Here is a 65,923-nt window from a genome sequence, read left to right as displayed (position 1 = left end):
TATTAATATTTCTTCTGATAAAGTGTCATTTAAGAAATGTGCATTTAATTAACATTCTTCCTTCACAGTTAAATTATCTTACTATTACAATGCTTAGTTTTGAGAAAATGCAGGTGACTACAAAAGGTGGTTGTATTTTGATAGAAAAGTATACTGTTTCTATTATCAAATTCTGGTATCATTTAATTATTTGAAGTTTGCAGGAGACTTGTTCAGATCTCTACAATGAACCCATTAAGTCTATTAATAACTTCCCACTCTCACAGGGACAGCTGCTTCTGCATGGAGTCATTTTAGGCATCAGTGATGATGTAGTGGAAAATGAGCTAAGCCTGGGAATGTCTGGGGTCTCCTACTGTCTATCTTTAGGAACACCATAACTGTCCAGCGTTCCAGTGCCCTTATTTACTAAATGAGGTTAACATGATCCACATTACACATTTGTTGAGTTTTAACTTAACAGTGTGAAAGTGTATTGGAAAATTCCAATAATGGCATATGACAAGTGTCACTTATGAGTGAAGATGTGAAAACTACAATTAGGAATAAACTTACCATTTTTCTTTATAGCCCCAAGAGCATATGAATACATTTCAGATGAGGGACAATGCTATATAGTTAATTGAGTTTTATCACCTTGGTTAATTAGCTTAAGGTTCTTGAAAATAATTTTCTACTATAAAAATAAAAGAGATCTAAGTCTGACTGAGCAGGTAAAAACTGGCTGCTTTTCCAGAGGACCTGTGTTCAATTCTGAGCACTCACATGGGAGTTCACAACCATCTATTGCAGGAGATATGATAATCTTCTTTGGGCCTTCACAGGTATTGCATGTGTACAGTACACAGATGTACATGAAGGCAAAAACACTCATACACACAAGCTAAGATGGAAAAAGAAAGTGAGATAATATTTGAATGATGACTTTATGGTAAAATTTGAGTCATAATGTGTAGCATGCCTAGCATACAGATCCAATACAACTGATGGTGCTAGCTGTAATCCTGCAGATTAATAGCTAAGACTTATCTACTGGACAGTGGTAGCACACTCCTTTAATCTCAGGATGTGGAGGAAGAGGCAGGTGGATCTTTGTGTTCGAGGACAGCTTGCCTACAGAATGAGTTCCAGGACAGTCAGGCCTAGACAGTGAAACCCTGTCTCAAACAAACAAACAAAGACTTCTCATCTGGCGGCTTTCACTCTCATAACCAGTCTGATTCTTACAACTTCAGTGACAGAGGTTTAACACTGTATGAAGATACTCTGGGGAGAATTAAGTTGTATTACTACATCAACCGTTACTTTTAAAACTTCAACAATTAGTTTTTGTTGTGGTTATTTTAAAAGAATGTTCTATCAATGTTTATTATTAGCCTTATAATTATTATGGTGGTATTGTCTAATCTGTTATCACAATCAATTAAGACACAGACACCTGATATATTTTAGAATGTCCTTATTTCCGTTGAGGCATGGCAGATCTTCATAAGCTATCATTACCTCCCAAGCCCGCATAGCATGGCATCTGTTCTAATAATTTCTGTCTGGGCTACCGCCTATTCATAATTCTGAAATACTTGCTAATGTTCTTCATCTGGGTCGCTTTCTTCCATCCACGCTGATCTGGCCGCATTCTTCTCTTTATGCTAACCCATAGTGGCTTTTTTTGCTTCCTTCTTCCTCCAATACCTGTCTGCTTCTCTCCTGTGATCCCACTGTTCCCAAATCCAATGAACCTTCGTCATGCCTACCTTTTTCTGGCCCTGCCCAGGTATTGGCTTTTTATTGGTCAAACAGGGATAATTTTTCAGGCAAGGTTTATACAATACAGACAGATGTATCTGAGACTGTGCTCCTCTGGGCAGCAACTAGATCTTGGGAGCCAGTAATTAGCATCTGAATACATATCAGCAGACAATCCCCAATAAGTTTTGTTTTCCCTGGAAACTAAGTTGAATTATAATTATTTATCCAAGGTCTGTTTATTGCATTAGGCTGGTGTCATTGAGTAGCTTTACAGTGTAAATAAAATAAGTTTATTTCAAAATGAGAAAGAATTTGTTGTAATTTGCCTTCAAATTGTAAATGCCCTATATAAAATGGCTATCTTTATTTCTTAAGTACATCCAATGACAAATAGATAAATACATTATGGGTTATTTATTTTAATTTCATTGTATAATAAATAATTCCCTTTTATTTTGAAAACAAATCTATCACATGGCTCAATATGGAAGTCCTCATGGAAATAATTCACACCATGTCTGCAAACATTTGAAGATATTAGGCATTTATCTTTTTATTTTTTTCAAGACAAGGTTTCTCTATGTTATCTTGGTGGTTCTGGTCTCACTTTGTAGACTAGGATGACCTCGAACTCACAGCGATCTGTCTTTTTGGTTTTTTGAGACAGGGTCTGTCTGTGTTAGCCTTGGCCTCAAAGTCACAGTGATCCAGCTGCCTCTGCCTCCCCAGTGCTGGGACTAAATGCATGTGCTACCACACCCTGCCTAGGCAATTGTCTTTTACTTCTTTTACTGGAAAATCCAAATCTCCAGTTCAGCTTAGTACATTGCAAACTTCATTGTCTTTGAAAGTCTGAGTAGTGGTACTTTGTAAGAGTGGAACGTGTTAACTTTAAATCACAACACATAGTTACCAGTTATGCTTCTTCTTTGTGCTTTTTTTCCCCAGAAAGGATCTCATTACATAGCCTTTAGCTGGCCTAGAACATTAGCCTCAAGCTCACAGAAATCTTCCTGCCCCTGTCTCCTGAGTGCTGGGATTATGCTTATTTTTGAATAAGATTACTTGTTAAAGATAAACATTTTAGTTATATACATATGTATGTAGTTTTTTTAAATGATGCAGTAATTGATGCCACAGCAAAGTTTAAAGGTATAAAAGGCAACAAAATATTGATATACCAGTGCAGATGACTTTATCTTAGAACTGGAGCCTATTCAACTAGGCACAAACATGTTTCCTACTTCAGAGCAGCTCTTTGCAATGATATGATCACTGTTATTTCATGATCACATAATGAATGTAATTGGCAAACTAATTGTTTCTGCAGAGCTATCCCTAGGTACCAAAGAGGACCTAAGATGCTCTGTCAGGCACATCCCAGAAAGCAATCTGGAGAATTTTCCGATGCTGGTTATACAGCCCATGGGACTTTCTTCTTCATAAACAGGGCTAGGAAAACTCCTTTGTCTACAGTGCACTTGGCTCTGACAAAAATATAAATGCCAGGCCCTATTATTTCAGTGTGTAAAACATGAGCCACGCTCCCAGGAGCATGATGTGAGTACTCCTGTGCCTGTCCAGGTCTACCACTTGATTACCTCACAGACTAGCAGGGTCACGCATAAATCCTTCCTTGTCTTTGGGACAGATATTCATTCTAATGGACCTAACAATTTAGACTATAAATCAGAGTTTCATGGTGTCTGAGCACAAGCAACAACTAGAGACCTCTCAGAGCCTTTGCTGATCAAAGGGAGAAGATGAAAGCCACAGAGGAACGTGACTTGCTTAGAGAGATTATTCCGGCATGGCTAGAATTGTCAAGAGGCAGCCATCCACTCCTAAACCTATGATGATACTGAGTCTCATCTTACTGTCTTCACTGTATCCAACAGAATGTGAGGTTAGGGGACACAGGATGCCTCAGCCATTGTTATTAGAAAGGGCATTTAGGAGAGGTAGATTCTGATGTGGAGCACCATACTGAATGCCATGGCTTTGAAAAGACTCAAGTCACTGGTCCACACACCAGTGTCAGATTATAAACCTTTTGCTGATTAAAGCTTTGAGTGTGCTTTTAATACTTGGCAACATTTTTATTTTTATTTTCATTTTTTTATGATAGGCAAGGATACACATGTCAAATGCTACCACTGTCTCCTTCGGGGTAAGTTTACTTCTCAGAAGAAATACTTTCTGTAAGGAAATGGGACCAAACATCCCATTTTAGAGATAATACTAAATTTAGTCATTAACGGTATTTTAAAAAATGTTGTTGTATGGTTCCTAAAACAGGAAACGGTTTTAAGTAAGGGTAATTAACCTGGAACGTCTCCAACATTCAAGAAAAGAAGCTGTGAGAATCCATCTCCAAGGATCTTGCCCACCAGTGGAGCAAGTTCTTTGAGCAAAGGAAAACTGATGGGCGATTTCTCAAAAGATTAAGGGCACAAACAATGGAACAAAACAGGTCTGTAGTCTATCAGCTTTGCAATTGCGATAAGTTCCTTAATACAGCCGGACTTCATTTTTCTAATCCATAGGTCTGATTAATAGTAGTAATTGCTACTTTCATAGATACGGTGTTAAAAGTAATCATACTTTTTAAATGACCTGCCTATTTTTGGAACAAAATAAGTATTCATTAGTTTATGTGGAAAGAACAAGAAAAAAAATAAAGGCAGGCCGACAGGTGGGCGGGCAGGTGGGCGGGCAGGTGGGCAGACAGGCAGGCACACTGTTGGAATCATTTTTAATGCCATTGACCATAGTTGAATCAAGAAAAGGACCCCCTTCATCTCCAGACATAGTGTATTCCACAGTGTATTCCGCAACAGTGGTTGTGTTTGTTGACTTTGTTCTACTTCTACGTGGCTCATTTTTTTCTGTTATTTTATCATGATAACCTGAATTTGATAGTATTCTTTTTGTACTTTTGCTTCTTGGTTAATACTTTCTGAGTTGTCTCTGTCCCCTTAGGATAAAAGCTCCAGAATATACAAATACACAGCTGTGACAGACCAGGGCATCTGGGCACTCTCAATTCTAAAGAGATTTAATTTAAGCTGTGGTATAAATCTTAATAGTGTTGTTCAATAAATGTTTGTATGTACATAATTTCAAAATACTAAACCAAATTAAGAGAGTTGGAAAAGTAGGCTTCAGATATGCAATACAATGAAAGACTTTAATTAGAATTTACTGTTTTGTTAGGTATACTTCTAGGTGTTATATAACTGTATTATAGTACAAGGTATATTTGCTGCTGTTGACTCTGCTAAGATAATTGTGAATTTCACTTTACAGATGTATGAGAGGTATTTATAAATTATTTTAGCTATTAGAACTAAAGTCAGATTGACATTAATTGTCATGATTTATAATATAATCCTTTTTTGTTATTTTTCAGAAGGAAAGGCATCATGGAAGTATGCTACTTAAAGATACCAGAAGAGTTCAAAATATAAAAAAAAAAATGCTCAAAGTAAATGCCATAGGAGAATGTTTCTAACCTGAAGATGTTTTCAATGTATCTCTAAATTGCTCTTCTTGGCAAAGAAGGTGATCATCTCCCTACAAAAAGTATTTCTTCTGAGAAATAAATACACTTACCCTGAAGGAGGCAATGGTAGCATCTGATATGTGTACTTAGATGTGTCCCCTGCCTATTGTAAGAAACAAAGTTGCCCCACGTTAAAAGTACACTCAAAGCTTTCAGCAAAAGTTTTATAATCTGATATTGGTGTTCACACTGGTGAGTTTGAATCCTTTTAAAGTCAGATATTCTCAAAACTATGAGGAATCTCTCTGTAGTGACTCAGTTTCCCAAACACAGAGGGTTTGGAGACAATGCTCTTTGTTCTGTTTTTATCTTTCTACATCTTTACCCTGATGGGGAACTTATTAATCTTACTGGCAATTGTCTCCTCCACTCGGCTTCACACCCCCATGTACTTCTTCCTGTGTAAGCTGTCTATTTTTGACATATTTTTCCCTTCTGTGAGCTCTCCCAAGATGCTATTCTACCTCTCAGGAAATAGCAGAACCATCTCCTATGCAGGCTGTGTGTGCCAGCTCTTCTTCTACCATTTCCTTGGTTGTACTGAGTGTTTCCTGTACACGGTGATGGCCTATGACCGCTTTGTTGCCATATGCTACCCTCTACGCTACTCAGTAATTATGAGCCACAGAGTATGTGCCTTTTTGGCCTCAGGGACATCATTTTTTGGCTGTATACAGGCTACTTTTTTAACTACTCTGACCTTCCAGTTGCCCTACTGTGGCCCCAATGAGGTGGACTATTACTTCTGTGACATCCCTGTGATGCTAAAGCTGGCGTGTGCAGATACATCAGTCCTAGAGATGGTGGGGTTCATCAGTGTGGGCCTGATGCCTCTCAGCTGCTTCCTTCTCATCCTCACTTCCTACAGCTTCATTGTCTGCTCTATTCTGCAGATCCGCTCTGCTGAGGGCCGACGTAGAGCCTTCTCCACCTGCAGTGCCCACCTTACCGCCATCTTGCTTTTCTACATGCCAGTTGTCCTCATATACTTAAGGCCAACACCAAGCCCTTGGTTGGATGCAACTGTTCAGGTCTTAAATAATCTGGTCACCCCTATGCTAAACCCACTGATCTACAGTCTCAGGAACAAAGAAGTGAAATCGTCACTGTGGAAGATCCTACATAGCCCTGGCTTCCATCCTGAGCAGTTGTAAGGAAAGAGGAGCCATGAGTACTTCATCCATACACCATGGGAGGCATAACATTTTTATTTGGTTTTCATAAATTATCTTAATTTTACTATATGAAGGACTATGAGGCAAAGGGCTGAAATGACTTTCCAAAGGGTGACTAAGGAAATAATGGTAGAAAGGAGACTCCAGGTTTTGTGACTCTAGAAATTACCCTTTCATGGATATTACACTATTGGTAAAGAAAGAAGGGTTCTCTGCCCGGCAAGGAGAGGACCCTATGCTTTTTGTCTCAACAACATTTTTGATGTTGCTATTGTTATTTATTTTTTATTTTAATTTTTAAAATTTTATTAATTTATTCAGATTATAACTAAATTATTATCCCATCACTTGTATCCTCCCATTCCTCCCTCCCTCCCGCTTTCACCCTATTCCCCTCCCCTAGGTCTATGACCGAGGGGGACCTCCTCCCCCACTATATGGTCATTGGCTATCAAGTCTCATCTTGGTAGCCTGCTTATTCTTTTTTGGGGTCACTCAAAGAAAGAATATTGTTGTTTATTTTTAAGATCGTGTTTTAAAAGCCGGGCGTGGTGGCGCACGCCTTTAGTCCCAGCACTCGGGAGGCAGAGGCAGGCGGATCGCTGTGAGTTCGAGGCCAGCCTGGTCTACAAAGTGAGTCCAGGACAGCCAAGGCTACACAGAGAAACCCTGTCTCGAAAACCAAAAAAAAAAAAAGATAGTGTTTTAACTACGAAATTTCTTCCTTCCTTTTCTTCCTTTCAAACTCTCCCATTTCCCCTCTCCACTTTGTTACATGTTTGTCCATTTTAACTTTTTCTTATCTTTTCCACTTCTCATCCTCCTCTGTGCCCTCTTTATGTAGTCATCTTTTTTTTCATTTTGGATATAGTTATATTTTCCTCAAATGTCTGCATTAAATAAGCCATCTTACAATCTATCCAATTGTTAAAAAGAGGCACATTCTTGTGGCTCAAAATAGCATTTTGTTACTTATGAGCCATGAAAAGTTCTATACAGAGACAAATTTTTAGCCACATCCTAAAGATGAATTGGCCAAAGCAGAGGCATCAGCATGCTAGGGTGACTTAGCAAACTATGCTAGCTGAGTTGGGGCCTGGAAACTGATATTGATTATGAACATTTGGTTCACGAATGAGAAAAGAGAGAAGATGGTGGGACACTATGGAAAGGACCCTAGACTGTTAGTAAACTGGGACCTTGCTAGTACATGCAGGGACAATGATATATCTGAACTATTGCTCTGTTGTGTTCTTAGCTCCTCTATTCACTGAAAGTGCTAAGCTTTGAATTACTTTCATGCATTACTTGATTTTTTTTTCTAAATATGTTTTCCAAGACAAGTGTGCTATTTCAAACCACAAAGTTTATCTTCTAACTTAATGAGGAATGGTACGTTGCTTGGGGAATACAGTTGCAGTTTGGTTTGTTGAATGAATTATACAGTAAATAAATAAATAAAAACACATGGAAGAACACAATTAGGAGAGAAGGCAAGAAGCAGTTCTTCTTCTTCTTCTTCCTCTTCTTCTTCTTCTTCTTCTTCTTCTTCTTCTTCTTCTTCTTCTTCTTCTTCTTCTGCTTTGCTTGTTAAATCAGTATATCTAAGGAATTTCTGGACTAATCCAGCAACATGAACTCTCTTCCTCCAGCCACTGAACTGAGCTGGTAAGGTGCTGCTGGAAGGTAGCAAACATTCACCCCAGGCAATAATCTTGATCTTCTTATTTTTTTCCTCATTGTTGTATTCCCTTGTTTGTCAGTTTAAATAAAAGAGAGCCTATATAAGAATCTTGTGGAGCTAGTGTGGTGGCTCAGCAGTTAATATAGACTACCCTTGAAGAGGATCCATTGAAGACCCATTCAGTTTCCGGCACCCACCTCAGGTGTATCATAACCTCCAATATCTCCAGTTCTAGGGAACTCTGGTCTCTAAGGGGATCTGCTCTCAGGCACACATGACACATAGTCACATACATAATTTTTAAATAAAGTATTAAAGAGGAGTCTGGAAATATGTCAAATTATTTCATGTTTTCTGCATGCCTACCCTTCCCTCTCTTAATCGTAGCTGCTCTGAAACTTGGTAGAAACTCCTATGTCTCCATGTAGAACCTGAGCTGCCTCTATATGTAAACAAGCCACTGTCCTGATGGAGAGCTTTTCAAATAATATTTTTTCAGATTCTAAGAAACTGGAAATAAGGCACTAAGATAACATATGTAGTCTTCTAGCTACAAAAAGAAAACATGACCAGTGAGCTTCCCACAAGAACTAGGCTGATCTCATATCCTTAATCCCCCTTGGAATACCATTCTCACTCTCTCTAGTTCTTTTCTTTTTAGTTTTATCATATGTTTGTTTCCCTAAATATTATATTATATTATATTATATTATATTATATTATATTATAATATGGCTTTTATGTAATTCTATTAAAAAGTTATTTTCTTTGATTTGGTGTTCATTTTTGGATTTCTATATGGTTGTTTATGTCTGAAATCATTTCTAGTACCAAAGTGTGGTGGCCCAATGCAAAGGTATGCCAACTTTGTCTCTGAATAGCATCCTGTTTTATGATTGTATCAGTATTGGTCCATTTTACTCATGGATGAGCATACATTTCTAAAATCTAAGGACTCTCCTTTTTGGAGTTGCTATATGATTTTGATGAATTATTATTGATGAGTACACAGATTTTCCTGTGGGCACATAAGACAAGAGGGGACCATCTCCAACCTCTTTTTACTGAAGAATTGGTCATTTTATTTCATTTGGATTTTCCAATAACTTAAACTGATTGGAAGAATCTCCCAGGAAGCAGAGTAAGAGAGTCGTAAACTAAGATAGGATGGACTAGTCAGTAAAACATATATGTATGGCTTAACACTGTGGGGACCAGAGTTTCAAGCCCTCAGGAAATCTGCTGAGAGATGGCCTAGAATAATCAGCAAGCTGTTCTTCTGAAATTTTTCTTCTGAGTGTACTTTGGAGTGATAATTATGTGACATTTCAAACTCTTCTATTTGTGTATGAACTGAAAAGAACTTTCTTTGTCAGAAATTATTTTCAGGTATAAGATGTAGAAGTCCTTCAGAACACATATACACTCTTTAAAAATGAGTAATGTAGATATATTCTAGGGTGCAAACATGGCATGACTCTTATGGGATAACTATAGTAGTTACTTTTTGTTGCAGTGGTAAAGTGCCACGATCACAACTGACTTATGGAAGTGTGTGTATTGCCTTATGGCTATAGCAGGTTAAGAGTCCATTATGGCAGGCATGCAAAAGCGAATTAGCAAGCATGGCAGCAGGTGCAAGAAGCTAAAAACATGAAAAATATATTTTCAGTCATGCCAAGAAACAAGAGAAAGTGAAATGAAAGTGAGGCAAGAAGCCTGCCCCCCCCCCCAGTGATATACATCTTCCAGAAAAATATCCACATGTTAAAGGGTTCAAGCCTCCCCAGTGAGCACCACCACCAACAAACCAAATATTTAACTGTGTGAGCCTATGGGGACATTTCTCATTCAAGCCACTACATTCCATTCCTTGTCTTCAAAAGGCTCATGGCCACACAAAAATGCAAAACACAGGCCACCTTGTAGGTTTCTAGGACCCTCTGGATCCATCTATTTCCCTATCTCTTATAAGAACACTATGATGGGCAGATCTGGGCCCAGGGGTTCTGCTCGATCTATGGCAGCAACTAAGGACAATATGTGCAGTCATCATCAAACCCCTACCCAGACCTAGCCAAGGGACAGGATATTCTCCACAGTTAAGTGGAGATCAGGGACTGACTTTCACACGAACTCTGGTGCCCCATATTTCGCCACGTCTCCTGGATGGGGAGGCCTGATTGCACTCAGAGGAAGGATAGCAGGCCACCAAGAAGAGACTTGATACCCTATGAGCATATACAGTAGGAGAAAATCCCCCTCAGTCACAGTCATAGGGGAGGGGAGTAAGAGGAAAATAGGAGGGAGGGAGGGAGGAATGGGAGGATACAAGGGAGGGGATAACAATTGAGATGTAATATGAATGAATTAATAAAATATATTAAAACAAACACAAAAAACCCCCAAAGCAAAAACTGTATGTGACATATAACCCAGCTCTACCAATCTTGGGCATACGCTCAAAGGAGTTTATGCCCTGGTATGAAGATACATGCATATTCATAGTAATTTCCGTTTCATTCTGTTGAATTATCCTGGATGGTTATTAACCGATAACTGGATAAAAATGTAATATTAAGCACTAAAGAAAATTTAAATTATGAAAACTTCTGGTAAATATATTGATCTGAGAAAACATACCAAGTGAGGTAACTGAGGCCGAGAAAAAAAATTACTGCATTCTCTACCTCAAATAAAGACCCCCTGCTTCAAATTATAGATCTCTGATTAGATTTGCATTGAGCTTGGAATGTAGTAGGACAAGAAGATTGTAAGAGAAAATAGTAAGAAGATAGTTATGATAGTGGAGAAGTTGAAAGGGAGATGAACGGAAAACAGGAGACCTGTTGGGGGTGGTAACATTTAAACAGGGGAAAATGTAAAGGGATAAAAGAGGAAGATGAGTGGGGAGAATGCTAACAAGAACTGAAAATGTAAGAATAAGAAATTGAAACATATTACTATATAATTCATTTTAAAATACATTAAAAAGAATGTGTACAGAGGAACCTTATATAAGTTGATAATACCAATTCTAGGAGTCATAGTTGTGCATGTGAGATTCCAGTGCAAGTGTGCAGGTATACAGGTGTGCAGGTGTGAAGGTGTGCAGGTGTGAAAGTGAGCAGGTGTGAAGGTGTGCACGTGTGAAGGTGTGCAGGTGTGAAGGTGAGCAGGTGTGAAGGTGTGCAGGTGTGAAGGTGTGCAGGTGTGAAGGTGAGCAGGTGTGAAGGTGTGCAGGTGTGAAGGTGTGCAGGTGTGAAGGTGAGCGGGTGTGAAGGTGTGCAGGTGTACCTTCCTACGAATTGTTGATCAGTGAGATCCCAGAGTATGAAAGGACAACATAGGGTTTTGTCATTGTTCCTGATTCCACAGAAGAACTAAATGGTAAGACCCTGTTGACACCACACTCCTTGGTTATAGGACAAACATATTTGACCTAGAACTGGACTTGAAGATTCTTCTCTGTTTTTTGTTGTATAGTGCTAGAAGGTACCACAAAGGAGTGGGGAGAGGCAATTCATCAATGATTTCATCTAGATATAAACTTCTCATGCCTGTCATACCAGCTTGTCAGGCACTATGCGCCGACTGTTACATAGCGGCATGACCATTCTGGTGGTAGCAACCCAAGTGGGCTGCTTAGCTTTCTATCGCACTCCCTATGAAGAAAACCATGTCTGGTATTGTAAATCTGAGGGTATAATTATAATCACATTTGAGTTTGACTGTGAAGACCTGAGAACAAGAAAAGTCAAAGATGTATATTGCCACATGAGGACAGGAGAACTATGGCCAAGCTCAACCAATCAAGCCCTCAAAGTTCTGTTTTGCTTAGGCCTTCAACTAAGTAGAGCAGAGCTACACACTTTATTTAATTCACTTATTGAAATGTCAACCTTACTGATAACACTTCACTTACACACTTGGAATAGTGTTGGCTCAGATATCTAAAAACAATATTGATTCAACCAACTGACACACACCATTAACTGTAATTAATGCTGTATATAATAAAGTATTTAAACTTAATCAATCATAAAATATTTTGTACATTAAATTACATATATATATATATATTAAAAGAGATTAGTATTTCTCATTGTATTTCTACTAATTTTGCTTCAGGCAAGGATACTAAAATTTCAAACACTGGAGCATCTGATCCAATAAAAGTAGTGGAAATTAATTTTGGAATTACATATTTTATGCCACCAGGACAACATTTTGTTTTGTCACTGAAATTAACAAATTATAAACAGATATATAAGCATGCTTAGCTAAAAACCAAAACAAAACAGTTTAAAGAACCTTGTTGGTATTTGTCCAAAATTCTCATCAAATACCAGAAAAGTCAATGTTCTCACTGGTAACTACTGTTGGAGATTAAGAATCTGTCAAAGTGATCTACTAGTAGCAAAATTGTAAGATTAATATAATGTGAATAAATTATAATAAAAAATCAAAATAAATTTATGTTAAGATTAATTAAATCAGATGAGTAATCCTTGTTAAAGTAAGATGTTAACAATTATAACTGTATATAGAAGAGAATAGTAAAGACTCCATCATGAGATATTGAGATAACACAAAAGTGGCAATTTTGTTGTGATTTGGCTATGTTAGCAAAGAAGTAAGTGCTGTAACAAGTCTTTTATATGAGTATTTCTTTATTGTAACACTAAGCCTATGAAATAAGTGCTTACTGCTTTAGTTTTGACTGGCAGGCTGGGCAGCTTGCTCAGAATCATTCATATAGTCCTGTTCTCATTGACAGTAGGTTTGTTTTACTCCCAGTGCTACCTCTGTTCTCCTTCCTCTCCTGTACGGTGGATGACATGTGTGTTCTGCAATAATTTCTATTACCATTATTTGCTGAAATTCAGATACTGGTCCTTAGTTTTAATTAGGGAACCCACAAGTCATCATAGAAAATATATTTACAGAAATTTCTCATACCACTTACATCAACTCATAATGTATCTCAAGAGGAATCACAGAAGATAACTTTTTTAAAAAATATAATTAATCTCAAGAGTGTCATACCTATGAGATGCACCTAATGCTCATTATGAATTTGACAATTTTTCCCCAGTAGTTTTAGATTCTCATGTGCGATGGAGTCATGGGGCAAGGTAAATGAATAAGTCTGGGGATTGGTTTAGTAATACAAATGCTTGTTAAAGTGTTTATACCTTAGAGTCTTGCTAGAATGTTTCTCTAAGGAGAATTTTTTTTAATGTAACATACCATATCCCAACACAGAACTTCCACCTCACATATCTTAATTGGTGGAATTATAATGGGAAATTAGTAGAATTATAATGAAAACTGCTTACCCAATTTTGCTTCAATCTAATATATATACATATGTAAGTGTGAACATATAAAATAGTTTATGATTAATTAAATTTAAATGCTTTATTATATGCAGCATTAAAGCAGATAGGTAGCATTTTAATTATCCTGTATAGGCATTATTTTATATGTGATAAATCGACAGGATGCTGAGAGGCCAAACAAGATACAGAACACAGAAAAAGGGAGAGCAAAATGAGGAACTTTGGAGTCTCTGGAGGCTTGCTATCACAGCTTCATTGACTTGTATTTTTCTGCATTTCTGTAATGAGGATGATTGTTTTTAAACCACTGCATTAAGAAGATCACTGTAATTTTCTCCTCTAGGAGCTATGGCAAAAATTTCCTTTGCCATTTACTGTACCACTGAATAGTTGTTTTCATAAAAATTAAAAAAAAAAAAAAGCCAAAACAAACAGTAAACGTTCAGTTTTTTTTTTTTTTTAGCACAGCCCCAAAGAGCTGACTCTTCTCCATGCAGCCTTCTCTCATCTCTGAGGATCATTAATCACACCTCCTTGTCCAGAACTGGAATTGGCTTTGCTCAGCACATAACACAAAGAAAAATTAAGACTAGTCAGTGTAAGCATGCAACAGGACCAGGATAAACAATGTGAGACTCTGAATTTCAAAGGAATTCATAGAAAGCCCAACTTGAAAACCATGGCAGTTTCTGTGGTTTGAAATAAGCAGCCAGTTGCTGCTTTTTTAAAATATTTCATGCTTTTAAGGCATATTGTATCACTACCCACTTCTGAAAATCCAAGGTTAGGCCTAGTTCATATTCTTAGATATTTTCATGGAAATAAGGGACATTTTTATATAAATACACAAACAATACATACATAGGCTTACAAACAATATAATTAATGGGAATGAAAATAATATTCATGAAGCCCAACAGAAGAGAAACTATTATTTAATAATATCTTAATCATTCAAATCTGCCTTGAGATATGCTGATGAATATGTTCTTTCTGAAATAAGTGGTTAGAGAAAAGTAGCATTTTAATTATCATGTAAAACAATCATTTCACATGTGGTAAATTAAAAGGATATGGAGATGTCAAACACTATGCATATAACACAGAGAAAGTGAGAAAAAAAATGAGGAACTCTGACATCTCAGGGATGGCTTGGCATCAAATTCAAGATTTAAATGTAGTACTATAGATGGCTGTAAATATGTAATGTCTGCTTTAGAATATTGAGAATATCTTGTTGCTAGTCTTATTACAGCATATGCTGAAATTTCCGTTGAACAGAGCCTGTATAGCTACATGCATTTAATGCCACCCATTCCATCTTCAGCTTTTTCACAGTGGCTCAGTGTAGGAGCCTGAACACAGCTCACAGTCTTTAGCTATTTACAATATGGGACTAGATAGCTCCCTGTAAATGATATCTTTGTGTTGTCCCACAGCCTATGCCAATTATACTATTTTAGGACAGTGTCGAAGCACTTGAAATCCAGTGGTGATCAGAGCTAAATGGAAAGATTTAGACCAGACCCACATGTAATTGTCTTATTTTTTAGTTCTTGACTCTTCAAGAGGAATTTTTCACTAGACAGGAACTCCATTATAGCCAATGCTAAAACACTTCCTAGAGATGGAGGGAGAAGCTTTACACGGTGAAATGACTGTGCATAAATTTATGTACCAGAGAAGGAGCTCTGCTGTCCACTTAGGGACCACAGGACTCAGAATATTTATACTTATTTTAATGAGCTAATACATTAATGTAGTCAAACTAACTTATTTAATTAGAATGTGTAAAAACACTGCAGAGAACAAAACTGTGAATCAATCAGCTTTTCACTGAGACTATGAAACACATTTCCCATCAGTGCCCACAGGAGTGGTACAGTCATCACGAACTGGGTCCAGATGAAGGTAATTTGTCCTGGAAAGGTCAGGTGACCTCGAAGAATGGAATGACACAGAAGTCCTGTGGATTAGCTGAGATGATTGGAAATGTGGGAAAAATTGGAAATAGAGAAGATTTGAGTACTGGAAAAACAATGTAGAAGACACAAAGGCAGGCAGAGGAATCACAAGAAAATGGGAAGAAATATCAAAAACAAAAACAAAAACAAAAAAAAAAACAAAAACAAACCACCTTAACCTTTATTTTCATTTCCTTCAGATTCAACAAACACACCTCAAATGAAACCAACACCAAACCAAAAGTATGAAACTGAGCTAGAGAGGTGGTTCACCATTTAAGGGCACCTGCCGCTTAGCCTTACAACCCGAGTTCAAATCCCAGCATCCACAGAGTGGACAGAAAGAACTAACTCCTGTAAGCTGTCCTCTGAAATTTATAATTTTCAGTGGTATGCATACACACATATACATACAGATCCATGCATTAAAAATAAAATATACCCTATGAGCATATGCAGGGGGAGAAGGTCCCCCTCAGTCACAGTCATAGGGGAGGGGAGTAGGGGCATAGCGGAGGGAGGGAGGAATGGGAGGATACAAGGGATGGGATCTCAATTGAGATGCATATGTATTGAGATATAATATGAATTGAGATGTAATACCAATAAATTAATAAAATATATAAAAAAATAAAAATATAATATAATAACAAAAATATGCACTACAGCCTAGTTCATATTAGGTATGGCCTATTACTATAATTAAACATTAAATACTACAAACACTCATGCTTAGTCAGTGGTACACAGCACATGTGATTCTGGCCTTGTAAGGTATTAGTAAGGCCCTGGGGAGATGATGGGTCAGTGGTTAGGAGCACTTGTTGTCCTGCTGAGGACCCAGGTTCCATTTCTAGTGCTCACATGGTTGTTCACAAACGTCTGTGACTCCACTTCCTGGAGATCTGACATGCTCTTGTGGGCTCTGCGGGCACCAGGCATACACCTGGTACGCATATATACGTGCACACAAACACTCACACATATAAAATAAAAAGAAATAAATGCTAAACCATTAGTGTATAAGCTATTTAAAAAGATAATAATAAAAATTTGGAAAACTCCTACCACCAACTAACATTAAAATGCAACGTGATTCCTGTTAACGTTTGTGGTAGGGTTGCTGTAAAGAAGTCTACTGTGATGCACATTTATATGTGATGCACATTTATATGAGTGTATATTATTTGGTGAATGATCCTTGGTAGGGATAATAAGCAGTTATGTTACTGGTTTATATCTCTGCAGCACTACACAGCTTATGGGTATATGAGAGTGCACTTTTCACTTATAAAAGCATAGGCTTTCTGTAAATAGAATGTCCTATCCTGCTGGTGACAACCTGATTCATCTTGTGTGTATGGTTTCTTTGAATTACACCTAGGTTTGAACAAATACACTTTGTGAATTTTCACACGAATATAATTGTCTCATTATGTTTTCTGAGCCATGTGACAATGGATTCCTTTTGCTTTATGGTATTATTATGGGAACAGTATTTCTAGCATTGACCTTAATTACAGCATAGAAGAGATTTATAAGCCTTTGGTATTGATCATGCTAGAAACATTGTCTCTTTGTTAAGGTCTAAAGAAAAGAATACAGTAGACTTAAAATCAGTGTTAATCTATTTCAGTATGTGCTTCCTTTTGTCTCTGTAATTGGTTTCCATGGATACCTTTCTGAGAAGACCAGACGTATCAGCAGCAGATGAAAGCTGGTTCACAGGGCCTTGTGAAAGGAGACATGAGGAGACAGAAGAGGTCAGCGAAAATGTAGCCAGTGAAAAACACAGTGGGCAGATAATTGCCACAGTTCATTAAACCTAATGAGGGTGTTTATCTGCCAGCCATGATTCTTCTCCTATATAGTGCCCAATCAGGCTCATAGTTCACAGAGATATGTGATAGTAAAAGCAGTGATAGCACTGCTGTTTCTCCCAGCGGTGCCACATTTAATGTTCATCATCCATATCTATCTCTATGGCTTCTGATTCTAATGTATCGCTGCTCTGGTCATCACATCTTCACGTGAATCATTTCTTCCCCTCAGCCTCAATTTGAATTGATGGCTTTTTCAAACTTAAGTATATTTAATTCAAAATTAAATTATTTATTCGGTAAAATACATTTTTTTAAATTTAGAAGTAATTTTAAAAACTAAACATGAGGCTCACGTTTATTAAATTATTAAGCTGAATGTCACCTTTTATTATCAAGTATAGTAATTTGATTTTTTTTCTGAACAATACAATTTGTTCAGTCAGTTAGTGCTTTTTATTAGAATTCCATTTATTCAATGTTTTTTTTTTTCATTAGTTCATTTGTTTTACTGTGGAAGAGATGTTATGAGCAAGACTTATATCCAGTTTCATTTGACAAAAAAAATAACAGGTACCAATCGCCATAACTAATCCTAATTGTTTTTCTCTTTTGATTAGTTCAAATGTCAAAAGTTCTGTTTTGTTGTTGATGGTTGTTGCTTTGTCTGAATTAGGCTTACTATAGCTGCCGTAAAACAGCATGGTTAAAAGCAATTGTTAGGGAAAGGGTCAATTTGGTTTACATCCTGAATCACAATTCTCTGAAGGAAAGCAAGGCAGGAAATGAAACCAGGCAGGAACCTGGAGGCAGTAGCTGATGCAGAAATTATGAAGGAGTATTGCATCAGTACTGCTTCTAATGGCCTATTCCGCCTGCTTCCTATAGCAACCAGAACAGTCAGCCTAGTGATGACACCACCTCTAATGGACTGGGTCCTCCCACATCAATCACTAACTAAGAAAATGCCCTACAGTCTTGCCTACGGCCCAATCTTATGGAAGTATTTTCTCAGTTGAGGCTTCCTTCTATGAGATGACTATAGCCTGTGCCAATATGTTATAAAAGTCGCCAGTATGCTTTGTTCCCTTGTTTCAGTGCAAGGACCCGGTTTTCAGAGCCTGAAGCTTACTCAACAAGCACTGTATTCCTGAGCCGATTTTCCAGATATATATTGGTAGTTTCCGGTGTATAATCAAGAGGATTATAGGCATAGGCACATAAGCAATGTGCACACAGGGTTTTTTTTTTTTAAATAAAAACACTGTTAATAACCAAAGATCACAATACGTTTATGTGCCTCTAATCTCACAAATAGTCAACAAAATGTAAGCATACTCTAGCCATTTGATGTGATATTGTTTATTGTTGAAATCAAACAAAGCAGGAGATCCAAGCAGATGCTGAGACACACAGCCAAACTCTGGGGTGGAGCATGTAATGCCCGGATTCGCAGATCGCGAGATCCCCGAAATGACCACCAGGACTGGATACTGATACATTATGGGCTCGAGCTCGGGTCACAATCCTCCGTGATGCAACAGATTAAGAGTGGCCTCGAGCTTCACGGGCAATGGGTTTATAAAGGGGAAAAGCCGAGAGCTGGGTTATGGGTCACAGGGATGTCAACCTTTAGGCAGATAAGATGGAGGCCGGAACTCAAGGGGAAGGTGTAGGTCACAGGAATGTTGACCTTCAGACAGATTGGGTGGAGGCTGAGACTCGAGGGGAAGTGTTTTTCATCTCAGAGGAACATTGGGAACTGATTATATCTGATCGCTCTAGTGTAGTTTCCCGGGATTGCTGGTAGGGGCAGTTTACAGCAGTACATGGTCATTCCTGGAATGCAGGGAGAAGAGTCACCTAGAGGACTAGTTCTCAGAAAATACCGACCATGGCATTAGTTACAGGACATACAGAACAGGGCATTAGTTTGGTCCTTACAAGCACAGGGAGTCTTATGGAATAATTAGGGAGTAAAAGAACCTGGAGGGTACAGGAACTCCACAAGGAGACTAATAAAGCCAACAAATCCGAGAGGAGGGGGATGCCACAGAGACTGATGTGCCAACCAAGGGCCATGCATGGTGAGGACCTGGACCCTTTGGCTCAAATGTAGTAGATAGGCAGCACAGTCTCCTTGATGGTCCCATAATATGTGGAGTAGGGACTACTTCTGGCATGGACTGTGGCCCCTACACGTTCAACACTTCCTCCTGGTGGGGAGGCCTTTTCTGGCCACAGAGGAAGAAGATATGGGCAGTCCACATTAGACTTGAGAGGCTGAGGTCAGATGTTAGGGGAGAAAGGGTCCCCTTTCTGAGGACTAGGGGAGGGAGGGAGAGGGCATGAGGGAGGGAGGGTGGGATTGGGAGGCGATGGGGGAGGGGCTACAACTGGGATGTAAAATGAACAAACTTTAAAAAAAGAATTGATAGGTGCCACAGAATGAATGTATCACAAAAAGATCACTTTAATACAAAGTAATACAAACAAAATATGTTGTTTGTATGAACATTATGAAAAAATTCATAAAGGCAGTGCATATCAGTAGGTGCCTAGGGCTAGGGGTGAGGTCCTTTGAAGTGATAGTTTTACTCTAAAATTTTGCTTCAAAGGAGGTCAGTACAAAAGTAGAAGGAAAATTGAGGGACAAACAACCACAAAGATTGGTTGATAAAGCTGTGGGGTATCCATTCTATGGTATTTTGACTTCTTCCTTTTCAATTCGTATTTACATGATTTCCTTTAGTTTTCTTTCTTTTTTTTTTTTTTTTTTTTTTTTTTTTGGTTTTTCGAGACAGGGTTTCTCTGTGTAGCCTTGGCTGTCCTAGACTCACTTTGTAGACCAGGCTGGCCTCGAACTCACAGCGATCCACCTGCCTCTGCCTCCCAAGTGCTGGGATTAAAGGTGTGCGCCACCACCGAGATTGCTCAGCCTTTAAAGGCTAGGCTCACAATCCTTTAGTTTTCTTATTACTATAGTTAAAATTTCAAGTGCTATGTTGAATAGTTGTGGAAAGAGTAGACAACCTTGCCTTGTTTCTGATTTTAGTGGAATTTCTTTGAGTTTGTCTCCATTTAATTGGATGTTGGCTATAGGCTTGCTGTAAGTTGCTTTTGTTATGTTTAGGTGTGTCTTTTGTATCCCTATTCACACTAGGAATTTTTTTATGAAAGGAAGTTGGTTTTTTGTCAAAGGCCTCTTCTGCATCAAGTAAGATGAGCATATGGTTTTTATTTTTCATTCAGTTCATATATGGAATTATCATTGTATCTCTGGGATGAAGCCTTGATCATGGTGGATGATCTTTTTAATGTGTCCTTGGATTTTACGGAATATTTTCACCTCTATGTTCATAAGGGAAATTGGTCTATAATTCCTTCTTTATTTAGTCTTTAAGTAGGTTAGGTATCAGATTAATTGTGACCTCATAAAGTGAACTAGGGAATATTCCTTCTATTTCTATTTTGTGGAATAATTAGAGAAGTATTAGTATTAGCTCTTCTTTGAAAGTCTGGTAGAATTCTTTGCTAAAACTATTGGGCCCTAGGCCAATTGGTTTAGAGACTTTTAATGACTGCTTCTATTTTACTAGGGATTATAAATCTATATAAATAGTCTTTCTGACCTTAATTAAATGTTGGTAAGTGGTACCTATGGAGAACACTATCCATTTCTTTTAGTTTTCCAGTTTTGTTGAGTATAGGTTTTTAAAGTATATTCTCTGGTGTCTGATGTTATGGTCCCAATTTTGTTTCTGATTTTATTAATTTGGATAGTTTCTCTCTGTCTTTTTGTTAGTTTGGATAAAGGATTGTCTATCTTGTTGATTTTTATCAAAGAATCAACCTTTATTCACTGCTTCTTTGTATTGTTCTCTTTCTTGATATTTCATTGATTTCAGCCTTGAGCTTCATTATTCCTTGTTGACTATTTCTTGTGGCTATGATTATTTCATTTTGTTCCAGATCTTTCAGGTATGCTGTTAGTTGTATGAGATCTCTCCACTCTTTTTTATGTACGCCTTTAGTGCTATGGACTTTGCTCTCAGCAATTTCATTATGTCCCATAAGTTTGAGTGTGATGTAATAATTTTTAGAAAGTCTTTAATTTCTTTTTTTATTTTTTCCAGCAGTCAGCGGTCACTGAATAGAGAGTTATTCAGTTTCTATGTGTTCATAAGATTTTTGTTGTTTCTGTTGTTGACATCCAGCTTTATTCTGTAGTGGTCAGATAGGATAGAGTGTTGTTTCAATTTTCATATTTGTATCCATTGAGTCTTGCTTTGTGTCTGAGTATGTGGTTAATTTTGGAGAAAGTCTCATGATGTTCTGAGAAGAAGATATATTATTTAGTGTTTGGTGAAAGAGTCTGTAGATGTCTGTTGGGTCTTTTGGTTTCTAATATCTGTTAGGTCCACTAAGTTCGTCTGTGTCTTTTTATTAAGGAATTGAGACCGTTGACACTGAGAGATATCCATGGCAAATGATTGCTGATTGCTGCTATTTTGTTGGGAATCCAAAGAAACATGATCTTTGAAAGAGAAGGTGAATTTAAGCAATGACTACATATTTTTAGAAAGATGTCTGATGGAAACATGTTTTGTTTGGCATATTGCAAACCACAAAACAAGGAACATTTTCTAGGAAAACAAAGAAACAATTCTTAATAGAGTACATGTTATGAATGGAATGGCCTATTTTGAAAGAGTAGCATCACTTCTGAATGCTACCTAAGGGACACTAAGATGTGAATAACAGCAGTATCAAATGTGTCCTTGAGTGGGAGGAAAGGATAGAAGGACCTGAAGGGGACAAGAGTGCTGCAAGAAGACCAACAGAGTCACCTAGTCTAGACCCATTGGGGCTTACAGAGGTGGAAGCACTGACCAAATAGCATGGATGGACTGGACCTAAGCCCACTACACACATGTAACCAATGGGAAGTTTGATCTTCATGTAGGTCCCCTAGTAAGTTGAGCAGGTGCTGTCTATGACATGGATTTTGTTGCCTACTTTTGATCACTTTGCCCTAATGGTGCTGCCTTGCCTGGTTTCAGTGGATGAAGAAGAGCTCAGTCCAGATATGGCTTCATGTGTTGGGGTGGGTTGGTGAAGGGAAGCTCCCATTCTCTGAGGACCAAGTGAGGCAGGTATGGGGAAAGGGAAGAGGGCGGGCCTGGGAGCAGAGGGGCGAAAGGGCTGTGATCAGGATATAAAGTGAATATATAAATAAAAAAAAAAAAAGAAAAGGAAATAAAAAGACCCCTGAAGGCTCCAAAACTATCTGAGCATTAAATGTGTCACCCAAAGTAGTAACAATGGTCTTTTCAAATAACATTTTAACATACCTGTTTTCCCCTAACTACAAATGTCTGATAGTGTCTGTGTGTCGTATATTGAATGAGAACATGGGAATACCAGCTTCTGTTTTAGATATTGATTTGGTGGTAACAACATTACTTCTCAGAATAGCTGGTATGGATATTATATATGCTTTTTAAGTTTATTGACTAATGCTTAAAATAAGAATTATAAATAGTTACCAATATAAAAGTTAACAGATAATAAATAGACATTCATAATAGTACATGTTGACGCACATTGGTTTAGGGAAGATTCATCATCTTGTTGCACGTTGGCATTTCCAAATGTTGTTAAATATATTATAACAATTACAGGCCTATAAAGTGAAACTACAAAAGAGCCCATAGTTTCAGTTTTCTAATATCACTAATACATCTATATTTTTATTTATATTATATTTGAATTTACTTACATTTTACCATGTTACCCTTAATTGGCTCTTACATTTCTATGGCTTCATTTTTCACCTTTAAATCTTTAACCTACTTCAAATCAAGTTCTGTTTGTGGTAGGGTAAGAAATTGTTTTCCTTTTGATTTAGAAAAGTACAATTATCCATTTGTCCCTCCCAAGATAGTCAACTATTTAGCTCACCATCTTCTCCACCACTCTACAATGCCTCCACATCTACGGTTCTTTGTCTGCCTGGGTTTAGCATCTCGGTTCTAGTAGTGGAAGGCGGCAGCAGTGATGGACTGTCACCTTGAGACTGGATTGTGAACAGCTGTCCCTTCCAGCCATCTAGATGGTATTCTCCACCTTCCAGCATATCAGTTTGATTGCTTTGGAGAATCCAGTTCCCATGTTGGGAAGCAGCCCTGCCAAGGTCCCAGTTGGATAGTAGACCTGAGAGTAAGCTTAGAAATAGATTATTCCCTAGTGGGCAGTGCAGCTATGATTGAAGTCCCAGCTCCCAGCTGGAGGATTGACAGCAACCTGATAAGATTCCTTGGCAGAACTCCTGATACCCAATTAGGTTATGCCTGGATTCCCCGACCCATAAAACTGGGAGACAATAAATGTCTTTCATCCACTAAGATTTTAATTAACTAATTTCCCAGTTGCCATAGAAAGTAATTCATGTAAATATTCATATTTACATGTTAGTTTTTATAAATATTTGTTGCATCTTTGATAAATTATTTTGATTTATTGCTTCATATCTAGCTACTCAATATTTTTCTACTTACTTTCCTTCTACACATTAGTGTGTGTGTGTGTGTGTGTGTGTGTGTGTGTGGTGTGTTTCAGAAATCATCATCAGAGGGGACTATGCTTCAGTCTTTTCAAATAGTCAAATTTAGGCATTGTTAATCTCTGGTTTTTTTCTATTTCAGTATTTAGTGTTTTACATATTTTTAAATGTTTGAAATATCAAGTTGGTGTTTTGTGGAAGTGAAAGATCAAGATAGATTGGGTTATGAATATGTAAAATCCCTGTAAAAAATGAGTCCAATTACAACAATTTAATATTCATTGAATAATGTGTGTGTGTATATATATATATAAATAATTCGGGAAAAGTCATGTAGTGACCTATTTCTGTTTTTGGAATTCAATTTTGTCAATTGAAAAACATATTTGTTGGGAAGTCTAGTAATTGGAGCTACATTTTCAAATCAAACTAATAGAAAATATCAGAAAATTAGAGCTATTTTAGTCTACTGCAATGTTCATGAAAGCCTGCCATGGACATAAACAAGCATCCAAGAGGAAGGCTTGAATCAGTTGGTTTAGTGAACTAGTACAGCCATTTTATTGCTGTGTCCTCTGGTGGTGAAAAACAGAGAATGGGAAAAAGGAGTAAAAGTATCCTGGTCATCCTTCCTTTTATTTAAAAATGTTGATTCTACTGAACCAAGTTCTCACACTTACAATCTTAGGTAGCTTTAATTAAGTGCCCTCACACCAATATGTCTTATGGCTTGAGGTACTTTATGTTTATATTTTTGGAAGACTTCATTGAGTCTATAGCAAGAAGTATGGGAATGTTAGATTAAAATATTTGAAATTGGACATTTAAAAAAGACTGAAGTATATGACTGACATTTGAGAATTTAATAGTGTATAGTTAGTTATGCTGAGGAGTGATTCTATATGTGTCCTAGACTGAATTATAGCCAATACACTTTTTCTTTTCCCAAGTCAGTCATGGAAGTAGGATGTCTAGCTATGGCTCTACCAGTTTTTATATTTATTTTACTTAAAAAAAATTTAAAGTAATGCCACTAGAGGAAGCATTATCATGTGCACTTTAGTCAGATTTTTTTATTAGTATCTGATTACTCCCTTTGCTCAGAAACCTGTTTGAATATTACATATACACTGGATCCCAAGGGCTCCGAAGACATTTAAATCACCATATATGAGGAAATAATGAAGTTGTTATGCCTGGAAGATATTTTTGTGGAAGATAGAGGCACATTCAGTTTTGTGTCACTGTTCCAGTTTCTTGGCTAAAACAATCTTTAACCAGCATGGAAGAAGATCTCTCAGTGGTTTCTACAGAGATCTCCTATTTCAATATAAAGTAACAGCCACAGAAAGGCCAACAGGCAGAACCTTAAAGAGCAAACTCCTCCTTGTAAGCCACGTAAGTGTCATGTTCATATCTGCTCATACTGTATGTATCCAAGGAAGAGGAGAATTTGAAGTGGTTGTTTACAAATGTTCTCAGAGTTCATGATGAATAGGATTATTCATTGAAAAAAACAGATAGCAAGTGCTTTCTGTCATAGTCCATCCTCCTTGTACGTTGGCTATTTGACACCATTCTTAACACTTTCCTTTAAAGATAAAGAATTGTTACTAGATTTAAAAAGCTTAATAAAATAGAAATTTTCAATAAGCCTATATCTAGGTAGGTATACTTGCATTTCCATTCAATGGGTGACAGTCAAGCTTCTTTGGAAGGGATATAATGAGGCTTTTGTTTGGAGCCTGCTTTTTTTTTTTTTTTTTTGTAGAACAATAGCAAGTCTTCTCCAGTTATGAGAGCCAAGTAAATAAATATTTAGTGGAATATAGGAAAAGAGCAGGTAGATAGTATCAATTGCTTTATAAGGCTATTTGGGAAGAATACTATCTTTTCTTTCACAGTGAGTTATTTCATTTTGAGGTATTTAATTTCTCAGCATTTAATAATGTCCAGCATCCTTTTTTTTTTCACCACAGTTATAGTTACATATAACACAATCCACTCCTAAACTTCACAATTATGTTTAAGCGTGTGTGTATGCTTGTGTACATGGCAGCAAGAAAGACACATTAATTTTTCACTGCTTGATAAGGAGGAAAGAACACAAATAACTTCTGTGTCTGGTTTTACAGGCACAGCAACATGAGCACGCCATCACAGGTGTTGTACAGATGTATCTACAAAAAATATTTTGGATCCTAACTTCTGCTGCTAATCTGGATTTATCAACGCTGCTTATCCTATCCAATAGTCAAGTATTAGTCATAGACATTCTGTGAGAATAAGCGGACTGGGAGTAAATAAACCTTTGTCCAGCTGTAGAGTAGTGATCTCTCAATTTTACTCCATGACTTACTGTACTCAGGAACAAAGGGATAAAATATGAGGCTGTTATTAATTGCGAATGCCATGAAGTTGAAGCTGTAGTTCGTCACTCTAGTGATGTGAAAATATTAAATTATTTGGTATCTCACCCCCATGTTGAAGGAGCAGCATATATTTATATGGATTTTTGTCCTTCCTGCGTCAAGCTTGATCTGTTCTCATCTGCATTTGGAATCAGGACAGCAAAACTATTTGGTGTACAAAACATTCAGTTGGCTAGGGCAAGCATTTAAAAAACCCTTTCTAAATTGGATCTAATGCAGTCTTTCTTTAGCATAGAGCCAAAACAGTGCCACTTGCTTGCCATTTCCTTGTCATGTGCACTATATGGATGCTAAACCAGGACATTCTCCATCTTTTCTGTTTCTTCTTCCTTTCCCAGAACTAGCTCCTCTGGAGATGAAGAACTGCTCAGTAGTGACTGAGTTCATCCTGCTTGGAATCCCACACACAGGGGGCCTGGAGACTATGCTTTTTGTGTTGTTCCTGCCCTTCTATGCCTGCACTTTGGTGGGAAATGTGTCTATCCTTGTGGCTGTCATTTCCTCTACCCGCCTTCACACACCCATGTATTTTTTCCTGGGGAACTTGTCTGTATTTGACATGGGTTTCTCTTCTGTGACCTGTCCTAAAATGCTACTCTACCTTATGGGACTTAGCAGACTCATCTCCTATCAAGATTGTGTCTCCCAACTTTTTTTCTTTCATTTTCTTGGGAGCATTGAGTGTTTTTTGTATACTGTGATGGCCTATGACCGCTTTGCTGCCATTTGTCACCCTCTGCGGTACTCCGTCATCATGAGCTCAAGGATCTGTGTAGCTCTAGCTGTGGGGACATGGCTATTAGGATGCCTCCATTCCAGTATCTTGACATCTCTCACCTTCACTTTGCCTTACTGTGGTCCCAATGAAGTAAATCACTTCTTCTGTGATATACCAGCAATCTTGCCATTGGCCTCTGCTGATACATCCTTAGCCCAGAGAGTAAGCTTCACTAATGTTGGCCTAGTGTCCCTTGTCTGCTTTCTTCTGATCCTTGTGTCCTATACTCGAATCACAACCTCCATCTTGAGTATTCACTCAACTGAGGGACGTCAGCGTGCCTTCTCCACCTGCAGTGCCCATCTTATTGCTATCCTCTGTGCTTATGGGCCCATCATCACTGTATACCTGCAACCCACACCCAACCCTATGCTGGGAACTGTGGTCCAAATTCTGATGAATTTAGTAGGACCAATGCTGAACCCTTTGATCTATACTTTGAGAAATAAGGAAGTGAAGATAGCTCTGAAAAAAATACTGCATGGGAAGGGACCTGTTTCTAAGGGCTAGGAAGATAAAATAAATGAATACATTGCCCTGGAATTCTTTCTATGCCAAGATGTGAAATTTTAATCTGAAATCTTGACATATGATGATAACTTGGAATACTCAGAGTACATTGAATTATGTGAACACTGCAAAATAGCATAAGTGATGCTTATTGTTCTCCATTAAAATAGCTTAGTCTTGTTTTTTTAATTTGCCTTTCTTTTAATTATTATCTACCCATAAAAGAATGTCTTTCTTGTAGAAGCATGGCCCACTGTTCTTTTTCTTTTTTAAAAAATATATTTTATTAATTTATTCATATTACATCTCAATTGTTATCCCATCCCTTGTATCCTCCCATTCCTCCCTCCCTCACATTTCCCTCTTACTCCTCTCCCCTATGACTGTGACTGAGGGAGATCTCCTCGCCCTGTATATGCTCATAGGGTATCAAATCTCTTCTTGGTAGCCTGCTATCCTTCCTTTGAGTGCCACCGGGCTTCCCCTTCCAGGGGACGTGGTCAAATATGAGGCACCAGAGTTCAGATGAAAGTCAGTCCCCACTCTCCACTCAACTGTGGAGCTCTTAATTTAGTCCTTTTCTACTAGGTGTGAGACGATCTTAAATAGAAAGACAAATATTAGGAAAAGGAGAAAAAAATCAGTAATGGAGCACAAGTATCACCATATTCATTAGGTTTCTCTCATATGTACATATCTATTTATATATTTATTTCTTGGGTTATGGTTTTAAATAAGGTTATAATAGTTGACAACTTTCATTATGCTTTTTAAATTTTTTTTTATATTTTTAAGTTTTAGATTATAATACAGTTACATTTAACTCTTGCCTTTTTTCACTTCAAACCATCCCTTATATTTCTCCCACTCTCCTTCAGACTCATGAACTCTTTTTACACTAATTATTATTACATGCATATATATCCCTAAACATAACCTGTTTAGTCTATATAAGATTACCTGTATGTGTGTTTTCAAGAGTGACCATTTGGCAGTGTACAACTAATTGGTGTGCTTTTCCCTGGGCAAGAGTCTTTCCTGTTTTTAGTGTTCCACAGTTGCCTACAGTTTTACATGTTCTGCAACCCAACACACACACACACACACACACACACACACACACACACACACACACACCTCCTGCTGTGCTTTTTTGGAAATATCTCCTTATAGTGGAATGGTTAAAACTACTCAATTTACACATATACTATTTTGCTCATATTTTGTGATGAAAACCCTAAAAATCCAATTAATACTCCTCAAACATATAATACGTGATCATTAACTATAGTCACCATGCTATGCAATAAATCTTTTTAACTGATTGTTCCAATGTAGCTGAAAGTTTCATCTCCTAACATTTTTCCAAATCCAAACTTCTTATCTTAGTTCCTCCATTTTCCCCTGTGAGTACTGAAGTCTTTGAGATTCCATAATTTGTGGCATATATTTAGTATTTGTTTTCTATTCCAGCATTGTTCACTTTGCTGTACTTCAGATGGGCTCCTATAGCCCCAGTTAATGAATCCTACTTTGTAAGGTTGAACAATACTTTATAATGCACATGAAACATATTTTCATCTATTAACAGACACATAAGTTTCTGTTTCAGGTAATGCAGAATCTGTTTCAAATAGTGGATAACATGAACATACAGATACAGACATCTTTTCAGCATTCCTTTATATATTCTTACAAATCTGATAGTAGGATGTAGTGCGTAACATAATTTTACTTTGGGTTTTTGGAAGGAACCTAACACTGTTTCAAAAATTGGATGCATTTTTCAATTTTTAGTTGTTTTTGTTTCTCCTCACCACCACGAAGGATCTTTTACTTTTAACCTTATTCCTTTGGCATAATAGTTATTCTCTTAGATGGGACAGGATGATTTATTGTAATTTTGGTTGCCATTTCTTACCATTATTAGACTTAAATGACAGTGTGAGAAAAGAGCGGTTGCCCTTTCCCCCCAACTACCTGGAAAGAAAATAACTTTACATGACTGGTGCTCTCTCCATCCCATGTTTGACCTCACATTTAATTTCTTTGTTTGAAAATCCCTAGATAAGTGATATTAGTACCAACCCTATGAAAAATGAAATTCACTGTGACTAGTATTATGTATTTGGGCTCATTCTCATTAGACTACAGTCTCATAATGACACTACTAATATGATGGTTGTTTAATCATATCAAATAATTGATTTTATTAAATAGTTTTGGAAGCCTTCAAGGAACACAGGATCTCAGTGAATTTATCCCAGTATTACAACACCAACCAATTGTTTCTTATCTAACTTATGTGTTATATGTCTGGAAATGATTCCATTGGGAAATACTTAAAGACTTGTAGACTATGTAACCCCAACAGTACTTTGTGAGACCTAAAACACAATACAGTTTTGTCTGCACACAAGTTTAAGGTCTTTCAAAAATATTTGAACCCACCATTATCTCTCTGCTGTTCATTTACTGTCATAGACTTGATAATTCTCCCAAGTTTATTCAGTCTCTTGACAAACAACTCTGTTCTTCCAACTAAAAGTCAGGGAAGAAACTGTCAGGGGAAGCATTTATGATTATTTTGCTTTTTGGAACTTATTCAGTTTTTTTATTCATACCAAATGCTTTTAGTTTTGTGTATAGGTTGCCAAAGTAAATTTTGTGGGTCACTGCCTGGACATTCTTAAAAATGAATGTTAAGTACATTGGCTGGATCCTTTGTATTAACTATATAGTGTATACACAACTTTACTTCAACCTTATGCTCCTTTCACCTGTGTCCTAAGCAATTGTTATTGAAAGCCAAACCTCCTGACTGTATTGGATGAAACATAGATTAATTTAACCACACATTCTTCTCTGTTCTCTTTCTATGGAAACCCTGACCATCATGCCTAAAGAGCTCAATCTCTTTCAAAGCCTCGAAACTTTTAAAACATTAATTATTTTGGTTGTTGTTTTTTGATGAATAACCTCACCCCTTAAGAGTTCAAATTTCTATATTTTGTGCATTAATATGAAGATTATCAGTTATTCAATCCTTATACTGCTTGGGATTGTGGGAGATATTACACAAAATAAGGTTAATTTTATTTGCCTGTCAGATGCCCTGGGAAAGTAACTCAGTTACCAATATTAAATTCTGTGTTTATGAATGATATTTAGGTTTCATGTAAAATTTCATCATAGTAGTATCACTCTATGATATTAGATTCAGAGATAATAGAATTCTCAGTGATAAAACATAACACCAGTTCGTGCCTTTTTAGGGCTTAGACTATGCTGAGTATTTTTATGTGCAATGCTTACAGGAACTCCTTTGATTATGTGAAGTACTTGTGTTGGTGCCATCTTATTATATACAGGTGAAGACAGAAATAATATTTAAATTTCTCTCTTGCTAATATGTTGCACAACTAGAATTAAATAGCCTGAGGACTGACTCCAGTGCCCTTGTCATCTCAATACAGAGAAACATCAAGAGCGAAGGCTAGTGACTGATTGTTTCTGCTTGTGGGGCACAGTGAACAGAACCAGAAAACAATGAAGACCTATGGAAACACCGAGGCATAATGTGTATAGTGATCTCAAAGAAAACTGTATGGCTAGACTAAATGATGAGTAGATGTGACAGACGTCCTAATGAAAGAGTGGAGAGGGGGTTATAAAGTGGAGAGTAATGAGACTAGTTGGTTACACACCATGAAGGACACTATATCAAAGTGAGTCGTATGTCTAGTTTTTCTAGGTAAGTACCTGCATGATTCTTAAAGCCATACAGTCCCCCAAAGTGTTCTCTTCTATAAAAGATAATATTATGCACACTTAATTTTCTATGAAGTTAAGGAGAACTTGTTAATAGAAACAATAGTGCTGGGAAGAGTGAGTGACCAAATCAACTACATACATGTTCGTTTTCAGTCAATGTCAATATTAAAGCAAGACAGGTCCTTCATTAATAGAACCAAGAGGGCTCCTCTCTCTTGTATTCCCATGAAATGTTCTTACCATCCAAAACACACCAATCTTTGTACTTTCAAATGTAAAGTGTTACAGTCTAGCCACTTCTTTCTAAGGACCCTTTTCTGTTCATTATCTTAGGTCATACAGGAACCTCTTGGCTGGGTAAGAGTGAGATCCTACAACAGATCATGGGACCAGTTTCTCTAACCTAAATTATATCAAGTATTTCACGTAAGCTTTGTTTTAGTTCAATGAAAGCAACTAATGTTCCATTTTGTTGCATTATGTAGCATAAAGAAGTTAATATCATGGATTCCTAATTTTCCAGCATTAAACTAATCATGATTAAATGTGTGATAGAGATGCTGAATTATGTGGATTTTTGTGATAGTAACTAGAGATTGGGGGATAAGCCACAGGAAAGTGAGCACCTATCTAAAACATGTTCTAAATAGAAATAACTTCAACCACAGAGGATCAGATAGCAAGATGTTCTTATTGTGGGGCAGAATTTCACATAGTCAGTAGGATATGGTTGACTTTCAGGCTTCTAAGATGAGCAAGTCACCAAGAAGATGCTGGAAATGCTGGTCATTTGATTGCAGACCTGGTAACTATTGTCACTCAGCTTATTATAGCCATCTCCAGTCAGTACTCTGAATTCTCAGAATCACCTTACCTGTTTAGAGTACTTAAATTGTTCTTTCCTGCATTGTGGTGGTTAGTTTTGATGTTAATAACCTGGGATGGAGTCTACACTAGGTTGGTTTGTGGGCACATCTGTGAGGGATTTTCTTAATTGGGTTGATTAACTTGGGGAAACTCACCATGAATGTGGGTGGCACATGGTCAGGGCCTTAGAATCAAAAAGAAAACTACAACTGAGGGCAATCTGGCATGCTTGCTTTATTAATTGCTCTCTGCTCTTGCCTGTGAGTCTAATGCAACTAGCTCCTTAATTGGCCTGCCAAGATCAACAGTGCTTTTCAGTTGTAGCCAAACCTTTTTTTTCTGTACATTGCTTTTGTTGAGAATATATTATAGCAGCTGCAGAAAATGAGATCCAGATAATCATCCTTCAAAGAAACTGAAACGAGTCTCTCTTCTACTTTTACATTTGTTTAAAACTGCAAATTATTCAGGTATTGTGCTCATTGGTTGAGTGATAATGTAGCTTCCAGGAGGCAATGAGAAAGGGGCTACAATCACAATGAAAAGGGAACAAATTAAAAATAAAATGAATGAATTAATTTAAAAAACTCAAAAATTAAATTAAACTTATTTTAAAATTGAAAAGAAGAAATTTAAGAAATAAATTACAAATGATATTCATTTGGTTGCAGAAAACTGTCCAAATGTTGAGAGTCCATTAGATTAACTTGTATTAATCTAATGTTCTACATTAGTTTTCAGAACTATTTCAGTTTTTAAACATTTTCTGTGTCTTGATAACCTCATCCACGTAAGTAATGAAATATGATCATATTTACCCTGCACACATTTCTACTTTCAAAATCCTTAAATATTTCCTCATTGCTTGCTCTCCAAACTTCATGTCTTTCTCAATTTAAGAAAAGATACCCCAATATCCGATTAGTGATTCTTGGGGTTGTCCTCCAGAACATGGGAACTTGCCACTGGCTACATCTTCAATAAAGAATGATACCCCCTACCCCGACCCCGCCAAATCTAACCACTGACAGTATGAATCAGGGCCAAAGCCATCTGTGCTAAGATTTGGGGTGATTTGACCTTGTGCCAGTCTTCTGTTTGTAACCCCAGCACTTCACAGCACTCCTCTACGTTCTCACGCTATTAGTCTTTCTATCTATTCTTTCTGCAAAACTTCCTGAGCCTTGGTGATCATTGGGTGCATATCAATGTCTCATGTGGGACTGAGCTTTGCATCTCTTTTTCTAATATCCTATGCATCTTTCTAGTGTCTGGTGTTCACTGCAAAAGATTTTCTAAACAAGGTTGAGAGCAGTATATAAACAAAAATATTTATAAGACAGTTTGACAGCATTAATATTCATCAAAATCACAGTAGCATGTTTCTCCTCTAGGTCCAATGGCCTCTTCCGCTATGGGATTTTGATCAGGCTTATAGTACCAGCAAATTTAATTCCATCTTCTTAAGCAGGCTTAAACCTAACTGAAAAATAGTTAATTATTCTGTACAATTGTGCCACTATTGCACTGGAAGATTTATTTTGCCTAGCAAATCAGTATTATAGCATTTAAAGTCCAGTGCTGGATAAGACCATTGACATTTTTTCTCCTTAAGTAGCCTGGATAGCACTTTCCAATATTATGAAAGCCAGCCAACAGGAATCCTCCTGGTTGTTTAAAACTGACTACTCCATGTCATGAAGCCAAATTATGTTATGTCTTCGGAAATCGATTCTTACCATATAGTCATGGTGGGTATACTCTGTACTGTTTTAGAGTCTTCTGGGGCATCCTTGACTAATAACTCTTAAGAGGGTGTCCTGTGTCTTGTACTTGTGTTTTCATCTAATAACTCAAGTCTTCATGGAGCAACATTGTCTACTCATGCAGGGTTATTATTTACTTACTCCTTATTATTTCAGAATTGTACTTTGAAAATTTCCTACTATTTAGTGCAGTTCCATAAGGCTTTCACATACACTGTTAGCTTTGGTTGACTGACTCACCGTTCCTGACTCTCTTCCATCCTCCATTAATCCTTTAATTCTCAGTATTCCCACTACTTTTTTCTCTTCACATGTGTTCTACTATCATGCAGTTTAAAAGTAGAATTGTAAGGTAGTTAGTTTCCACGCAGCCTTTCTTGGGTTCTCTCTTCCCTTCTACTCTGGGATTTCCTCTTTACTCCCATATCTTTCCCTGGTGGTGAATATTTTTCCTGAGTATTCCATTCCATTTTATTTTATTTATAATCTTTTATTCTCATTTTAATGTGCTGTCTGAGGTCTCTTTTTTTTTTCTTTTGCCATCTACCTTTGCTCTAAGTTAAACAAAATATTTGAAGCTTGTATCTGTATATGAGAGGGAACATATGGCATTGTTTTTCTGAACCTGAGATACCTTCTCACCCAATATATTTTTCTAGTCCCACCCCTTTAACTGCACATGCCATTTTTCTTTAAAGCTGTGCGACATTCTGTTGTGCATATTGCTATCTTTTTTTCCTTGTCCATTCATCTGTTCATGGACATCTAGGTTGATTCCATTTCATAACTATTTTCAATAGAAGAGCAGCAAGCATGGATATGTAAATGACTCTGTAGTAGCAATCTATCTATCTCACTGGTCTGTTGAGAATGCTGAATTAAAAAATACTGGTAAGACACTCATCAAAGTTCCTGGTACATATTAAAAACTTAAGCTTCACCATATGAGTTTTTTCTTGTAGACTTTAATAATCTTCACCTACATCCAATAACTCTCATTCTCTTTTAAATATGGAATTAAAAACTAGAGGCAAGGGAATAGAAAACTCAGGTATGTGTCATATAAAATTTATCTGTTCAGTTTATGAGCTAGTCTATTTAATAAACTATAATTTTAATTTATAAATCAAAGAATTATTGCAAGTTATAAACTAAAACTTGAATGATCTAGCTGTCTTATCTTTAATTTATTCATTTATCAAAAAATAATTAAACATTTAAGAAAAATTCTAAAGCTACATAGAGAGGGTTATTAATATAATATAATCCCAGCCCCTAGAAATCTCTGAGAGGATCACTGTGAGTTCAGGTTTATCCTTCAGTATATAGTAAATTCTACAACAGCCTGGGGTACAGCAGAAAACTCTGTTTCAAAAAGAAGGAGAGAGAAAGAGAGAGAGATGAGTTCAACTTCTCTGACATATAAATTATACAAAATGGAGAATAATATAGGTAAAGTAGAAGAAAGAGCCAAAATCCAAGAATGATTGTGCATTGTATTTGTATAGGAAATTTTAAATTTATGACACAAAATTTAAAAAAAAAATCAGGTAACTTAAATATATGTTAATGGGCAGATCAACTAAGAGACATAATGATAAAGATTACGCAGATCCAATAAGAGGCAAGTGACACTTTCTCCTTTAGTGTTTTTTAATATTATTTTGAAGTAAAGTTACATTTCTGTTGCTAAGTGTCACGTAAAAGATAAACTAAGGAAGAAATTTTGACTCAGATTTTCAGGGAAGTACAATTTATCATAGTGAGGCCACCATGATAGCAGGTGGGAAAGGCCTGGTGACAGAGACAGAAAGTTGGATGGTCACATAGCATCTGGTTACAGGATGCAGAAAGTGAATAGGAATTAGGGCGGGGCTGCGGAGACTAAAAGTCCAGCTCCCAGTGAGCCATTTCTTCCAGTGAGATTCCACCACCTAAAGGTTCCATAAAGCTTAAAAAGAAATAGCACCACCATCTTGGCTAAAGTGTTGGAACACCTAAGCAAATCAGAATGTTTCCCGTTTACATCTATACTACTGATAAACTCAAAGTATGTCATAAATCACTGGTAATAATAAATCATTCATCACTGGTAATAATAAATCATGCTCACCTATAGAAATGTATGATCAAGAAAACCAAAACTCAGACCTACGTATACATTCATGTACCTGCTGAAACTTACGTTTAGAAGAAAAATTTAAATGAACTACCTTTGGAAATCACAGGAGTTTTCTTAGCTTTTCCAGTTTGTTCCTCAAATTAACACATGAAAGTCTCCAAAAATGGAGATTCCAAATGAACCTCTGATTTTTGTTGGAACATGTCTTCATGTTTTTCCTCCCTGTGTCTCTTAGTTCTATATTGGCAAATTCTTGTGGCATTAAATCTGTTAGCACAAAAATAACAGATGGAGCTCTCAAAAGGTCCCATGAATAAATAGGAAGTAGGAGGTAGAATTAGAGAAACAATAGAATAGTTGCTAGACTATTTGATGAAAGCAGTCTGATTAATCTTGTGATTTCCCTTGAAACAAAGAAATAACTCATCACTCGTATCTGCATCCCTCTCTACAAATGACAGCTCTTTCTTGTGCACAAAGAATTATTCATGATTTCTATCATTCTTTATATCAACCTGTTTGGCATATATTACAGCAAGATATTTCCAAATAACCTAGGGAGAAACATAGGATTTGCTGTGAGACTGACATTTATATAACAAATACACAGTGTTCTAGAGACAGATGCAATACCTCTAAAGGATGCAATAGATTCTAATCTTTCAGGGCCTAACAGTAAATCATAAAATTTGTAGAGGGCACATGTAAGTTGTTCAACTTTGGAACCATATAAAAAGGAGAAAACTTTAAGATATTTACTCTTAGATGTATTATATGCAATAAGAAAACCAAGCAAATTATTGATAAATTAAAAAGTTCAATTCTCAAAATAAAGCTTATCTGGAAGCAGGGAGGAATTAGAGTTGTAGAATTGTACTCTGTATGTTCTCAGAACATATGAATTTATTTATATTGAGATACAAACAATACATGTGGCCATAATTTAAAGCACTATGTGTAGTGAGTTCCTTACGGTGGTGTAGGAATTGAATGTGACAAAATTTTCACTGGTCAGAAACTTGGAGATTCCCTGAATGGGAAAAAAAACTACTTGTTCTTGAAATTTTATGTCTAATTCTATTTATTGAAGTTCTAGTGTTACCGGCATTATTACATTTTTATTCATCAGAACAAGAAATGTTTAACTGCATCTCATTCTAATTTAATGTTCTTCCTTAATTTACTAATAGAAGATAAAACCATAAAGGATAAACTATTAAATTTAACCTGATTCATTTTTTTTTTTAAATCTGGCTTCTTTGTTCTCTCTGCTGAGAACTGAAATCTGAGAAAAATTTCCATTTTGCATGATAAATTGGACTTTTTCTCTTCATACTTCCTGTATGTACTAGACTATTTCTCAAATAGTTGTATGTATCCTGGAATACTAGTGCATTAATAAAATGAGACTTTTATATGGCTGAAGGCAGCATGCCTGCTTATTGTTAAATCCATGTTTCAGAGGTGGATTTTCTGTGTGCTGAGAAAATTAAGTTTCCATGACAACAGAGCTGAAGGTCAGGCGTCTAGACACACTAATTCACTGGCTTCATTAGCATCATGCTGCCATCTCTTGGAACTGCTGCTGGGTTTCTGCTGGCCACGAACCAGTATGGTAGAATGAAGGATGTTACATTATTACGCTGATAGTACTGGTGAAAATGTAACTCGAATATTAAAGCTGAAAGGACCTAGGCTAATTTTTAAGAGCCAAATCCAAGCCAAGTTTCTTATCTCAAGCGTATCTCATTAGCAACTAAAGGGGCTTTATAGCAAGGGAAAAAAATGCTGAAGAACGGTACGAAGTTGGAAGTGGCAGACAGTCTAGAGGAAGGATAATGAACTAGAAATAATCTTCAGTAGCAATCATACATTTTATATCTTTTTACTTTGTATAAAGATTAAAAGAAGTAATACATCTTTTATTTTAAATTCTGTTATGTGTCCATCTCATTGTTTTAAAATATTTACTAGCCAATAACTTTGAGTTGCGTCAGACAGTTAAACTATATTAATTCTGTTTCATCAACAATCCCATATACACCTCAGGCTAATTACATAATATTCTGGTAAGTGTAACTGTACACTGTGTTGTTTCCTCTTAATTCAGTGATTTGGATTTTTTCCTCCTTTTCTAGCTCCCATTCTCCAGCTCTAGGAATCTAGTATGTAACATGGTCTTAAGAAATTAAAGGGCAGATAGAGCAAGAAGCAGAATTATTTAGGAGTACAAGAAGACCAGCAGGAGGGTATGAAGGCACCAGAGAAAGTAACGGTGGAGGACTAAGTATAATAAAATAATATACACAGGCGAACAAGCACAATGGGACCCATTATTTTACAGACTAACTTAAAATCAGCAAGCAAACAAACAAACAAACAATACTAACCATAACAGCAGCAGCAGAAACACTACAGTCCGCTATGTGAAGACAGTGCTTCCGATTGGCTTAGGTTCAGTGATGCTTATTCTCTTTACATATGGGTTGTAGCCTCATCCCTTCTGACCCCCAACCCTCCCTCTCCCCACTACCCTTCCCCTATTCTTCAGAGGAGGAGAACTCCCTTTCCCATCCAACCCAGCTCATCAAGGTGTGTCAGGACTGAGTGTGTCCTCTTCCCTTACGGTCTGGAAAGACAGTCCTGCCAAGGGGAAGTAATTGAAAAGCTGGGAGGAGAGTCCATATCAGAGAGAACACCTGTCTCCCTTACTAGAGGACCCTCGCGAATCCTGAACTGCCCATCGGCTACCTCATTTTATTTTATTTATATTTTTGAGAGACAAGGTTTCTCTGTATAGCCTTGGCTGTCCTGCACTTCCTTTGTAGACCTCTTTTCAGGGATGAGGTCCAGTCCATTCAAGTTGAACATTTTAAAGAGCCATACAACTAGGCAGACACCAAGCTCAAATACATGTTTGTTATTTGCTTATTTGTGTCTTGTTCACATCTGCCTTCAGAGTAGAAAAGGGCAATGCTATCTCCTGTCTTCAGCAATGAGCCCAGTTTTGGGTATTTTTTTTTAAATGGGATACAAATATTCCTCATGGTAGAGCTTATCGCAATGGTTACTGTCCACTTTCAAACTCTTGACACAAAAGACTTTTCCCACACCGAGGTTCCAATCATTGTAACCCCTCTCCCCAAACACTATCATAGTTTCTTTTCCCCAGTAATTTTTTGCTTAAATTTTCTTGTCTTCCAATGGACTTATTTTATGTCCCACCTCATTATCATTTCTTATTCCTTCATCTCATATTGGTTTTCTTTTAGGCGTATGTCTTCTTTCTTTTCTCTTTTATGTATCTTCATTCTTCTTTATTATCTATTAATACTTTTTTTTCAATATGTTTGAAATTTTATTTACTTATTTATTTAGTGAATGTCTGTGTACTTGGGAGGCTAGAAAGGAGTGCTAAGTTCCTGGGGACTGGAGTTACAGATAGCCGAATCACTTTGTGGGTGCTGGGAATTGCACCTGGGGGCCCCTGCAAGCAGCCAGTATTCTTAACATCAGAGTCATTCTCCACAGCGGAGTGGAGAGTGGGGTCTGACTTTCACACGGACTCTGGTGCCTCACCTTTGACCATGTCCCCTGGAGGAGGGAGACCTGGTGGCACTCAGAGGAAGAACAGCAGGTTATTAATATTTTTTATTGATAAATATTAAACAGGATAAAAATATCTGTGGTTCCACAAATTATAATTTAAGCATTGAAATTGCTTTTACAGCTTCATTAAAACCATGAACAGTGCATTAACTTTCCCAAAACAGAAAATAGTCTATGAAGATGATGCAGAATAAAGATACACATGATGTGAGTAATAAAGTATCAATAATCGGTTTGTGATTTGTGTTTTAGTGTTTGTGAATACTCAAGTGAATCCTTTCTATTGCTCAGTCAGAGTTGTCTACCTACCCAGAAATTTATATCTTGGTCTTTCATGGTTAACTAAGCCCTCTGCATTGTTCAGCATTCTGAAATCTCCATAGAAATGTTTTTTAAAAAATTTGTGGTATTCTAATTGACTGCCGTGGGTGAGGATACGGAAGCCATAGTCAGCTAGAGCAACTCATAGGAGGTTCTCAAGGGATTGACATGGATTTGGATAGTTCTCTACTTTGAAGAAGTATAAATTCCTACCTGAAAAGGTGGGCTTATCCATGTTGTTTATAAACACTAGGTAACTCAAAGTCTGACATATATGATGTGACCTAATTCTTCATAAACAATCAATCCCCAGGAGAAGGTAGATATTCATGAAAGTGAGTACTGATACGTCATGGGCAGGGACATAGGGGGATGATCACTCCATTGTTCCTGAGTGTACAGCATGATCCCAAGAAGGTATCAGATTAAATGAGTGGCCCTGATTCTAGTCTTTGTCCATATGGCTGCAGACATAGAACTATTTAATGTGAACATTTACATTAGGGAGGGATAAGCATATAGCCAAATTTCTTTCTAGGTTAATACTGTATTTACAGAACTGATGCATTTTCTATTTTTCATGAATATTTTGCCAAAACATCTTGCACCGGTAACCTTCCATATATCAAAGTCAGAATCTCAACATGGTTTTTTTTTTTTTCAGTGTGACAGGTGCATGGTCTGTTCTAAGCAAAGCCACCAAGATATTCCTCAGGAAACATGGGACAATAAAAAGTGCTATATTAATAAATGATATTTTAATACAAATTTAAGTGTCTTCAATTTGTCCTCATGTCTGTAAGGAATAAGATGCTTTTTAATTCATCCAGCTAAGCCTTCTATTATCAGAAAGGGGATCCTATGGCCACCCATGCATGAATAATAGAGAAAAAAGGAGGGTGCAGACACAGGCTTTGGGAGGAAGTAGTGCTCAATCAATCTTTTCAGCAAAGCTAATTGTCTATCAGGAGTTTCTGTACTAGTGAGAATTGAGGCAAATATTTAATTTAATTTTAAGCAGTGCAATGAAATATAAAAAATACTCTTCAGTAAAGCAAGTAAATGGAGAATATTTAAAGGTCTTATTCAATGTCATTCAGTAGAAGAATAATTAAAATGTAGATACATGTCATTTTCAATTAAATCAAAACAAATAATTATGAAAACTGAGAAATAGAAATAGGGAATTTCTAACATTAATTAAAGAATCAACAGGCTAACTTAGTAGAGTACAAAAGACAATATAAGTGATTAAATATTAGTATAGAGCGAAAAATCATATAATTCTCTATGCTTAGAATATATCAATGGTCTTAATAAGAACTCTAGAGAATTTATTCACAATATTTTAAACTTTGCAGCCCTCAGAGATCTGTCAATGTAACTAGGAGACAAAGTGCCCTACATAAATTAGGTTGCTGTTTATAAACTTGTCCTTTGATGCATAGCTCTACAATGGGCAAAATCCTTGTGATCTCAAAGAAGAAGCAAAAGAAACATAAAAAGCAGAATGGAGTTTTAAAGCCATTTTACTGCCCTCTTCTGGCGGGCAGGCACACATGCAGAAAGAAGATTGTATACATAATATAAATAAATAAATACATACATACATACATACATACATACATAAATAAATAAATCTTAAACCATTTTACCAGAAGAGATAGCTCACATTCTCATTTGATTGCTGTTTATAAGTCACCAAGGATTTTTATAACCCACCACGGATGAAGAACTCGAGAAAATGCAGGAGATATACTGTGATCTTTGGAGAGATAGAGCAAGGGGATGTGCATAAGGTCAGGAGAGAGACCCAGCCTTAGCAAAAATGAATGACTCATGTCAGCTCAGGCTCTGATGAGGTCTGGGTTGCCATTAAAACAGAGAATGGTTGATGTTAGAAAAATAATAATGACATAAAATTCATGATTAATTTTTATGACAGTATTCTGCATTTATATTACTACTGGAATAATTAGCAGGACAAGCAAAGTAGAGACAATAAAAAACTACATAGTGCTCCACCCTAATTAGGACACCTATCCTTACCACACACCTCTCCTCAAGGGTCAGGGACCCTCATAGAAGAGAATACTGAAATATTACAAGGGCCACAGGTTGGGACCGCTGTGAAATTGTTTCCTGGATGTGACAAGACTATTTCATAAATGAACTTACAGTGACTTTGACTGTAGGCACAAGGCCAGAACAAGACAAAATAAGCCAAAATTCCAAATGGGATCAGTTAATATCTTCCTAAGGCCCCCCTCTTTTATTTTAGGAATTACATCAATTATAGCTCCTGGGGCATAGACAGTCAGTTTGATTTAAGGATGCTGTCCCTAGTCGGTTACCCATGCATCAGTGGATGATTCTACACCCATGAACATACTGGCAGCACTAGGTGTTCTCAGTGGGTAAATAATAGATTACATGAAGTTGGAAGAGAAAATTGGAGTAAATCTAAAACAAAAGGTTTACACATGTGAAAAAACAGGGCCAAGTATAAAAACAAAAATAAAGCAAACAATAGATCTGAGAAATATTTTAAATAAAATGTATTACTATCATTAAATTGAATGAAAACAAATGAGGATTGACTACTCCTATCTATGAGTTGAGGTGAAGGCTTATTGCAGACTGAGGGAGAAAACAGCCAGAGGCATCTGGAATATTTCATACTAAATGGAGCATGAGAGAAGAGGAGTCAGGGGTGAGAGTTGGGGTGAAAGAGGGAGAGAAGAGAGAGGGAGAAAAGAGAGCAATACAATCACAATTTTAGAAGTGTTGGATTAAATAATGGGTAATTTAACATTCTATGCTCAATAGAAACATGCTTAAAATGCAAGGATGTGAGAAATATCACTAACTGATATTACTGGTCAGGCCTATTTGCTGTGTGTGTGTGTGTGTGTGTGTGTGTGTGTGTGTGTGTGAGTGAGTGAGTGTGTGAATTCTAATTACTTAGATATTCTTTATATTCACATTGCAAAAAGGTATAATATTTATAGCAATTTAAAAATTTTATTTCTGGTTTCATGCTTCAATTTCTCATAGTAATCAAATTTGTTCACACATGTACACAATGCATACAGACCACTCTCACCTCCTACTCTGTCTTGTCTTCCCTCTTACTACACTCATCCCCTCTTCCCTCAAAATCTTTCTGTCATGTTCATGGTCAATTGTTTTCATTCCTTATCTATAAGTCTGAAGTCCAAAGAAAGTGATGGTGGTGCACACCTGTAATCCCGGTACTCAGGAGGCAGAGGCAGGCAGATCTCTGTGAGTTTGAGGCCAGTCTGGTGTACAAGCAATTCCAGGCATCCAGTGGTGCATAAAGAAACCATGTCTCAAAACAACAACAAAATGTGTAAATGCCTGAGTTCAACACCAGAACCCACAAAAGATAGACAGAACAAACTTCACAGACTTCTCCCATTTACAAATACACACTCAATAGTAAACACATAAATAATTTATTATATATTTAGGACTTATTACTTGAATATCTTATACATATATACAATGAATTTTTTCACACTTGCCCTCCACTATTCTCTATCGTCTTTTAATTGTATATATACAGTATATAGGTGTATTTATATATATAGGTATATACTATAGGTATATAGATATATATACACATATATATGTATATATATATATATATATATATATATATATATATATATATATATATATCCATAAACAATATGTCTCCTCAGCTAATGGTAGGGCCTCAGGATGCTCTCTCCATCCATGATGGAACTTTAAATTGGTTGATTTTCTTCAGGTCCTGAGCATGTAACCATTGTTCCATGAGTTCTTATGCACAACAGCCGTACTATTTCTAGGAAACAGCACAGACAAAGAAGAATACATAACATACATTTTGTAGGAAAAAACATATTATTAATCTGTTTTAATCTAAATACATTTTCCTTCATAGTCTGACTTAACAGCCATTATATTTCCATCTAAATAGACCCATTCTTTGAACTTCTGCTTTGAAATTTTCTTTAGTTAGCGTATGCACTTATTTTTGTTAATAAATATACCTGGATGTTGTAATTTACACTTAAGTGTGGCTTTCTCATCAAGAGCTTCAACAAGCAAGCAGCTGTTTGCTGTTGGCACATGTCCTGGGACCATTCCTTCTTGATGCAACACAGCTCATCTTTCATTCTGACTGCCTTGATTGAGACTTTTAATTTTTGCCATCTATTAATAACCAACTTAGGTTTGCTTTGATCCTTTGCTGAAACTTTAGCCTAATTCTCTTGATTTAAATCATTGTCATTGGGTTGTTGCCTTAAATTCTTATTAGGTCTTAGAGAACAGTTGCCTCTCAGAAATATACCCAGCTCTCTTCTTTGTCATTGTCATTGGGTTGTTGCCTTAAATTCTTATTAGGTCTTAGAGAACAGTTGCCTCTCAGAAATATACCCAGCTCTCTTCTTTATTTAAAACCATATGAAAAAGGAGAAGTTTTAGCTAGATTTTAAAATCATTGTCCATAGGGCTTGGAATAGGACTACTTACAGACGAGTACTCAATGTAAGTTGACTTTTGATCATAAACGCACAGTTTTGCTTAATAAAAATCCCTTTTCTGGGAAGATATCTGTTGGCAAAATGAACAGTTTATCTTGATGATATGTTCAAGCATAGATTTCCTATATCTCTTTGAGGAAAGGTCTTATGTATTTTTTTTTTCTGGTCTCAAACCCAATATATGATCTTAGATGACATTCCTAGTGCTAAATTATACCATATACAGTTTATACAGTATGGAATCTTGAACCTAAGTCTAATTGATTTCTAGGCAGATAGATAATCCATGGGCTGAGCTACATCTCCAGCCTAGTTCCCTACAGACATAAACAAGAAACATTTGTTTCATATTATATTCAAAGACACGCTGACCTGCCCAGGCTCAGCGCTGCCAAATCAGTACTTCATCTCAGGTAACAACTGAAGTGTCAGTTACTAAAAGAAACTGCTTGGGTAGATTGACTGAAGCCCAGTGATGATCTCTATGTGAATGTTCGTCATTTCTGCCCTGGAGAACTCTAGCAACGTTGGAATCTGATAGCATACCAGGCAAGAAGCCTGCCAGTTGGCATGGTAGCCTGGGTAGATGTTCTCAAAGATGCAATGTTCTAATCCTGGATATTGGGTTACTTGGCAAGGGAGAACTACTGATGAATATGGAGTGGAAATTGCTAAGCAGTTTAACTAATGAGGCTATCTCCAGTTATGTTGGCTGCCTCATGTACATCACAAATATTCTTGTAAGTAGCATAGGAAGACAGAGGCCATAGGGAAATGAACTGTGATCACAACATTGTCAACAGTACGACTTAGTATAATGAGACTCACTGGGCTTCTAATCTCCAGAACGCTAAGCTAATAAGTTGTTAAGTATGAGAGCCTTTACGTCTATTGTAATTTGTCACAGCAATAAAAAAGAAACTAACAAAGTTTCCCTGATGACCTGAAACTCTCCTGGGACTCTCCCTTCCTCAACAGATGTCTGATCAGTGGGAATACATGGATGAGCTCAAAGCCCATGCATGCGTAAGCCTTTTGAAACAGATTGGCATCTCTGACTAGAGATTTCAAGAGGCGAGCAGGTGCTCACAGGAACATGGAATATCCTGGGGAGACATCAGGATTACTGCCTTGTTCCCACTGCTGTATGTGGGTCTCAGGCAGATAAACTTTCCCCCCCATGAAGCAACGAAACATAAATGCTAGTTGTGTGGTATCTTTGAAAATAAGACACAATGATTTATCTAGAATTTCATGCTGTTAATATGTTAAGAAGATCCCAAGTATTCGTCATAAAAAACAGAGGTAATAAATGAGTTGCTTAATGAAAATAGAAATGTCAGATCACTTGAAAAGGATCCACAACAGTAACACATATGTGCACTCACCACACACACACACACACACACACACACACGCACACACACACACACACGTATTCAAAGTACTTTCCCAATAGAGAAGCAGTTCTCGACTAGTAGGTCAAGAAACCTTCCGGGGTCAAACTACCTTTTCACAGGGGTCAGATGTCAAATATCCTGCATTCCAGATATTTACATTATGAGTCATTACAATAGCAAAATTACAGTTATGAAGTAGCAATATAATAATTTGATGGTTGTGGTAACCACAGCATGAGGAACTGTACTAAAGGAGGTTGAGAACTGTTACAATAGTTCTGCAACATTTCTAGTTTGGGTCTAGTTTGTTACTATGTAAAACAATAATAAAGCACATGTGTTTGTCTCTATTTTGGAGAAATACAATTAAAGCTAAAGTCTGTGGAGAATTTAGAAAATTTTAATGCCTGACATGATGTGTCCTGTAAATTTATGACAAAAGATGTAAATAAAATTTGCAGGGATTTTTAAAATTAAAAAAATGTGTACCAAAATAAATGTTCAATAGAGTTAGATTACAACTAAGTAAAAGATAACAAAACCAATAAAAAATAAACCTTAACCTAACCAAGTAAATTCACCTTTTCCCATCTACTAATTAATTTTCACAGGAAAAGAACGAGCTGAAGAAGTAGAAATTCATTTAAATTACCACCACCTTGAGCAAAGAGTAATTCTGAAATTTGTTATGTATGCATCTGTGTTTAAAGAATATGCTTATCTATGTAACCGACACACTTCATCACAAATAACACACAACATTCTTGTTGCCTTTCTTTTAGATAATAGAAATATCAGTGTATGGGGAATAGTTTATCTATTTCAGTCTCAGCACCAAATTTCCTTCCATAAAGATATTCACGTGAGGTCCAGGGTTGATGTCCTACTATGTTTCCCTTTGGCTTCAGCTCATTTTTCAGGCTGCTGGTGGCTGTGGGCCAGAGCAGCTGAGCAGCTCCCTCATCCCATCCAGAGTCCTTTTCCAACAGAGCTATGTGCCGCTTCTAGAATGTGTGATGTTGCAACCTTATAAAACAGCTATGATATTATATCCACTCAACCTCTGCTTCAGAAATACAATTAAAGCTAGAGTCTACGGAGTGTTAGAATGCTTCTCTGCCCTGATGCTTTTTAATCCTAAAATTTAGTGTGGGTAAAAAAAAAAAAAAAAAAAAAAAAAAAAATTCCTCCTCAGAGAAGATATGATTCAATCACCATTTTGTTTTACTTAAGAAGACTGATGTTTACACTAGCAAAAAAAAGCAATTTTGATGTGGTGTGGAAAATAAGGAAAAGAAGTGGAGATCTGGAGACAGCATTTTAAATAGATGCATTTTTTTTTTCATTCACATGTTGATCATAAATTTCCTTGATTTTGCTCTGAGTTTTGTCTTATGCTTGATCTTATTTTGTAAAGCCAAAATAAAGATATTTTAACAACACAGCCTGAGTTTCCAGTTCATTCCTGATTTACAAATGGATCTTCTTGGTCAATTCCAATACAAATATTCTAGCTCCTTGTTGACTCAATATTTTGCACATGAGCCTCAATCATAGCACCTGAACTCTGTGAGAATTTCTCAAATATACCATCTTGGTCTAGTTACTTTTGCCCTGGACATAATTGCCATTCATTTCTGTGGGCCGAAGTCACACTCATAACACAAGGATGCAATCCAAACTCCCTCCATCCCTCTCTTCTTCCCCTGAGTCTCTCTGTCTCTGTCTTTCCTATCACTTTTTCTTTCTCTCTTTGTGTGTGTGTGTGTGTGTGTGTGTATACACATGTGTGCTTTATTATTTTAGAAACAGGGATTCCTACATAAACAAGCCCAGGCTTGTCTCACACCCATCGTCTTCCTATCCTCCTATGTTAACCTCAAGTGATGAGAGTGCAGATGTACACCCACACCTCCCTTGGAGTCTCCTCTGCTTTGGAAGAGTAGACTACCTATAGCAACTAAAAGTTAGAATAAAACATATGATATTACAAATATAGAATAACAAGGGGTATTATTTTTATGTATTTATTTATATTTGATGTGTATGTGCTTGCGTGGATGTATGATATGTGAGCAGTTGCCCACAGAGGCTACAAGAGAGCATTAGATTCCCTCAAACCTGGAGTTTAAGCAGTTGTGAGCCATTCATATGGGTGCTAGGAATTAGAACTTGGGTCTTCTGCAAGACTAGGAATTGTTATCCACTGAAACTCTTTCCAGCCCCATGGCAATGGTTCCTAGCTAAAGATATTTTTTAAATGGAACAGCATGGAAATTGACATAAAATAAGAATATCAGAAAGGATATAACAAAATAGCTACTATTCAGTTTTGACAAAACAAAAGAAGTATTTGATGTCTACTGAAAAACTCTGATAACCAGTTATCTTTGCAATGTAATAGGAACTAAGCACTACATTGGTTAGTTAACCAAATTGGTCATGATAACTATGAATTCACCAGTCTCCACCAGAATGTATCTGTGCTCATTATGATTAAATGAATGCCTTGTTTTAGAGAGCAATAATGCTTCATAATTTTACTAAATTCTACTTATATTTATGCCTAGGTGAAAAAAAGTAACAAGGGTATAGCAGAACGTATATATTAATGTGTGATAAAACAGAAACTCATTCATGTTTTCATTTATTTATTCTTGATAATGAGATGTTCTTTTATGCTTTGTTTCTTAGCAACATGGAGGGCAGGAAACTTGGAATTTCCTTTTGACAGGCATGCCAGCATTTAATCCTTTGTACTTCGAGTCCTGTCTCTGTAATGTGAGAGGAGGCATACTTGAACTGGGCTCTGTCTCCTGCAAGCTTTTCCAAAGCCCATTTTATCATGACATAGGAATGCAAAAAGAAAAAGGACAGATGTCCAGTGGCTACAGTAAATTCCACGTATGACCATCCAAACAAAACCAAACCAAATCAATGCATTCACCATTCATATTCTTCCATGGTATCCCCAAGTACGAAATAAGAGGTCTGAGGAAGAATGGGCATCTTGGGTTTCCCTTTACTTCTCCTTTGTACTGTTTTAAAAATGAATAGCGCCAATATGTTTCCTGTCTCTTCAAATAATTTCTGGGTCCTCTGACCTGTTTTCTGTTATTTGTCTCTGCAACAAAAGATAACAATGTTGCCCTCCTCTCTGTGGCTTAGTTTAACAAATACTGTTTTTCCCCCCTAGTTATGTGAGTGATGATGTAGTCTATTGGATCAGTAGCCCACAGCAAGCTAAGCCTCATGACAGATTCTGATCTAGGATGTGCATTCTGTAAATCATGCTCTATTTTCCCCTGGTGGATGTAGAAACAGCTCCCAGCTCAATGGATCAAAAGAACACTCCATATATGTATTCACAAAATAATTACTATATCATTAATATGATTGGGATTCAATAAAAATTGAATGACTAAAAAAATAGTTATATTTACTCAGTGGATGATCATTTTCTAATAATTTTTATAAAAATTATATGAATGGGTGGTATGACACTAATTGGAGATAATATGTGTAAATTAGAAAATGAAGTTGCTGAATAAAATTAAACATTTAACAAAATTAACTATTTGTAAATATCTACTGATATTTTCCATGTTTTAAAATTTGCACCTACAGATTAATTATAAAGTAAAAAAATGAAAAATTTTAAATGCAGCAAGGAATGATTTCTACAATGTGCCGAATCTTTCACCTAGTCACCTGTCCACATCTACTTTTTCATCAATTTTAATATTCTATAATTACTTAGGTACCTGCTAGCTTACAAAATCAACTATCAAATTTCAGTAACTTTGGATATGCTGTTGTGCTAGGATGCAATTTTCTTGTTTGCCAAAGTCTCCCTGAATACTGCATGAGTGTATTTATATAATAAGATGCAGACTGTATTCTGTGTGTTCCAATGTCAGATGGTGTAATGGCTAGTCTTCAGTGTGAACTTACATAGGTTAATTATCAGTGAGAAGAGACCTCTGTCTGTGTCTGAAGATGACCCAGAAAGCCTTAACTGAGAGGAAGACCACCTTGAGTGTGGGACAGTAGTACTTCATGAACAGGAACCTCAGACTGATTAAACAAATGGTGGGATTGGGGAAGCCAATCTGAACAGAGTATTCATCTCTCTATATTCTGAATGAGGACACTATGTGACCAACTACCTCCAACTCCTGCTGCAATGCCTTTCCTGACAAGGTGGGTTATAACTCCAACCAGGAACCAAGTCACCCCTTCTTCCTAAAAATTTTTCCTTGTATTTTGTCAAAACAACTGGAAAGGTAACTAAAGCAGACGGTGAATAAAATGATGCTGCAGGTTACACATTACTTACTCAAGAGCAGAGGCTGTGTTTCTGATTTAAGCACTCATCACATGAAGGAGACACCACAGGTGAAGCAAAGCAAAAACATCCACATAATTCAATAAGGAAAAATTTCATAGTGTAGCATATTTTAAAAAATAAAACCTTAAATGTTTCACGAGATTGATGTGCAAAAACTAAAACAATTAACTATAATAACCATGTGTGCACACATCTCTAGATGTATGTATCCTACATAGAGTCACGTTGTACTGTTTTTTTAACCTTAGTTTCCCTCTCCCAACCACCATTAATTATCTTTCCCCATTGCTTTATACATTCAAGTTTGTAGTAATAACAGAAAGAAAGAACACTTAGTGTTTTGTTTCCCCAACTACTAATTAAGGGGTGATTCACAAATAATAAAGAGTTCTGTGATTGTATTTAGAATTAAAGGAATTATCTCACAGAGTGTATGTGAACATCTAAACTTCTTTTTTCATAAACAGTAACGGCTCTAGTGTAAAATGGAGAATCATTTTAGATCTATAAGCCAGACAGTCTCCTGCTTTGGCATCCAAGTGGTCCGAGTTTGCCCATACAGATAAAAAACAGAGTATACTGCAGATGTTTCCCAAACTGAACAGGATCTGGACCACCACCCACAGAAAATGAGTGTAAGCCTGAATGTAGAAGAATAAAACAATTTGTGGAAAATCATATAAACCCAAAGTTTAGTCAAAAGGCATAGGCTGTGTCAACAGATCTATACATATCGAAGGAATAACGGATCCTATTAAAGAAAACTATAGTTCATGTCTCAAAGTCTTGACAGAGAGAAAATATCATCAATATTCACTAAGCTTTCATTTCTCTGTTCATTTCACAGGCATTCATTGAAATTAGCTGTTTTGGAGAAATTTGTACACTACAAAATCTCTTCATCTTGGGAAGAAGTAAGCAATCTAACAGCACACACATGTGAAAAAAATACAAGACAAAGAAAATTAAAAAGCCTGACAATGGAGATTGTTTTCTGAGAATATTTGATTCTGTCATTGTGTGACCACCACGGAATGTACTTCCACAAGGTAACATGCTTACCAAATCACTAGGCCACACAATCTTAGGAGACCATCATGTAATGCACTTGTAGAATGCATAAGTCATTATGCTGACTGACAACCCCTTCAATGAAGTTGTGATAAAGTGTACTGAATCCCAGCACTGGGGAGACAGAGGCAGTAAGATCTCTGAGGTCAAGGCCACTCTAGTCCATAGAGCTACTTCCAGGACAGCCAGATCTACACAGAAAAACCCTATTTTCCAAAAGCACAACAAACAAAACCCCTCCAAAGAAAACTAGAAAATGATCAAAATAGGGAAACTGTCAATAAAAATGACCAGACATTAATTCTTCAAATAGATGGAAAAGAATAGGAAGAATAATGTAAAACTTCAGAAATTATTTTAAGATAGGAAGCTGTCATCATAAAAATATTTAAGAAGCATACTTGATAGCCTTAATTACCAGTCTTAACCTAAGGTTTGCCACAATTTACCACAGAGAGACTATTATACACGGAGGTCATTAGGAGTTTGACAAAGCCTAAAAAGCAACTGTTAATCGCTTCTATTTTCCACCAGCTCATCCCTGATGAAAATATTTCTCCTGAGAGTGGCCTTCTAGAAATAGCTATGACATTGCTTATATATCAAACAATTTGTGTAAATAATGTCATTTTAGTGGGTTCCTTGGGTTGAAGCATGAGGAAGCTGTTAGATGAATCACAACATTTGGCTCATAATGTGTATGTGAGCCACACAGCAACTAAGACCTACAATCTGATGCTGAAAACAAATGGAGCCAGAAGTCTGTTTTGAATCACCAGAATCAGCTTCATTCTGAGCTCTTTGCTTCAGAAAGCATTTAGCCTAGCTTAATTCAGATCTGAACAAAGTTTCCTTTAAAGAAAGAGTAAGTACCTGAATTCCATTTGTGCTTTTTAACCTCCCCACATGTTGTAAGGTCCTCATGCAGAGAAGTGTCCCCACAACCTTGGGGGTTTCCTGATATTACTTGAAACCCATCACTCACATTCTAGCACAACACATCACATCGTGTTCTTCAGTTTTCTGACCATTTTTAATTGGCATGCCAGTTCTTTAACTTTTAATATGCAAGAGTGCTTTATAATGAGACTACAAAACCTTAATTATGAATGGTAGATAAAAGCATGCTATACTGTTCTGTATACAGTCTGTTTCACTTTCTGGATGGTGTTGCTGAATATCTAGACCTAGATCTACACTATTTTTTCTTTTTAAAAGTACTTTTGTTAATTCATAATTCTTCAATTTGATCTATCAAAGCTGATGGTTTTGACGTCATGTCTAAGACATCATTACCAAAGGTCAAAAATGATACTGGCTTTTAATAACACTATATAATGCTAGTGTTTTCATTGCGTTCTGTTACATGATAGATAGATAAACCAACATGTAGTTGGTTTAAGAAATTTATCTAAGTAATCATTTCCAATGAAGCTATTTAATTATTCTACTACTATTTGCTTAAAAATCATTTTCCTTTTCATTGAATTTATGATTCATTTTTAAAACACAATTACCTGTTGGCCTAACAATGAATCATTGTCAGTTTGAGTTTCTTCTTTTTTGTTGTTTTTAGTTTTTTGCGAAAGGGTTTTTTTGTATAGCTTTGGCTGTCCTCAACTAGCTTTGTAGACCAGGTTTGGCTTGAGCTCACAGAGGTTGCCCTGTCTTTGCCTACTTGCATGCCAGTGCGCCCAGCTTCAAGTTTCTTAATTTATGTTTCTATAGTTATGAAAATGGTGTATAGTCTTTATTATTATAACTGTGTACTTTTGTGATGAAGAAATGTGAGACCTCTAATTTTACTCTTCTCTTTCAAACTTCTGTTGAGTATTCCATATTTACCACATTTTTATGAGTATTATAGATTCATCTTGTCAATATATGCAGTTACAATAACACAGGTCTTGTACGCAGCACATTGGACTGAAAATTTTGAGAAGGACAGACATTTATATGACCTGAATGAATTCAATTCCTCAATATAGAATTTCTTTCCATTTATATGAAAAACCTTTTCTACTGTCAACACCTTATAATTTTTATTAAAATAGATTTTTATACAGTATGTTTTGGTTACAGTTATGCCTCCACCAATTTGTTCCAGATCCTCCCCATTTCCCCCATTCTATACCCTTTCTTTCTTATATTAGAATTCAAAAATACATCTAAAAACAGGATGATAAAATAAAACAAACCAGATTAGAACAGAATAAACAAAAAGGAACCTAAGAATAAGTGTAAGTGAAATAGAGAAACAGAGAGAGAAACAGACACACACACAGAAAGAGGGAGAGAAAGAAGAGAGAGAGAGAGAGAGAGAGAGAGAGAGAGAGAGAGAGAGAGAGAGAGAGAGAGAGAGAGAGAGAGAATGAATTATAATCTGTAAGTAAAAGATCTGTACAGGAGAGTGGGAGAGGCTCAGACAAAGAATTATGAAACCAAATAAATAAAAATAAAAATCAAGGTTGCCAACTACAAATAGCCAAAACACTATGAAGGTAACATTAATATAATTCATGATTGTTTTGTGGTTCTTCTTCATCTATGTAGTTTATTTTTTATATGTATAATTACATACATGTATATATAAAATACTAATAGAAAGAAAAACAATAAAAACAACTTAAAAACTCAGAAAATACCAATTATTTCATTTTGTGTTAGCCTTCTACTGTTGAAATGGGGCCTGCCTTTAAGTATAGTTTGTATACTCAGTGAGATTTCATTGGAGCAAACCTCTTCAAATGGTTATCAACAAGAAGTAGCTTCTGTTTTAGTGATATGAGCATGTGTCCACTTCCCCACTTAAGGCTGAGACCCCTTATGTCTCAGACTTGTGCAGCCCCTGGAAATGATGACACAGTCTCTGTAAATTCATATGTTCATCAGCCCGAGTGTGTTTAAAAGGCCTTGTTTCCTTGGTGTCCTATATTCTTATTCGCACTGGTTCTTCCATTCTTCCTGCATTTTCTACCCATAAGCCTGAGGACTGAGGGGAAGGATTTTTTATGGAAATATCCCATTTAGGGTAGATTCTTCTAAGCTCTCTCATTTCTCTCACATTGTCCTGGTGTGGGAGTTTGTTTTCTTTTTTAATTTTAATTTTTAATTTATTTTATTTATTTTATTTATTAATTTATTCTTGTTACCTCTCAATGTTTATCCCATCCCTTGTATCCTCCCATTCCTCCCCCCCATTTTCCCATTATTCCCCTCCCCTATGACTGTTCCTGAGGGGGATTACCTCCCCCTGTATATGCTCATAGGGTATCAAGTCTCTTCTTGGCAACCTGCTGTCCCACCTCTGAGTGCCACCAGGTCTCCCCCTCCAGGGGACATGGTCAAGATGCTCCAGCACACAACAAGAAAATTTGCTCAACCATGTTCATAGCAGCTTTATTCATAATAGCCAGAACATGGAAACAGCCTAAGTGTCCCTCAGTAGAAGAGTGGATAAAGAAACTGTGGTACATATACACTATGGAATACTACTCAGCTATTAAAAACAAGGAATTCCCGAAATTTGTGGATAAATGGATTGAACTAGAAATGATCATAATGAGTGAGTTAACCCAGAAGCAGAAAGAATCAAATGGTATATACTCACTTATATCTGCATACTAGCCCAAGGGGCATGTCCCACGAAAGCCTTCACTTACCAGGAAACTGGGACAGAGGGGAGGACATCCTATTGGGACTCTAAATGAGAGATGCATGGGAGAATAGCAAAATAAAAGGATACAGAGGGTCCTAGAAACCTACAAGTAGAACAATATGATAGGCAGATTTGGGTCCAGGGGTCCCGCTCAAACTAAGGCACCAGCCAAGGACAATACAGGAGGTAAACTTTAAACCCCTTCCCAGATCTAGCCAATGGTCAGAATATTCTCCACAGTTGAGTGGAGAGTGTGATATGACGTTCTCACGTACTCTGGTAATTTTAATTTTTTAATTAATTCATTTTTCATGTACATTTATATTATTACACACATACATATATATTAAACTACATACAGCAAGAAGAACCAAGAAACAATCAGGAATTACATAAATGTTACATTCATAGTGTTCTGACTATTTGTATTTGGCAACCTTGAAGAAAAAATTTTTCCTATCTTGGTGAGTCTAAAATTCTGAATGTAAATCAAAATCTATCGTATCTCCTCTCTATCAACTTACAATATCTATCTAGACCTAAAAACATAATTCTGCCCAAAAAAAGGGGCAAGCTTGGATGTAGGCAGAGTCAATTGCTAAACTCTGTCAAGACAAGGGGGTCCTCAATAGTTTCTGCCTCACAAATATGTCTGTCAGATATATTGGTCCAGAAGGCTGAAGATGATGCTCCAATGTTATAGATAGTTTTAGGCAACTCTTCAAGCAGCAAACAGTTTCTGTCATTTTTATCACTTTGGAAGCTGCTTAACCTTCATTTCTTGTTTACTCAGGTAATTAATTTGATTCCTTCTTAAGTCTCTGATAGGGTTGAAGAGCAGATAGTTTAGTTTTACAATTAAGCTTAGATGCTTAGGGTTTAAGATGTTGGTTTTGTTCTTAACTACCACTGAAGGAAGCTTCTCTGATGGCTGAACAAGATACTTATCTATTAGTATAGCAGAAAGTCATTAGGAGTCATTTTTATTGCTACCTTTCTTTAGCAGAATAATAGTATAGAGTTTAACCTAGGTCTTTGGCATACCTACTCTTACTCACCCAGGCAGTGTTGGGCATGGGCTCCATTTCATGGAGTTGGACAAGCAGGTAGTGGTTAGTTACTACCATAACTTTTGTGCCACTGTTGCATTTGCTTATCTTGCAGGCAGGTTACCATTATCGTTTACAAGGTTTGCAGCTGGGTTGATGCTAACACTTTTCATTTGGTAGTGTGCAGAGTAACTTCCTGTACCATGAACACTAGTCTGTAGATAGGCACCAGCTGGACTGTTCTTTGTTCAATGAGTCTTGCAGGTGTTGTCTTCAACAATAAGGCCATACCACCAATTGTAGACAGTATCCAATAACCTTTGCAATAGCCTGGGTTTATTGAGGCTTTCCATAGGATGTCTTTGTGTAACAACTTGATTTGATATAAACCATTCCTGACAATGGAGGTTTCATTTGGTGGCAAGAGATATTGAGTTTGGATGTGTCTTCCTCCATTATTTTGTTATTCCAATTTAGATTTATTTCATAAATATTTTACAAGCTTTACTTGTATTATAGCTTTCTATAAGATCCCTCATGGAGAGTCTAAGGTAGGCACATGGAAAGGAGGTAATGGGGTAGGGAGCTAAATTGTCTTACAAATTTTAAGTGTAGAGTCTTTCATTATTTCTTTAGTTTGTTCTATGTCGGTCATTTCTTTCATGTTATTTCAATTGGCTTGTATTCATTCTTTGTTGAAGGTTTAAAGAAATATAACTTACTTTTAGACTAATATGTATTTTTGTGACCTTATATAACTCTAATTGTAGGTAGTAGTTATTGTTTGTGGATTTGTTGAGATTTAATATATACAAGAATATACAATTTCTAAAGAAACAAATTTCTTTTTTCCCTGTCCTAACAGGCTGCCTCTAATTATATCTTGGCTTTCCATTGCCTAAACAAGCTTTTACAGTCTGAAACTGAATTTACTTAAATAAGATAGAAAGGCTTCTTTTGTTGTTGTTTTGTTTTGTTTTACTAAGGGTGGGGTGGGGTCTTTTAGGCTTTCACCATTAAGTATGATACTGGTTATTGATTTTTATTGATTTGGCCACTATGTGACTATATTAAAAATCATTTTGCTTCTGAGTCCTAATATGATTACAAATTCTGCATGGAAATCTATCAAAACACTCAAGTTATCAGAGTAATTATTGTATGATTCACACCTGGATATTAATTACATGTAAACACTCTTAGAGGCTAGAGCATAAATGAGAATGTCCTGTCTGATATTCAGTTATGCATCTCATGTATTTGAGTTCCAGGATTCTGACTAAAAATATTGACTAGGAACTTGCATATTTTGAGATATCTAAGAAGACTTGAATTCTGTTTGACACTTTATTATGTAAAGGTAAGTTAAGTACCTGTCTTAAAATATTACTTCTCTTTCAGCTTAGGAGCTCAGAAGAAAATGGCAGAAGGAAATTACTCCACTATGACAGAATTTGTCCTCACTGGCTTAACAGAGAAGCCAGGGCTCCAGCTGCCCCTCTTCTTCCTCTTCCTGGGAATCTACACAGTCACAGTCCTAGGGAACCTGGGCATGGTCATGCTAATCCTGCTCAGCTCTCACCTCCACACCCCCATGTACTTCTTCCTCAGTAATCTGTCTTTTGTGGACCTCTGCCAGTCCAGTGTCATCATGCCCAAAATGCTGGAGAATTTTGTAATGGAGAAGAGTGTTATTTCTTATGCAGGATGCATGACTCAGTTTTACCTCTTTGATGTTTTTGCTGTTTCAGAGTGTCACATGCTGGCTGCCATGGCCTATGACCGCTATGTAGCCATCTGTAACCCCTTGCTCTATAATGTTAAGATGTCCTACAAAGTGTGTTCTTGGATGGTAGTGGGGGTATACAGTGTAGGCTTGGTGTGTGCCACAGGGGAAACAGTGTGCCTGCTTAGACTGATTTTCTGCAAAGCTGAAGATATAAACCACTACTTCTGTGATCTCTTACCATTATTGGAACAATCCTGCTCCAGTACATTTATCAATGAAATACTAGCACTGTCTTTCAGTTCATTTAATATCATTGTACCAACTCTGACCATCCTCAGCTCCTATGTCTTCATCATCATCAGCATCCTCCGCATTCCTTCTACAGAGGGCCGGTCCAAAGCCTTCAGCACCTGCAGTTCTCACATCTTAGCTGTTGCTGTCTTCTTTGGATCTTTAGCATTCATGTACCTGCAGCCGTCATCAGTCAGCTCCATGGACCAAGGGAAAGTGTCCTCTGTTTTTTATACTATTATTGTTCCCATGCTGAACCCACTGATCTACAGTCTGAGAAATAAGGATGTCAAAGTTGCCCTCTCTAAGTTTGTAGGAAGAAGACAATTCATGTGAAATGGAGAACTTCATTAAGTAAAACTATACAATTGAGTAGGCATTGGAAATATAGAGTGGAGAGATGTAGTTCATCATTTTGAGTCATGAAGTGTACAGTGAAGAAATATAGTGCGTCCTCCTGAGTCATAAAGAGTATAGCACAAACATTCTGTTCAGCCTCACCAGTCATAAGGTTTTGTTAGTCTTGGTTATTTTGAATAAAAGTGACAAAGGCAGTATTGGATTCTGAGGATGGAACCCACCACCTCTCTGGGGTGCCCCACAGTCTGCCTGTCCAAAACATCTATATATAATTTCTAAATAAGTTTTTAGATAGCAAATAAATCCACATAGTTATTTCACTTCATGTGTCTGGAACACTGTTCTTTTTAGGTGAAATTTATTTTTATTAACTCAAAGAATAATACATTTTTCTGTTTGAATTGCTTAATATTTGGGCTTCTTGAAATTTTAAATTTAGTAAATGTATCGCTGGTCATGCTATTGAAACTTTGACTTTTAAATGAACAATGAATAGCCTGGGTCTTGAGGAAGCCCTATTCCCATTTTTCTGAGATAGCACCAGATAGATTTCCAAAGTGGCTGTGCTAGTTTGCATTCCCACCAGCAATGAAGGAGGGTTCTTCTCTCCCCACATTCTCACCAGCATGTGGTGTCACTTGACTTTTTGATCTTAGCCATTCTGATGGGTGTAAGATGGAATCTCAGAGTTGTTTTGATTTGCATTTCCCTGATGACTAAGGAGGTTGAGCATTTCTTTAAGTGTTTCTCAGCCTTTTGATATTCCTCTGTTGAGAATTCTCCGTTTAGTTCCAAGCCCCATTTCTCAATTGGGTTATTCGGTTTGGTGGTGTTTAATTTCTTGAGTTCTTTATATATTTTGGATATTAGACCTTTGAGTGGAGAGTGGGATATGAATTTCTCACGTACTCTGGTGCCTCACATTTGACCATGTCCCCTGGAGGGGGAGACCTGGTGGCACTCAGAGGAAGGACAGCAGGTTACCGAGAAGAGACTTGATACCCTATGAGCATATACAGGGGGAGGTGATCCCCCTCAGGAACAGTCATAGGGGAGGGGAACAATGGGAAAATGGGAGGGAGAGAAGAATAGGAGGATACAAGGGATGGGATAACCATTGAGATGTAACAAGAATAAATTAATAAAAAAAAATTTAAAAAAATAAAAAAAATAAATGGACAATGATAACCATTTGAAACAAAATTCACCACTATATTTTTGCTACATTGACAGAAATATGGTAGAATTATATATATTCTAATATATACATATATATATATATATATATATATATATACATATATATATATATATACATATATATATATACACACATACATAATTAAGGTGAGATAATTAAGGTGAGATTTTCTATCTGCAATGATGACAGACTATATTGAAGGAGACTGGATATACAATGCACATGATGGCAGGAGTTGATGTAAGAGTCCTTCTCCCACAGTTTAAGGATTATATCACTGTCTTAGTTTCCTAAACCGATTTCTATGTTCCCCATAGTTCAAGCATTGTTTTTCCACTAAAATTTTTCCTCATGACATTTGCAAATTTTCAGATCCAAAATTGGCATTCTTGTGCTGAATATATATATGGCTCATACGTTGAGTGCAAACTTTTCTTGCAGAGCACCCAGCAATTTCTGGTAGCCACACTGAGCTCCTCTCAAACTCCTGTAACTTCGGCACCATTGGTTTTTCTAGTACTGCCCTCAAGTGAACAAACCCACATTCTTTCACTCATGTACATGTAATTAAAAATGAAAACAAAATATTTTCAAAATGACATTCTTTATAATTGCGTGTATATCAGCCAGTTATTTATGAAGAAAAGTTAAAATGGGAAAAGATTTTTTAATTCAACATTTTTTATTTTTACACATACATTTATATTATTACACATATGTACAATAGATAACGTACAGCAAGAGGAACCACTACACAATCAGGAATTATATAAAAGAAACATTCTTAGTGCTTCAGCTATTTGTATTTGACAACATTGAAGAAAACATAATTCTTATCATGGTGCATCTAAAATTCTGAATGTAAATCAAACTCCATTACATGTTGTCACTCTCAACTTAAAAAATCTATCTAGATCTAAAAACACCTTGACCCCTAAACAACTAAGCTTCACTGTGAAACTAAGCTACCTGGTCTTCAACTCCATCAGAGCCTTGAGAAGGAATAAACTTGATTACCTGAGTATGCTGGGAGTGCAGGTTAGTAGTTTTCCAAATGAGAAGATGACAGAGATAGTTTTCTAGCTGAATAGTCACCCAAAACTCTCTATAATGTAGGATCATCTTGTTCAGCCTTCTGTCCCAATATATCTGACAGACATATTTGTGAGGTAGGAAATATTGAGGACTTGCTTACCCTGTCTTGGCACAGTTTGGCCATTAATTCAGCTGCATCCAAGCTTGTTCCTTTTTAGACAGAATTTTGTTGTAGAAAAGAGTACATTTTTCCCAGTGGCTTGTTTGCCACTTTTGAAGCCATGTCCATAAGGAGGTTCTTTTTGATGCTCATCATTCTCTTTGAGGTAGGCTAGGTGTTGCCAGGAGCTTGCCTGTCTCATTGTCAGTGAATCTTTAAAATAATAAAAACATTTTTAAATGCCATATTCTGCCTGTCTCTGAGGTTTTTGAAGACCTCATCTAACTATCCTACCTTATCATTCTATAGAATCAATCTTTGATGTATGTACAGTAACTTCGATCATATCTTCCACACTTGAGAGTCTTTCTTCCATTTCTTGTATTCAGTTGGCATGGCTTATGTTGTCATTCCTGTTCTCCTCCCTGTGTTTTCCAATTCTAAGATTGCCTCAGCACTCTTTTCTTGGTTGCTTCTAATTCCCCCTTTAGGTCTTGAATAATCTTATTTATTTCTTTTTCCCGTTTGATGGAATTTTCCTGTAATTCTTTATAGGATTTATTCAATTCCTTCATCTGTTTAGATGTATTTTCCTGTAATTCTTTATAGGATTTTTTTCCATTCCTTCATATGTTTGAGTGCATTTACCTGTGTTTCTTTGAGTGATTTATTTTCCTTTTTCAAAGCTAACATTTTCATCATCTTAGATTTAAAGTCTTTGTCTTGTGCTTCTTGGGTGTTCATATCTCCATGGTTTGCTCCTCTGATCACATTCAGAGACCTTCTAGACCTGTATGATCTGCCTGGAATGCAGACATGGCATTAGTATACACCTTTAATACCTCTGGCTGTAATCCTTTTGTACACATATTTAATCCCAAACAAAGATGGTAATTGAAGGACAGACAAAGTGACAGACCAGAGAAAGATTTGACAGAATGAGTCTGAGATAAGAATATGCCCAACTCTCAGGAGGAAATCTATTAAAAGGAAGTTCAGGGACAGAGAATCAGTTCTGTTCATTCACTTGAGTTCAGTGCAGTAGAGATGAGTAAGTCAGTTGGAAGTCAGGTCATCAGTGAGTGCAGTTCAGGGGAGTTCAGGAAACACAGTGGAGTTTAGTTCATGTAGTTCAATTGAATGCAGTTGAATTCAGATGAGTTCAGAGAGCAAGGATCATTGCAGCAGAGTTGAGTTCTACTTAGTTCATGAGTCAGTTCATGGCAGTTGAGTTCATTTGTGAGTTCATGCAGTTCATGAGGCAGTTAAAGCCAGAGAATAAGAAGGAGCCTGAAGACTAGAACAAATTAACAGCGTTAGTTAGTCCAAGCAGAATAATGCAGTGAGAGGCTGAGAGAAGCCAGGTTGAAACAGTCAGCTTGAAGAGGAGTTTGAGACCAAAAAGCAGAGTTGAACCAGCCAGCTAGAGAAGAGAAAGAACCAGGAAGAGTGAGATTATTCAGCTTTAAGCTTCTGAGATCACAACTGTATCTGGTGAATAAAAGTTACTTTCACACTTCAGTAAGTTAAAAATCTCAAAATTGTGTTTTTGTTCTTGTTGTCTGCTTATTTGTTACTATTTCTAATTTGGTGGCTTAGCCACAATGGGATGTTTCTAGTCACATTCAGAAGAAGATGAGTGTTCTTGTTCCTCAGTTAAAAATTACAGTAAAATTGCTCAAATACACTGTTGAAAGTGTATTTCCATTGTGATTCTGAATATAGTACCTTACAGTAAATATCATTCATCATAGAGATGGTAAAATATAAAGAAAATGTGAATTCCATTGAGAATTGGATTACAAAGCATTTGTTTAACATTTACTTGACTTCAATTTGTCCTTGTTGTCATATTTTGTTAAAGACTCAGTAGAAGGATGATGGGCTGCTTCCGGCGAAGATGGTAGATTAGAAGCTGTCTTTGCATGATGCATTGAAGAGGAGTATTGGTGAAAGAAAACAGTCTGCATCCTTAGACAGATTCACATATATATGAATACAGATTCATATATAATAAAAATTAGATTATAAATATATATTCATTTTTATGTATTGATTTACTTATATACATCCATACATATGAATATTGTTTGTACATCATTTGAGAGTTACTTGCAAGGCTTATGTGGGTATAATTTTAATCATATTACTTAAGAATATTCAGTGACATTTTTCATAATGATGGGTAAGATGTAGAAAATACTCTATGTAATTGTTATCTTTTGAAGAACTTATGTAACATAAAAATATCAAAAATATTTTGAAGAGTAAGCAATTTCTACTCTTTTTAGTGGTTATGATAACCTAAGAAAAATACCATGGAAATATTAAAATAATCATCAGACTGTGCTAAAATAGAGAGTTAATACCAAAATGAAAAAGAAAAATGACTCCACAGAAGAAGTAGCATTATGAAGACAATAACTAATATGTTGGAGTAATCAAAAGCTATATAGAACAAGACAGATTATCAGAGTCTCAATTCCCGAATAAATGAAATAGGTTTTTCCATAGGGTCTATGACCTGTCTTTCTCTAAGATTGCCAAGTAAAATAGCCAAAACACTATGAACATAACAATTATATAATTCCTGATTGTTTCATGGTTCCTCTTTTTGTAGGTAGTTTATTGTATATATGTGCAATGATATAAATGTGTATATAAAAAAGGGGACGGGGAAAGCTATCAGAATATCCCCACAAAAAGAAGTTCTTGATTTAATTATGGTGCAACATATGGGCTTCATCTTGTGCACCAGGCCTTAAATCCAAACAGAATGTGGTTATGTTTCCCTCACATTTTCATGCTCTATTGGACCAGTAAGCACATCAGTCCAGCACAGTTGTTATTGTATCATACGGGAATTACAGCTGGCTAAGATGTGCCAGCATTCACAAGATGTGTGCAAACACAAACCAGGTGAAATGTCAACATGGACATCAGAAGTGAGCATGACGTTATACCTATAGCTAAGTAGCTATTGGAAGTTTATAGCTTCTGGGAGACTGAGGATTATTTTACTTTAAGAATATAGCTGATAATAAATCAACCATGCTCTAGTGGAATGTCTTACAGCCAAGAAAATGTGGTCTTAGAAAACTGGACATGATAGGAGATAGAAAAATGAAGGTACAAAGTGGTGTGGGTAGGAAAGAGAGACATGGAAGGAGTAGATGGAGCATATGAATAGTATCAAAACACGAAATTCTCAAAAATCTAATGAAAGGTTTATAGCCTCAATAATGGAAATGAATATGAAAGGCTGATATATTTCATTACTTTTTATTAACTTTGGGCTGAATAAAAACTTATTTTATTTAATCCTCAGATGAAATGTCTCAAATAAAATAATTCTATTACTCTCTCATGGTTTAAGTACATTTAGTAGATGTCAATAAACGACAAACATTTCAAATCCTACTGGGTGGATGGGTGGCATCTTATGTGGGGTTTAAGCAGGAAGCCTGAATGGGGCTGATGAAGGCCCTCTGCATAAATTATGTAGCTTTGTATTACAGGATTCCTAACAGTGGGAACAGGGGTTCTCTTGGACTCTTTTGCAGGCTTTTAGCACCCTTTTCCTCATATTGGGTTGCCTTTCCAAGCCTTAATACAAGGGGAGGTACCTATTCTTACTGCAACTTAATATGCCATGTTTGGTTGATATCCATGAGATGTTTGTTCTGTTTTGAATAGAAATGAAAGAAGAGTATATGGATCAGGGCAAATTGGAAGTAGGAGGAAGGAATGGGAGGAGAGAACGAAGGAAAGGAAATATCAGTTGGGGTGTAAACAAGTAAAAAAAAAAATAGGAGAAATTAAGCTGATAGCAAATATTAAAAATAGTCCACATCTTATATACTAGCTATTTTCCATGTTTTAAAATTTTGTTCCTTCACCAGAAATCATTAAGTATGACCTTTTGTATACATCATTAAAATTTCAGAAAATGTCTTCACAATATCTCTCACTACTTTCATCAAATTCATATTTCCACAAGGAGTGAAAATTCTACCTCTTGATACCATTGCAGAATTGAGAATGAGAGGGGAAAGGTAAAATTTTGGTTGTCAATCTCCTTAGAGTTAAGAATTGAGAGATATGATTCTAATAGGGAGTCATTAACACTATTCCTTTTAATGAGATCCTTATCTCTGCACAGTAGATAAAGCTTTCATATCAACCAACGTGTTGAGTATGAAGCTTTATTAACAATAAAGATTAGTGACATAAAAGACAAGTTTGGTGTTCTCTCTTCACACTCTCAAAGACACTTTTAAAATAAAGAGTAAAGGAAAAGAGAGACACTCAACACTGATAAGAAAGAATGTCTTTGAATAGAAGTTCTTTCTTCTTATAATCAGAAACTCCCCTGCTCTGACACTACCCTATCAAGTCTCATCTGGACTGTCTGCATCCTCTTCCTCTGTGGCCTGACAAGGCTGTCCCACCAGGAGGAAGTGATGGATGATAAGGCAACAGAGTCCATGTCAGAGATAGTCCCTGCTCTTATATTAGCAAAACCCCTTGAAGACTGAGATGTGTGGCTAAAAATCTGTCTAAGCATACTTCCATTCTAGGTCTATATGCATGCATGTCTATAGCTTCCCCATGCATCCTGCTCTATACCTGAGTAGAACACACACACACACACACACACACACACACACACACACACACACACACACATTCTCTCTCTCTATTCTCTTTATATATTCACATATATATGCATACGTCCATATTTGCTCATTTTATTCAAGCTGTGATGTATTACAGTCATTTTGAAACTATTGACTTAGCTTGTTTAATGCTTTATTGAGCTGTACAAGACTTTATGCAATTGCTACATATAAAATTAGTGTAAGCAATGTTACATGATTTATAATGATAATGCATAAGATAGCGTTACATGTAAATATATCAAACATATAGGTACCTATATAATTTATAATCCTGTTAAAATAGAACCCAGTGATAGAATAAAGTTTAAAGGACAATTGTAAATTATGACTGTGA

The 65,923-nt window shown here is 36.5% G+C and overlaps 3 protein-coding genes across 3 annotated transcripts; all 3 read left to right on the top strand.

Moving 5' to 3' along the window:
* Nucleotides 1–5,546: 5,546 nt before the first annotated feature.
* On the top strand, nt 5,547–6,468 carry LOC127198320 (olfactory receptor 149-like). The gene is given in 2 exon segments (XM_051156216.1): nt 5,547–5,575; nt 5,577–6,468. Coding segments are annotated over 2 exon segments (921 nt in total).
* Nucleotides 6,469–26,654: 20,186 nt separating this feature from the next.
* LOC127198328 (olfactory receptor 958) lies at nt 26,655–27,587 on the top strand. The gene has a single exon (XM_051156223.1). It carries the CDS (start codon nt 26,655–26,657, stop codon nt 27,585–27,587), a length of 933 nt encoding a protein of 310 aa, XP_051012180.1.
* Nucleotides 27,588–57,551: 29,964 nt separating this feature from the next.
* On the top strand, nt 57,552–58,487 carry LOC127198309 (olfactory receptor 150-like). The gene has a single exon (XM_051156206.1). It carries the CDS (start codon nt 57,552–57,554, stop codon nt 58,485–58,487), a length of 936 nt encoding a protein of 311 aa, XP_051012163.1.
* The last annotated feature ends 7,436 nt before the right edge of the window (nt 58,488–65,923 follow it).

Source organism: Acomys russatus, chromosome 14, assembly GCF_903995435.1.
Source record: "Acomys russatus chromosome 14, mAcoRus1.1, whole genome shotgun sequence".
NCBI classification, from domain to species: Eukaryota; Metazoa; Chordata; class Mammalia; order Rodentia; family Muridae; genus Acomys; species Acomys russatus.
Note: the sequence above shows the minus strand (reverse complement) of the source record. Positions and strands in the feature narration are given on the sequence as shown.

What these genes read in the sequence shown, in the direction of transcription:
- LOC127198328 (XM_051156223.1), top strand. Translation starts at nt 26,655, where the DNA reads ATGAAGAACTGCTCAGTAGTGACTGAGTTCATCCTGCTTGGAATCCCA.
- LOC127198309 (XM_051156206.1), top strand. Translation starts at nt 57,552, where the DNA reads ATGGCAGAAGGAAATTACTCCACTATGACAGAATTTGTCCTCACTGGC.